A 72,089-nucleotide genomic window follows, 5' to 3' on the forward strand; every position below is an offset into this window, starting at 1 on the left:
AGAAGAAGATATATGTTTTCTTATGTTTAACATCCTAACACTAACGTTTGCTCTAAGCAGCAGCTTCTAATACATAATAAAAATAAACCACTAGTGCTAAGATTCTTTTTAATCAAAGCAAGTTAAATAAAAATGCAATCATTCATTTCCTAATCATTTAATTTGTGTGTTTTTGTGCAAATAACCACTAGATGACAATAACATGACGATGAAATGTAGAATTTGACAGTTGGCACTGACTTCGGGGCGGTTGAAATCATTTTTCAGGATATTGGTAAAAAAAAGTTAGTCTGAAGCTTTGCTGTCAATTCTAATTCTGAGAAAAAAAATCGTAATTGGCAGGTCAGATTTAAGAAAAACTGGAAATCTGCATTGACCGAATCGACCATAAAAATTACAATTGGTGCAACTCCAGTTGACCTTTCTTATTCAAATTTGTATCCAATTATCATCACATGATATATGAACAAGATACTGGATTGAATCACATTGTTTTAGCTTCAGCAGTCTGACGCACATATTTCTTTTTAAAGCTGCGTCTCTATGCGATGTCGGATCAAGGATATAATTTGCTATACTATAACTCTACAAAAGGCCAAACATTCACGGTCACTTGTCTCTACATAAAGCAGGAATATCCTGAAGCAGTTGGATCACCCCTTGTTGGCCGGCTCTTGACATTGTTCTAGTATCACGCACATGAATATGACAGCCACATCGGTGTTACTCAAGTTGTTTTGACAGCGCTGTCTTATTCCATTTCACTTTTGTCCTTGAAAGTGTGATCTGAGTTTCTGCCTCTGTCATGCTTTTTTCCCCTAAAGCCTCAGTAGACTGCTTTGATTTGGAGACAAAGCTATTGCCTGTAGCTTTCATCCACTGAGTACTATCAGTCTGAAGGGGCTGGATCGGTCTTTGAGAGGTCAAGCATTATTGATGTTGACTTTTGGCTCAGGGGTTTAATCTGCTACTATTGCTCTTTAATAAAAGTGAAACTTCTGTGCCAGGTGTGGTGAAGGGTGAACTGCTTGGACATTTATTGTTTGTGACAATTCTCAAAATGTGAGCCAGTCTCGGTTCAGCTGGTGTGTAGTGTGCAAAGTTCCATTTTAACATAGTTTCTATTCAAAGACGAAGGCAGAGAGAAAGATGACACTCTGTGTCAGTGATGACGCAACCTCCACAGCATTTATCAGCGTTTTTTTCCTGTGTCATGTTGTTTTTCTTTCGATATTCCCTTCCCATTGACAATAACGGGTCTCTGTCCTCTGGTCGTGCTGTAAAGTCCATTAAGGTTTGAGAAGTCAGTCTCGTACTTGTCTTTGCTCCCTTGACCTCCTCCAACACAATATTGACCTGCACCTTCGAGTAACTGATATCGAAGCACTTGGGTCACGAAGAGATGTGTGAGAGATGTTGCAGGCCGGCAGGGAAGGCCAAGGCTACACTGTCTCTAGACGGAGATCCTTAAAAACCCCATTGCTTCCAAGCAAGCAGCCACACAATCCAAACACTGCTCTTCATAGGCGTTCTGTTTTGTGACTGCTGCTGCGGACAGGAACGGCACACATAAATATCTCAAACGTCTTCGCAGAAATCTTCTTTTTTTCACTTTTTAAAGACAATATAATGCATCTTACAAATCTGGAAAGCTGCTGTGCTGAGCAGTGGCGCGGTCCAGTTGCATTGCGTCTTTAGTGGTGATCTTTTTAGTGCCCATGTGTGTTTATGAATCAAAAGTTCTAACTGTTATCCTTTCAAATTGTTATAGTCATCGTTAGTGGTTATTTGCATTGAAATACGCAATTCAAATATAGTTTATTTTAGTTGACAAACTAAATCTTGGCCTTAGCAGTTTTAAAATTGTATTACAAGCGTCTTAGGACAAGTTATCTATTTTATATTGGTGTGAAAACATCTCCTTCAAACCACTATTTATTCAAGCGTCTCGACAAAAACTTAATTTTACAAGATTACAGTTGACCACATCATGATTACGTTATAATATACTTATGCCCAAAACTCGTTTTTTTTCTGAACAGAGCCTGAGCACCAGTGCTGTATTATTTCACTACCGATTTGTTCTTCCCAGCAGTATCAGGTACCGGCGACTAGATGGTACCACACGAAGTACGTGTTCCTTCGAGCCGCTCCCTACTTAAATTTAAGAATGACTGCGGTGGTGTCCCCTAGAACCAATGAGGTGATGCATGCACATCATTTTCACCTCTCTTTATGTCATGAGCATGTAAATGAGTCCAAATCAGTTTCACACTCTGTGACTAAATCAGGTCACGTTGGGAGGAAATCAAAATGGCTAAGAAAGTGGGAGAACGAAAGAAAGCCTTCTCCCACAGTGCTTGGTGAAAGAGAAACCCATTCATAGCCGCATTAATCATGGGTGGCACTAAAGAATCGCTCTGAAACGACACCCAGAGAGAGAGAGAGCGAGAGAGAGGCATTGAGATAGTGTTATTGGTTAACTGGATCTGTCTGAATCCTGCTGCTTTCCCGTCACAGTTGTGTCCTCTAGCTCAGTGTAAGTTAATCATATGACTCTAGTTAGGGTTCAGCTCTGTGAACACACTTAGTATGAATCAACAGTTATAAATAACTCGTTCAAAGGTCTAGTTGAGGTCTGTAATGACATTTTGTTTGCTGAGAAAACTGGGACTACGTTGACTGACCGGCTTCTTAACACAATGTTCACATCCTCCGCAACATACCCATCTTCCCAACCCTCCTGCTGCACTACGAGTTATAACAGGGCTCCTCTACCTCGGTAAGCTGTCACTTATGTCACTTGTGATGACATTACTTATGCCTCGGATGCATTGTCCAAGCCAGCTCGTTAGCTGCCACACTTGTGTGAGGGGCAGCAGGACATCAGCATTCAGATGTGCAGAGAGCCTCATCTCCTGCTGGTATTGTTGGGATGCACAGACACATTCACATCCGGTGAACTTCTTCTCTCAACAGAGAGATTGCTGCTATTCGAAGAAAGAATGTTGCCTATAGAAAGTTAAATGCATTTCCACATACAAGGCAGCATGCTGTTGTTAATCAAGCATGGTCAATCAGGTTGAATCTCGAATTGCTTTGGAGTACCAGCCTCAGGGCCATTATTTCTACAGCCAAACTGGTTTGTTGATTGACGGCACAGATGATTGTTCATCATTTGTGTCATAAAGCTGATGGAGAGCAACCAGATGGTTGTTTTATCTTCAGTGTGAGAAGCGCTCGGAGAGAGGAAAGAGGGTCCAGATAGAAAAAGAGAAAGCAAAAACATGTAAGCCTGAAAATGATTCTTAAACAACAGGGGCAAATATATTTTGATGATTTTTGAGTGCTTAATTAAATGTGAATACAAAAATGCGGTTAATGTTTGGTGCTGTTCAATGGGGCCTTAAACCTAGTTTTTGAACAATAAACATAGACATGGGCCTGTTTCCCTACAAGGATCATTGAACATTTGTTTAAGATTAAGCAATTGAATAAGAACTTATTTCATTCTGTGTTGCAATATGAAAAAATCACTTGTGTAGCACATCACTCCACCCACAAGATTAGATTTCCAGTCACGCTTTAGTTTCTTTTAGATCATTTGTACTTTGTTTTGGTACATTAGCATCAACCCTCTGACTGGAGGAAGGTAGGCGAGGTTGTCTGATTAGACAGTTAAGCAGAAGCTGATGTGCAACATCCATCTGCTGCCATGCTGTTGTGCGGTGAAGGTTGAGGAAAAAAAAAACCCAGTGACATCCCAGAACCTCAGCAACACATCAAAGACCAGACTCAGCAGGAGCCTTTGTTATTGCTGTCCGAAGCCTTCCTCTTTGTTCTGCAGTGTTATATAGGCCATGTTTCTTTTGCTATTACTCACGCACCTTTTGTGTTGCAGTATTGCAGCAGTAAAGATCCTGTAACACTTTTAAATAGCAGATACTCAGGACATGCATTCTGTTTGTGTCTGTTGCTTTCTGGTCGACTGTTTGGATATGAGGTCAAACATGGATGATGTAACGATACATCAGGATCTTAGGGAAGCTTCAGGAGTGATATTTCAATGAAAAATATGGACAATAAAATCGGGGTGGGTGATATAACCTCAAATTGATGTCAGACTATTTTTGGGGCGTATTTGCAGTGACTGTATTATATCATAGTATTACTAAATTAAAAAGGATACTCCACTCAATACATTATTCTACCAATTTTCACTCTATTGACAATGTAATAGTCTACCTGCCAGCCTATATGAAAATATATCTTAAGAAAGAAAGAAATATTTTAAAAAGTAGCAGGACACCATTTGCGAGTCGCAGCGGTTCAGCAGTTTTTAGTGCGTTACTGTCATTGCTCATGTGTTCCCATGATGCATTGCAATGTTTTGGAACTACGTTTGAATACAAATCAGTGCAGAATTCGACAGGTCTTTGATTAGGTGGATGTGGAGATTGTCTCAATGAATGTCTTTTACATGGATGTTAATATTGGAGACCTGTTGTTATTGAGCTTGCGCATGAAAATATACAATGTACACAGTGGCTCTGTGATTTGAACCGCTGATGAGCTTTTGGCGGGAAACAATTGTTGTTTACTTCAAATGTTGCGTTTATTTCTTTCATCACAAATATCAGAGTACAAAGCAAAATACAAACATAGAGGCGACTTTAGAATAAGACCCCAGTCGCTGATAGAATCCTGGCTTTTATCTGTTGTCCTGTACGCACGCTAATGTGCTCGATTGCAGGAAATCAATCTATCAAGAGAGACGTCATCAAGAGTGAGAGTTGTGTATTCGAGAACTTTCATTTTTTTCTTAGCGATGAGTGGCAAACCATAAAGCCAGACAATAAATACGGTCTCTGCAGACCTATAAAGTGCACATCCTTCTGGAGGGTTCACACCCACACAGGGTCAGAACTGTGCTGAATAGGAGGTCCTGTAGCTCAATCAGTAGATTGCACACCGTTAATGCTGAGTCTTCTTTTACAACACAAACACCTAATTATACTAAATTAGTGCCTAAAAGCGTTAGTCATGTTACATACTCTTTGTATTTTTAGGGAGCATTTTGTGACTACTTTACTGTACAAATTCTAATATCTTTTATTTACAGTTAACAACACAACAGGAAACGCAGTAGTTTCCGGTTTGTCATGTATTCAGAGAACGTTTCTGTAAAGAACTGTACATCTCAAGACACTGTAAACAGACAACACTGTACATATAGTACACTGCTTTAAACTACGGTCTGATTTTGAGTTCTTGTGTCAGTGTTCATGGTTCTACTTAATCACTCACCTGTCGTGATATACACAATATTGTGCACCATATTCTGAAGACGAAGACAGTAATAATGTTGCCTTGAATGTGTTTCCTCTTAACGCTGACTGCTGAACAGCAACTGAGAGTAAAGCTGAAGGTCAGGACATTTCTAACTGGACTGTGAGCAGTTGATCTCCGCTCTGCCTGAGAGCCCACTCATTTCATCCTCGGTTCCATCTTTACGTGCCTCAGGTCTGTAATTCAGGAAAGAGAGCTTAGTTATTGCTGTGGGACAGGAGGTCAAGACATCATGGCAGTGAGCAGCCTTGTAAAAAATGTTGACGCGGTGTAAAATGCCAGGGAGCAGCTTATGCAAGGTTTGAGAGTGAACAGGGTACTGTAAGCTTGGGGAGGGAGGATGGAGATCAATGTGGATAGATTTCCTGCTGGAGATGGGCTCTGATGAGCTGAGATGTAGGTGTGCATACAACTGTGTTTATCTGTGAGCTTGTTTTTATGTCTATTTGCTCAATGCATGTTGAGTATTGAGTAGTGGTGCAACGGATCATAAAACCCACGGTTGGGATCGGTTCAGCACAAAAGAAAAGAAAGGGAGCAAATACTACTTTTAGAGATCCCTGATCACGTTTTTTTTGTTGCCGATACTAATTGATGATCATTGATGATCCATATGGGCAGATACAGATCCCTTTGTTGTTTGATGATAGCAGCTGGTCTACAAGGCTCCACACTATTGTTTTTGCCATCGTCCAAAAAAATCCTTTCAACCACTCTGAAGTCAGTGTAAACCATAACATTTTTAATTGTTAGTATCACAATTGTTGTTGTTTTCATCACTAAAAACACACAATTCGAATGATACGGAAATTAGCGTTGGTATTTTTATGGATTAAAACAAATTCTGTCATTAGTAGTTTTAATAATGTATTATAATATTCATTCTGTGAAAACATCTCTTTCAACAACAACTGGATTCATTCACTAGTAGTGAGGTCTGCAGACTATTCCCATCAACATGCCTTCTCTGTTTTGGGTTCATAACAAAAAGCATTTTCAAAGGAGAGTTATCATGTCGCTTCATATTTTACCCCTGAGGCTGCGTGTTTTAAAACATCACAACATATTAAAAATGATCTGCTTTCCCTCATTTACTCATTCATTTATTCTCCAACTTCACTGAAAAGACCATTATCAGTGTTTGTGACCTGGAGGCTTCCAGTTTCCACATCATACTTGTAAATTGTAAAACCTAATTTGTGAAGCTTTAAGGTTAGCACGAAAAAAGTTCCCCCCTTATGGGCATATTCACAGTTTATCTACAACAGTGTGAATGATCAATATTAGCGACACAGGGTCTGTGTTTTTATTTAGTTTTTTTTTGTTTTATTTATTCCAGTCTCATTTTTTCCAGTTCTTGTCAGATAGCATCTAGATCCGTGTTGAAAAGCTCACAGCTAATTCTTTACAGTACAATATAACGACTCTTGAATACTGTGACTAGTCAGGAATGACCTATGAGGAATGACCTATGACAGGGGTATTCAACTAAAATTACAAAAGGTCCAGATCGAGAAAATCTCCTCGGGCAAAGGTCCGAAACATTACAATAATATCTAGCTCGCGCTATTTACTGCTATATATATATATATATATATATATATATATATATATATATATATATATATATATATATATATATATATATATATATAATAAATAAATAAATAAATATATTCAAGAAGCCTAATAGTAGTAAAAACGTCTCTGTGTAGTCAACAACTGTCCAATCAAATAAAGTACACATCAATTATATTTTAACAAATTATTATCCGGATCCTGACCTATGACATTGGAAAGGGAGTTAAGGAAAGCAGACACCAAGGCAGCAGGAGCAGTTTTTGGTAAGAAGAAAGGGATTGATGTATCTGTATTTAAGCTAATACAGAAACTGTGAAACAAAAAAGGTTTCCTATGTTTGCTTCACACTATCTAAGATGTTATGGTGCTGGGAATGATGCTGTACAATAGCTCAAGGTTCCTAGATTGCATGATTCTTTCCAGTTGTTTTTTTTCTATAGCTGCAGTGTGCTGCAGAGTGAGTTGGACCTGTGGGACCAGGACCAGCCTCAGGGCTGTATGCAAGAAGGAGGAGGGGAGCCATAGTCAACTGGAGCAGTGGTTAGATGGGAGAGACACTGCCACTGTAACCATTTTGAACACAATATGTGTGTGACAAAAATGTTGTTTGCACCATCACTTTGTGGGGATGCACCTAAAATATTGTCGCCACAAGAATAAGAGTGTGTTAATCTAAGGATTTAGAGTTTAAAGTGAGAGTTATGCTCAGAATAAGGTCAAGCATGCACATGTCATGTTTACGTTTGGGTAAACCTTTAGAGTTAACCTGTCATGGGAAGTTAAAGCTATGTCCTCACAAGTACACATTGTTGTGTGAGTTGCCATTGAAAATGAGGAATAAACATCTCATGAACATGAATATTGTTACCAGCTGCAGAAGCAACGCTGGTATTGTTTTCACCTTGTGTGTGTCAACATGGTAAAATGTGGTCCTGAAGAGAAACACCTCTTGTAGCGAGAACTTCCACAGAAGCAGTGTTGAGTACTCTGGCAGGTGTTTATATGTCGGTCTGTGGAGATTTTGTTGCTGTGATAGCGTCGCAACCATGCAAGATGCTGTCACGAAACTTTACAGGTGTGTGTAAAATGAAGGCTGAGTTCGTAGATGGTGTGGTCTTAAGCACCTAACTTGCTGTCTTCTGTTTTCTGTACGTATATATATATATATGTGTGTGTGTATATATATATATATATATATATATATATATATATATATATATATATATATATATATATATATATATATATATATATATATATATATATATATATATGTGTGTGTGTGTGTGTGTGTGTGTGTGTGTATATATATATATATATATATATATATATATATATATATATATATATATATATATATGTACTGTACAAGTATTGGTTTAATACTTTCTTTCTGAGCCTATATTATTTACTCATAACAAATGATATCCCATACTATTTCTGTATAATTGTTGTGTAGTTGAATAGTGTGAGTGTGTATCTATGTCAGGACAGTTTGTGCAGGCTTTGGACAGCCTATGTTATGCATGATGCAAGTGCAAAGAAAAATCTGTTATGCATTTGGGTGCTTATTTCAGAGTCGAATAGCAACTGCGCACAGCGTCACTCTGCTTCGGGAGCCCACAATCCCGTTCCTCATCGACGCCCCTCATATCCAGGCAGGAGTACGACATCAAAGCTCAGTTTTCTAGCTGAACTGTGTGTCTTTCATGTGGGTTGTCAGTTTGATGCTCAGTTTGATAGTCTTTCTTTTTTCTTTTTGTGTTTTAGGTCATCGCCTGGAGCAAACGGTAAAGCGGCTCTGCTTACCTACGGATATCAGTGAGTTGGCTTTGCTGTGCCTTGGCAGGTTATTGCAGTACACCGAAAGAGTGTTGGAGGAATTCTTACAGTGCCACATGAAGAGTAGTCAAGGCCTCACAAATTGCAGAGACAGTTTAGACTTGGCAAATCTACACAGCAATAACGGTGGGATGACCACTGTCCAATGTTGTTTCTTTGTATTGGCACAATCTTGACGTGTCGCTGGACGCTGAACAGACAGACACAGCAGCCTCTGGGCCCTATAGGGAGCTCCTTAACTCGCCCGGCTGTCCACTGATGCCATTGGAGCGTAGAAACAAACAGAGAAGGGAGGAGATGAGGAGACAGACTAAGGAGTAAAAGAGTGGAAGAAATAGGGAAGGTAAAGGTCAAGATATGTTGTTGTGTGGAGCTTTATTTAGGTAGGTGACCAGGTTACTGTTCCTGGTGTTTAAGGCTGTATATAGCTTGTGTTTGTAATGTTTTGACTTATCCATCTCTATGGTGGAGCATTGCAAAAACTGAGATCCTCTGCTAATAACCAGTCCATGTTGACGGTGCCGACAGCCTCGGTGTTAGACGAAGTAAATCACACACTTTCCACGAGTTATGTCAGTACTTTTAAAAGCCCATTAATTGATATCACACTTTCCCAACTGGCACATTGGAGTGTTTCGCAAAGGCTGCTTGAGAAAAACACACCACACGAACCTTCATAACAACTATTTGTTCATTTTTGCAGCGCTTCATTTACCACCCACTGAGTTATTAAATTCAGTGGCTGAACTAGCCGAGTGGAATGAACCTGCTCCGTCTTCATACCACATTACTGATGCCAAGTTAAAGTTATCTCATTTGTGAATATGTTCAGAAAAAAAGCAACAGTCACATTATTGGAATATCGGGATGGATACATGTCCACGTCACTCAGCTCAAGCACAAGGTGAGAGGTCAGGAGTGAAATGCAGAGGGAGGACAGCATGAGGAAGTGGGCAGCTTGTGTGCCGATGGAGGAGGAGGAGGAGGGAGAGCGAGCATCATGTGGGAACCAGTCTGAGGACATACTGTACTGTACAAGGGTGGAGGAAGAGGATGCACAAAACAACAGTTGAGCAAGCCACCATGTTGTGAGCCTCTCAACACTGTCTTTATCATCATTTATTAATATTCTGCTAGAATATTCATCCGCCCTGGTACAGCGCCGTCCTCCTAGAGAGAGAAATTAATAGAGCCCTGCATCATCCTGACACTCAACAGTGTATCACAGCCTCTGTTAGTGTAGTCACCTGAACATCGCCCATCATCCACCGACGCCTTCCATCCATTCCAGTTGCCTATTTCATGTTTACTGTTGATTTTGACCACATCCTTTTTCTATAAAGGGATTAAAGGTAGACACAGCTGGGCTGTTTGCTTTGGCTTTCAGAGTTTGACCCACAATGTGGTCTTTAAGGAGCTGGGACTCCAAGACCAGATCACTGACCTAAGCCTCACAGCCACACTCACTCTTGAGTAGGTCCGTAAACAGCTTCAGAATAGGTCTCCATCCATCTGCATGCCATTGATACGGTAAATCCATGGCTGTTTGGTGTCAGACGGGGAACTTTAGCGGCAGTCTAGTTTTTTGGATGGCTGCATTTGGAATTTGAGTCAGCCAGTGCAGTGGTGTGTGCTCAGTCTGCCAGCTGCTATGCGTCACTTATTCTGATTAAACCCTTTGAAGATGAAGAGGACAAAAAAAAATCTGGCCAGAGAGGCTCCATCAATGTGTTCACTAGTGCTGTGATACCACACTGTGAATGTACTGATAACTAACCCCTAAATCACGGTGCAATTTGATACCACGCTATGAAGTCGGTCACATCTGTCATCACACATGCTGTTAACTTTGTGAGGAATCGTCTGTGTTTTCCCTCTCTTCTCCTTTCTGCTGCTCTTCCTAGGGATTGCAATTATCTGAAAACATAAAAGAATCCACAGTAGTTTGTGTGTATGCACAATATGAACGTGTCCCTGTGTCTGCTTCATAATATAGCATGAATATTCTTCTGCTTATTGCCGTTTAGTCAAATTTGCCAGCCCTCCGGCACAAAATATACGAGGTGGCCATAAATGTATGAGGTCTTCTGAGAAAGCTGTAAAAAAAAGATACATTTTCCCCCCAAGCAGGTCGTCTCCCATCCCCTGCTCAGATAGCAGTCACCCGCCGCAGTGTGTAGCTCAGCTAAAGTGCAGCGACTTATACTGATATAATCTGAATGAATGAATTTGAAATTGCTCTTCTCTGTAATACCAATACCCTAGAACCATCACACATGACCAGAAAACAACTGGCTGCCCAAATCCTTCCTGAATATGTAAAACACATGCTAGAAAAACACAATAAACTGCATGTGGTTTCCTGCCAGCATTTTTACTACAGCATTTCCACTGCTGTATTGTGTGAATGAATGAATACAACTCACAGTTGGCTAACCCCCGTTTAGACACTAACAGTGTCTAAATTGCAGTTTAGACACTTAACGGGCAGTAAGGCGTCGTAAAACAGACTTCATTCAGGCTCACAAACAGCCGGCGATGACTACGGGCAACCGGCTCGAAGTTGTTGTGTAACGCCTGTAGGTCGATAGAGAAGGTCAGAGTGCAGGGTCAAATACCACACATTGAATCAGCACCTGTTCAGGGTGCAACGGATCACAAAACTCAGATCGCATCAGCGTTTTGAGTGTCAGATCGGATCAGCAGAAAAAAAAAGGATAAAGTATAACTTTAAGAGATGGCCCGGTTACAGATTGCAAATCCACAAGGCCTATATGCTGCCCCTTAATACTATAGGGACTAAATGAGGGAAAGGTCCATGGTTTTAGTTTTAAAGCAGAGTGGAGAGACCAGATACAGAGTGATGTGATGTAAGGGGATTCAAATGAGAGCTGCATTAATCCAGATTTCTGCCGTCATTGGATGAGTGCTGCTGTTGGCTGTGTTTGGTCAGCCAGTCCTGTTGAGCCCCGTCAAACCTCTGTCCTTGCTGTCTCTTATGACCCTTGGCTGGATGCCAAGGGAGAGTGAAATTAGTACTCAGCACATCACAGTGAAATGACTGAGGCAACGTATCTACAAGCTGTCATCTTTGACATTGATTTATGTCTCCTCAGATCTGACCTTTCTTAAAATAAATACAAGCATGACAGTTCTCTCAATGAGCCATTTTCTACACACTGATGGGACATAAACATTGTCAGTGAAAGCATAATCCCATATTTGCATTGGAATTTTATATTTGTTGGATACCTTTGGGATAATAATATCTTTTCAACTCAAGTCAATTTTGTTTACACAGCCCAAAAGTGTGTGTGAGAGTCTGTACAACATATGACACCCTCTATCATCAGACCCTCAGTCAGGATAGGGAGAAACCAGGAAGAGCATCAAAGACGGAATCCAGGCCTGAAAAAGGTGTTGTTTGTAAAGAGTAGGAAGAAATAGCAGGAATAGAAATACAGTGGAGAAAAAGAGAGGTATAACGTTAGGTAAATAAAATATAGATGTGTTTTCAACAGTTTCTCTGTTGTTTGAGCTGCAAAGCAAATCATTTTTGTTCTAATGACGGATGTGAAGTAGATGAAGGAATGTCAAGTGTCAACGGTGTTGGTTTTCACTTTAATTATTTAATGACCTTTTTGCTGCATATTGTCATTTCATAAACTTGGGAGCATGAAAGCATTAACGCCTCATTGCTGCAGCCAAGAAGTCATCAAAATCTGCAGGCAAATGTGCGCTTTGTTCTTGTTTGAGTGCTTTGGCTTCATAAGTGACCAAGCGTGACCAAGCGTTCAACTCCTGAAGACACATCTACGTTTCTGTGTTTTCATCGTATCCCTGGATCTATGCCTTTGTAATCTGTACAGCCTGCAGTCTACTTTTACATTATTTAATATGTTGTGCCCTGTTTATTGACCATCCTGCTTAGATATTGTTTTGCTTGTATATTATATTCCACTACCCTTTTATGCCTTTACTGATTTTATGTTTTTATGACTGCAGGAACCATGAATACCATTCTTGTGAGTACTATTATTACTGTAGACCAGTAACTTCAGTGACATGTGTGATTAATTAGTTTCTTTTCATTTTAATTTCTGTTCCATCTTCCCATATGTGAGGATTTGCTACTTTTTTGTTTTATGTGAACATAAACTGAATAGCTTTGGGCTTTGGGACAAAAAAAGACATTTGACGACATCAGCTTGGACTTGGACATTTTTCACAATTTTGTGACATTTTATAGACTATTTGATCTAATTGATCCTAGTTTCAAACCAAGACATCAGCATATTTGCACAGCACGTATATAGGCCAATGATAAGCTTTTAAACCCTGTTAGCAGTCTCTTGACATCAATCAAACAACACATTAAACAATCGGATCAGTATACAAAATGTAATCAAGTAATAATTTGACCCTCAGTCAGGTCTCACTGATAATAAAATATCTCTGCTGCACCTCAGAACCTCATCATAGCTCGATTTTAGTCTTCTTTCACAATACAGCCCGAAACCCCAAATCATCATATATATTCATATGAACGTTTTATGACTTTGCCCTTTCAATGGATTTTAGTGAGTTTTCATCACAAAGTCTCCATAACAGCATATTTGATGTGAATGTATTGTCCGGTTTATCCTTTAACTTGTTGGGGATTCACACTGAGATAGAAGAGAGAAAGCAGAGAGGTATCCCGGTAGAGACGGCTGTGATCAGGGCTACTCTTTGTTTCTTGCATGTGTTGCCTTGACATTCACTATTTAAACCAGGCCAACCGGCAGACGCAGCGTGATGACGCAAAATCCGAGCAGATGCATGTCCTCCCGCCTTGTCGAGGTATAACGCTGAGCCAGAGCCAGCCTCTTTACCGAACCCAGGCACCGACTACTGTGGTCGTGCTTGGCACAGTTTCCACTGAGCAATGTGAGCGAGATTTCCCCACAGAAATCTAGGTTTAGAAATATGCAATCCTAAAACAGCTTTGAATCGTACATTATTACAAAGCAGGCCTGCCTCCTCTGTCAAACTGCTCTTGCTGCTGTGATTGTCTCCTTGTTTTCTCCACGCTTCCACATCTGAAAAGATTCCCCAACATCATTAGCATAGCTTTTTAGTTGATATGAAGAAACTCCCAGATGACTTTTCTGTCTCTCAAATGTGAATGCACTTAAAAAGGAAAAGAGCCTTTTATAGATTATGCAACACACATGAATTGATATTGTTTTGACATTTGAATGTATAACAGAACAGTTGCTGGGGAATACGTAAACCTACAGAGCTGCTTTTGGGGCATGTGTTATGTGTTTGTGTGTGATGTAGCGGGCAGATTTCTATCAGTCCGACTCGGTGTGTTTCCCCTGGGTTCAGTAAAGCATCAAGGATGCTGGGAGGTGTGACACCCCCACCTGAACCTGCCACTGCTTCAGGACGATTGATGTGACAATTTCACACACGTATACACACATGCACACACCACACGAAGGCAGATGCAACATACTAGAGCTAACGGTGTCAACTGTTCACACACGTTGTCATACAGGCCTAAATACGCGCACACGGATGTCCTTGCAACATGGGGACTGGACTAACGATCAAAAGCAAGCCTCTTTGTGTCTGCCTATCTTTCTGTTCTCGTCAGGAGCGGTGCTGCTCCTCTTGTGTGGCCGCTGTGTGCGTGATTAGCCCTCGGCTCTGTCAGCTGGCCAGCAGCGATACTGACACCAAACAAAAGCACACACAAAGCTGTGCCGCCGGCGTGCTCTCGTGGTCCGTTTCAGCACGTGCAGACGTGTGCAGGTTGGGCTAACACGTCGCACCACTGCAGAGCAAAGAAGAGTAAAACATTCAACCCCGTTGTGTTCCTCAGAAGCAATCGTTGACAAATGGGAGAATTGAGCACCCTAGCTTCGTTTTCAGTTCACAGTTAATTAGAATCAACACTTTGTTGTGGTGTTTCCAAGGCATTTCAATCTCATGTACCCTAAGCATGTATCGATGAGGAAAAAGGAAGCCTAAGGCTGATTGAGTGTGCACTATAGTATGTGTGTTTGTATTCCTTCTTGTGATGTGAAAGCCGATGAATATTTTTCTCCCGTTTTCCCTAAGGGGCTGTTTGATTGACCGGACCCAGAAGTTATTTCATGTGCATGCCACCAAACTGCATGAGCGGGCCCGGCCCGTCTGTCTCTCAAACAAGATAAGGGGATATTTCCCTGGCCCAATATTGCTTGCTCTGTTCTGTGCTGTCACTGAATACAATGACCATCACCACATCCCATGAATATTATTAGCATTTTTCTCAGGATTCTGTCAATGCGGAAGACAGCCTTGTGGGAGTAGAAGTACACGCTGTTTTTTGCCGTGGTGTGATATCTGAGCTGCCTCTTGGAGAATAGAGTTGATACTGCGGCGTATTGTCCGGTCTGTGAATGTAATTATGAACGTCCATAATGCCAGTCATTAACAAGAAGTCACCTGACACAGCAGTTCCAAGCCGTTGCCGTTGTTCTGGTTTGAAAGGACCTCGTGGAGGTTAAAATGTGAAATAGCTGCTGTTGATTGAAAGTTGACAAAGAATGAGGATTAGAGGCCCGAGGAGGGAGCTGTTTCTGGATAGGAATCGATAAAAGCAGAGCCGTGAAAGACCTCGAACCGAGCACCAGGTGGACCATTGTGTCATTCAGGGAGCAATTCTCACCTTCATCTTTCCAGACTTTGAGTAACCATTCAGGAGGAATGACTGTTCAGTGTATATTGCCCTTTTTGCTCCACGGCTGTTTGCAGAGGTCCATGGAGTGCATATCTTTCTTTATATGGTTTCACTCATTCAAGGGTTGGAACTAATGCTAAGTGAGAGCCAAAAGTCCTTTTCATATTTTCAGTGAATACAAAAACCTGGATACAGGACATGATACCAGTGTTTGCACCAACACTGATATTGATATATTACTAATATGTATTTTTTCAAAAGAAGCCAACGATTTTAAATGTTAAATGGTAAAAAGGTGTTTCATTTGTCAATGTGTTGTGATTATTGGCCGAAGTAGTAAAATCAGCCTGTTGGTCAAAAGTAAGATTGACTGTTTGCAGCATATTGTATTGCAGAAAACATAAAACTTGGATCATAACTTCATTTATTCTGATTATTTAAATTACCAATGAGAAAAAAAGCTTTAAGAAAATGTACTGTTTTGCTTTTCAGATCACTTTTCAATCTCGCTTCTCATTTCCTGAGATTTATTCTCTCTGTCCGGTTTCTGTCAGGATCCACACAAAACATGACTAATCCCCTTTCAAACTAAAATAAATAGCGTATTTTTTCAAGCTTGCATGCTTTCCTTTCATATTGTATCAGCAGAAAGAACAAACAAACATCATTTTTAATTAGCAGCATCTCCATCATCTTTATTATCTCCCTCATTTTATGTTTGGCTTTTAGATTAATACACATTTATTTTGCTGTCAGATTTCCGCCCGGTTGGGGGAGAGTGGTGTGGGAGTATTTCTCATTAAATCCAAAACAAAAATATATTTCCCTGCTGCTAGCGTGTGTGCAGTGGTGGCAGTTCACAACAATGAATGGGGGACGTCAAGGCTGCTCTTACTGTTTTTTCCCCCAACTTCACAATTTTCACACATTAGAATGACTTGATGCTTTTTATCTGTCTGTCTCTCTCTCTCTTTCCCTCTCATCAGTAACCAAACCCCGTTGACAGCTTCAATTAAACCCTGTGAAATTGCCCCAGTATCTGTCTCCCACTGGGGCCATTTAGCCGTGTTTAGCTCCCTGCAAGCTGGGCTTGTTGCCAGGCAAACTTTAGAGAGTGTTTCATGTTCCTGCTTAAAATGTAGGCCAACCTAGCCCCCGAGTGCCACCTGGCCAGCCTCAGAGTTAACCTGGTTGGTAGTTTGCTCAGGTGCAGTTAGTGGTTGCATACAACAAGTCTTAAAAAGGCAAAATGTATATTCTTCTCCTGCTGTGGTACATTTTGTGAGAATTACTAAAATGTATTTAGCTGATAAGTTTGATTACTTTGTTTACTCCAAGGCCAACTTGTCAAAAACATTTGCCTTGCATCTTGACTTGAAACACCACATCAGTCTACAGCCAGCGGAAGTGCACAAACATTCCTCACTTTTTGGTTTTTGGTCATACAAATACAAATCTGCCCTGGTAATGGTGCTAGATGTAAAGTTATGGGATCATTAAATGTGATACAATTTGGCAATATCTTTTACCTCATGTTGGATCATCAGATTCACTCGGCTTCATCTTCTGGGTACCATAAATGTCCCTAAAATGCAATCTACCCAACTGAAGTTATTTCAGTCTGACCCAAAGTAGTGGATTGACTAACATGGCCATCCCTAGAACCATGGCGCTAGCTTGGCTAAAAGCAAACATCAGCAAAGCTATGCTTTTCTTTCTTCACGACCTTATTGTCTTTAAGATCCAGACTTGTGTGCCCCTTTTGTTTGCAGTGACGATAATCAATTTCTCCCTTGTTGAATCTGCGTTGAGGTGTGTTGCTCGTCTTCTTCAAGCTCGACAATGTGGTCCTCTGATGCAGGGCCACGCAAAAAGAAAAATGTCCATCTGGTGTATTCACTCTGCTTTCATTTGTTGTTTGGGGGCGAATTTACTCCACACTGCACGCACCAAAGGTGTTGCTATTTCTTGTGCCTCTTCTTGTGTTCCTGTACAAAAGGCTGTATCGGTTTGAACAATGTGCATGTGTTCTGTAAAAGGGATTACTTTGACGATTGGTTGAGACAGTCCTCCTCTGACAGACTGCGCTTGTAAAACAAAGAGTAGCTATGGTAACAGTCACGGGTGAAGGAGGAGGGCGTGCCTGTGGCGTGTTGTGCTTGAAGTGGTGAGATGGGCATTGGCAGGCAGAATGGCGGGGGAGCAAGTGCCGCGTTCTGTGGTCCTTTTGCCATTCCCGATGCTCACCAAGTCTCTGCTTTCCTTCTCTTCCTGTTTCCCGCTTGGCTCTTGTCGTCGTGGTCCTGAAGCGAGTGGGAGGCTGTAAGGAGAACAAACGCTGAATCCCAATGAGACAGCTAAGAGGAAACTCATTTTCTCGCTCCGTCTCTTTCTGATAGAGCCTTTTATTCTTTATTTACAAGCAGCACAACTCAAGCACGATCGGGTTATTATGCGATTCATCAACACATGTTTAACAATGTGGAAATGCTGTCAGGGTAGTTAAATGTTATACAGTTAAATGTTTACAAGATCGTTTAATCGTAGCTGACCCCAATAAAGATGACGGGTGGCTGCTTCATGAAGGGCAGTGGAGATTATTCCGTGGATTACTGAGTGTCTCAGAAAGTTCTCCCCATAATGCTGTCTGTGAAAACTGAAAGCAGATGGTCTTTGGAAAAATAGTATCAAGATGATACATTGGGAAGTGGGTGTATTGCAGATCTGCTGCCACTTGTATAAGAGAAGGTAGGATGGCTGCAGTGGTTAATCGTTGACTCCCAGTTAAAAGGGAAGAAGCTTGCTTCTTTTCGTTACTTCTACCATATATTGAAAGAATATTTTATCCTTCCAGGATGAATACAGTGAATCAAACATGTATTGCTTTGTGTTGAGGCTCTATACCGTGTCGATATGGCCTCTATGAGATAAATTCAGCCATCAAACCATCAACCACTGTATTCCAGGGAACAGTCAATCAATTAGCAAAAACAGCTTAATATAAGGAAAATATGTCTTTATACGTCTAAATGCAGATATCGCAGACGCTTTGATCTTTTTTGGCTTGAAAAATACATTTTAAATAATATAAGAGATACTTAAAGTAGATGCTGACAACATCATTTTGTTATAGAGCCAAGGGTCTGGAGGATATCCCAGCATGCCTCTGGTTGGAGCATAGACTGTATATAAGAAGTGGACGCAGTCATCTTGACGTCACCCATTGGTTTGTGGAGTGCCGTTTTTTTGAGCCTCAAGTTCCGCGATTTCGCCGAGGCCATCTTGGATTACGGCTGTCGCCATGTTGGTTTTTCCGCAACCAATCAGCGGAAGTTACCATACATGGAATGTGCAGGAGGGACGTACGGCTCTGGTAGTGGCCACCTGTCAATCACAGTCAATCACAGTAAGCCCGCCCTAAAGCATACTCTGCTTTTTAGTCTATTTTACTCTAAACTGGACCATAATTTACGAAATGAACATCATGCTGTGTTGAAGAAGACTTGGAACTAGCGAGTGAGACCATAAACTCAATAAATTGTTTACATCGTCAGCTGAGGGAATGATTCAAGTGAGAAGTAGAGTCATTTTCTCATAGACTTCTATAGAATCAGACTTATTTTTGCAACCTGAGGAGTCGCCCCCTGCTGGTCAGTATAGATAATGCAAGTTTAAGACACTTCTGCATTGGTGGCACTTTTGAAGACCTTGTTTAGTGACTTACACCATTCAATGCTAATATGACGTATCCCATGAATTTCTATCAACCACAAAGAATGGGTAAATTTATTTTGCCCCTAATTAAATGTGGTTTGGATGGAAATCTCCTCCATGACATCCCATTAGGCCGACATATATCTATATAGGCATTTGTGTGGGATATCGGCCTCTTGAGGACAATAAACTGCACGATATGTCGATATATTTCTCTGCAAATCTTTGTGTCCGTTTGTGCAAAAGAGGGAGAGAGCAGAAGCAGAAATCACTCTTCAATTTAAACAGCAATTTCCATCTGTGCTGAATAGCAGCAGGTTGCCAGGTCTCCATCTTATAAAAAATAGAAAATAGACCAGATTATTTCTCTCCATTCTCACTTCCTCTCTGGGAACTCAGTGAACTCCTCCGTATTCCATCCCCGTTTGTCTGCTTTTAACTTTATATTCACCAGATGGTTCTCATTTTTCCTTTCATTTTGAAAAATGAGCTGCAAGCTGCATTCAGACCACAGTATGGGCACAAACAGGCACCCACACACACTAAGGTGAATGTATTTAATGTCAACAGTTACCAGCTAGTTTTGCAGTCACAGCAGCATTGTATTGTCAAGCCAGAATTATGAACGTACTTGTTTTTATGCTTATCAGACCAATTTTATAAGGAACCATTTTAATATAACAAAATAGATCCTCACAACCTTTAGAGCAGAGCCTACAAATGTTCTTTTCTTTCTATTCCCCTTAGGCATTTCTCAGAAGTAGCTGGTTTTAAATGTCTGGTTAAGCAGAGAAATTACTTATTATTTGTGATAACCAGATAACCATGTTAAATTGTGATCAAGCATGCATAATATGGTTTGGCCATCAGTGTTGTCTGATTCTGTCAAAGCAGCAGAATCAGTTTACCTTCAGTAATACCAAACGTATCATAATACTGCAGTTAGCTATGGGGACTAAGGCTTCAATGGTTCAACTGATAGCAGTGTTTCTTAAGTCTACCATCCTGCAAAATGGACCCCACTTCTCGTGAAATCTACTTAGCTAAATAATTCATTCAACTCCTTCTCTGGTTACATTTTGAACAAGATTTTTTATTTCAGAAGGAACTGTTCAACCAAACTACACTTACTTTTTGTCCGTCCATGTCAAGAACAGGATGTCAAACTTGTGACATGTATTGTCATGCTTTATCTCACGGAAAACAAGATGCAAATAAGTTCTACCAGTGACTAAAAAGCTTCGGTGGGGCTATATGATTGACATTAATTTCACAATAAAGTAGATGTTATGATGTATCTATCACGATGCAAATGTATACACTCCAATTATCTAATTGATGTTGATGCAATGAACTGTGCAATGCATCAGACTAATCTTCACATACATCCAAAAAAAAGAAATATGACCGGAGATGTGAGCTAAAAGAGTGAAAGGCATTTTAATTCCATCTCAACTTTTAATACCTCAGTGATTTTGATCCTTACTTTCCCACACCCTAAGAGGATTTGTTCATTCATAGGCTAATGGAATCACTAGAGATCCTCATTTCTGTCCTGCTCCATTTACAGACTACACTAATCATGTTACAGTTTGCCTGATGATCTCCTCTCTTCATGGTTCTGGTGTGAGCAGAGGTGGTATCTTAGAAGTCAAGGCAGAGAGACATTAGTATTCCCGAGACCCTCACTCTGACTACGCCATCTGCTGCCTTCGGACTGCTTCTCTCACCCTCTGTGCTCTCGTCGGCCCTTCTTTACCTCTTCATACACGGGTTCACGCAAACACACATGATTAAGACATGAGTCTGCCAAAACAGGGTCTGAGGGTAATTTAAAGCTTTATCTGTTTTGTGGCAGACATGAAGAGGTCTGAACGTGGAGACAGCCCTGCACAAGTGGTGCCCAGCTGCTGCTTAAAACAGACAATTGGTATACTGCAGGCTGCTGTTACTGCTGGAGTGTGTGTGTGTGTGTGTGTGCGTGCGTGCGTGCGTGTTTAGCCATTGCTTCTATCGAGGTTCTCATGGGGCTGGAATATGTTCATGCATATGTTAGGCATATGGTTTCCAGTCTTTTAAACGCACCTGGACAATTTCGATTTTTTTGTAGGGAGAAGCCAGAACAATATACGAACATATCCTCTTCCAAGGTCTTATTTTGTTGTATTAGAGTTGTGAAAGAAGGGACGAGTTTAAAATTCTTACCATGTCATAGCAATGTCCTCAGTTTGAGATTGAGAATATGATTTGAGAATATGTAAAATAATTGCAAATGTCACTGTAAGGTTTTCACTTTTTCTCCCTTAATCACCTTGTGATATTTTGCTCATCAAAGAAGAATAGAAAATGCAGAGAAACTGCACCGCAATAAGGGACTTCAGTGATTCAATGAAGCAGATCTCCCTCACAACTACTAATATGTTTTTTTGGCAATAAAACAAAAACAAAAAGAAGCCGAGGACGTGCACATGAGCATGTATTTTGTTGCGCAGCGGGCTCCATTTCATAATAATTTAGGATTCTGCACGTTATGGCAAACGATACATGATGATAAATGCAGAAATCTTTAGGGATCTTTGTGACTTTAAATGCAAAAAGAAATCCCCAAAATGTATAAAGAAATGTATAATTTATTTGGAGTTGGTGTTTGTATTCATGAAGTTAAAGTGGGGGAAACGGATCTTTGGTAAACGGTCAAACAGAACTAAAGGGTCATAAAAGTGCCATTATACACTAACCGTGTGACATGTAGACACATACTATGAGCATACTTGTACTGTTGAATGTTCATTCTAAATCCGTCCTAATATTACTAAACAGGTGGGATAAATCCCCTGTGTGTCTTGTTATGTACAAATGAATGCAAATTCAATAAACACAGTCAGATCTGAAATACATGCCAGTCAAAGCAGACTTGGGGAAAGCCACCTGGCGTGGGACTTATATGATGTCTAAATTCACACAGCAGTTGTAATGGCACTCTGGAAAAATATTACTTTAATCAAAAACATGATAATTAAACACAAATACGGCAACAGTCGGACAATAACAGCCCAAAAACAAGGCTTTTGAATGTAGGATGCCAACAAAGAGAAGGTCAGGGGGTATCGGTCCCTAAGGGATGCAGTTACCAATAGTTACCAATCCTGACTCCCAGCTCTGGAGGGGCTGGGTCTTTGCAGGAGGATGCTGGGATGTAATGTGGAGGAAGAAGGAGGGTGGAGTCAGGGAGGTGCATGCTGTGTAGCAGCTGGTGGGGGAAGGGAGGAGAGATGGGAGGGAGGGAGGGGCCGTTGTTCCAGCAGATCCCAGTCTTATTGTAGCCCAGATCCAAGCTCAGGACCTCAGGTAAGAGATGCAGTTAGTGAACGGTTTCCTAAATGTTAACAAACTGAGGTAGCTTTTCAGTCATTAAGTCAACACCTTGTAATGCAACACCATGTGCTGTTTTAAATTATGAACAAATTTGCTTCATTATATGTCCATGTTGCTTTATTTGATCAGGCGTACAGAACATGTGTATCCATGTGTATGTGTGTGCATTTACAAATACTGTGTGATCAGTAACCACCATGGACGTGCTCAGATTTATTTACGACATGTATGTTTAGACAGCCGCATGTGCCCTCTGTGCACATGTAATGTTTGTCCTCTGACTTGGCTACCTGTACAATAACTAGTTGTGCATATGTGTCTCTGTTTATTCTCCTTTCTGTATTTCCACGGGTGTGTTTTAGAGGGCATGTGTTTGTGCCAGGTTGTGCAGAGCTAATTAACCAGTGTAATCTCTGGTGATGGGAAATGTATACGGTAAAGTGGAAGGAAAAAAGGGGGTGGAAAGCAGCAACAACACCCTCCTTGAGGGCAGTTGTTCATGGCAACTGGATGGCACAACAGAGTAGGGATGGCAACAAAAAGGATGACAGGGCATGCTTGACAGAAAGAAAAGTACTGTGTGTAGTTGGTTGTTAAAATACAGTACGACTAATAGTAAAGTGCACTTATGGCACTCATCCTGGGATCTGTAGGTTTGTGTGTGTTTATGCTGGCTTGCGTGTTTGCATCTACCAGGTCGCTGTTGCGCCTTTGCTTTGTTGCTCCAAATGTTAATATAACAATGCTACAAAGCCTTGTGGGTTATCTAACTGGATGATGTAACTTTTAAAAGACTGGCCATGATTTAGTTAGTTTACTTATTGATGGTAAAATGATGCATTTGTTTTATCACAGCAATCACATCCCAATCACGTGGGTAGAGATTCAACTTCATAATGTTTTTACACATACGTGTACATTTGGGTTTTTTAGTCTCATGCAACATATCAGGCTACTTGCTTGTCTTCTCCCCTGCACTTCTTAACCAGGTGTTCGTCTCCATGGTTGACCATTCTCAGCCAGCAAGCTACAAAAGGATCAGGAAGTCTTGACTTCTGCCATCAAGACTAATATAATCAGGGCACATGTGCAGCACCGATGTGGAAGTGACCTTGATTAAAGTATTGATTGTTTCTCTGGAAGTGTCCCATTAGGTTTATGTGAAGGCGGTATGCTTGGAACGCCGCTGGTCTTTGTGTCTATTGTTCTAAAGCTGAGTCCCAGTGATATATTGAGCCCACTGTATTTGAAGCCAAAGTTGTGCTAAATACACAGAAAAGAGTTCCTCTCAATGTGAAACGGAGACTGTTCAATTACAGTAGATCAGGCGCTGAAAATGTGTTGCAGCTGTATGCAAAGTGCAGAACAAGATAAATGGAGGACTATGTTGTGGTTTCTTTAAAGGGTTTCTGCTGTGAGCAGATTTGCCCTTTTGATGTGTCTATACATTGTCTTGTTCTGCTGAAACAGTGGCACTCGTCTTAAAAGCTCCAACGCTTACCATCTTTAGCCTTAAACATTGTGTTTTATCTATTTTATTGGAGTATATTCCACTCTTGTGTATTTTTCATGGGTGGATTAACAGTCCTATTTGAAGTTGCTCTAACACTGTGTCTGTATCCGTCTCCTAGGATCAAACCAATAACAATGCATGGCCTGTAAGCAGCCAGTCATGGCTCATAGGAAGAGGCCGGGGACTAGCGGAGGAAACGTTATGGCTGCTCCAGGCCCCGCCTCCTGTCCCACCCCACATCCTACAGAGTCATGTGATCGGAAAGGCCTCCCTCCTCGGCAACGCCCAGTTCGCTACCCAAAAGAGTCACATGAACCGAAACCCCTCCCCCGTTCCTGTAAGGCACAATATTCTTCTCCCAAGTCTCAAGACCTGAGTCACAAGCATCCTGAAGTAGATGTACCTGCAGATGTTGAAGTGAAGCGGTACAGCACCCAAGTAGATGCAGAACAACAGGACCAGCGGCCAGCAACACCCTCCACGCCAGAACATAAACATGACCAAGATTACCATGGCCGGGCAGACTTCCACGGTGGAGCCGACAGCCTGGATGACGACTCCAGCTCTGACTACAATAACAACACCTCAGATGAAGAAGAAGACTATGATGACGGTGAGTACGATGTTGATCATGTGGATAATTCATGTTTGATCATCATTACCCCTCCAATATCCATTCTTCCATTATTGATTTTTAAACACTATTCATTTCTGTTTGATAAATTGTTGTGGGGAACAAAAACATCAGAATCAGAAGCAGAAACCGTTTATTGCCATTGTATGTTGAACATACAAGGAATTTGACATGACGGGTATCTTTTAGTATCTTTTTAGTATTAGTATTTTAGTATTTAGTATCTTAATCCCTGTTGAGCAAGCACTGTTTTGGAAAAACTTGACAGGATTGCCACTGTTTTTGTCAATTCAAGCAAGGATGTAATTTGTCAAAATATTCCCCCAAGTTCTTTTCTTTTCCAGCATGAACATTTCCACATGAAAATAAACTTGTAGCTGTGTGCAACAGAGACAGCGACTTCCACAAGGATCAGTCAGGCAGGCATCACACTTGAGGCAAATACTATTTCATTCATTATGTTTATACACAAGTAAAAAGTTATGACGAACAGCTCACTAATTATTCTATGAAAAGGAACATGCTAGTGATCCAACATTAAGGGCGGCTGAGTTGCATCAGGTGTGTTCAAAACGTAACGTGATGAGTATGCTACTAACGACTATTGTTGTTGTGTTATTGATTTATTTGCCACTGTTTGGGGGGGCCAATAAACTAATGATGATGACAACTACAGTGTGCAGACTACACCTGCATGTTTTGGACTCACAGACAATGTATAACACAGGCGTAGTACTTTAGTAACTGTTTGTCTGTTATTTGGCTCTCAGTCAGTGTAATAAACATCATTGTTTTAGCAGTGCTTATTATCACGCACTTGTAAGCAAGAAGTTCAGTATCAGTATCAATAAATTACAGAACCCCCCCCCCCCCCCCCCCCCCCCCCATACGGCAGGGCCAAGCCGTATAATGGCAGTATAAAAAACCTGTAAATATATTCAAATTATCTTTCAACAGTGAACACACACACATTCATTATAGAGCATGTGGGGGCGGGACTGATACAGACGGTATATCATACTGCTCACATTGTTTTGAAGGCTGGTGGTCATAAAATCTACATGCATAATGAATCGCACATTGTTAATCAAAACTTTTTTGTTAGAATCCAAAATTAATATCATAAAGTTCCCGGCTGGACTTAAATGAGTTGTCAGCTGTTTGGCCGGCAGCCGGTGCTTAGTATTGAGATTCGTAGTAACAAATGGTGGCAATTATTATGTAAATGAATCACAAGGATTCTTTGCATATTTGGAACCGGTTCCCATCCTTAACAGGTACAAGTGAATTTTTAGTAGCTCAGTGCTTATTGGGATATAAATAAAGAAGACCCAGATATTAAGAAAGATGTGTTTGTGATCATAAATCCCTGCAGGGCTGGCAGAGGAGGATGAAGGTGTGACTTACTACATCCGCTACTGCCCAGAGGATGACAGCTACCTGGAAGGTATGGATTGCAGCAGCCAGGGAGAATGTAAACACAGCCAAAGCCACAGCAAGGGGGACTGTGTCCCCAGCATTCAGCCCGGCGGAGCCAACACTGATGAATGTCAGGAGGCCGTGGAAGGGTGGGCCGAGGAGGGGGAGGGAAAAGGAGAAGGCGAGGGGGAGGTGAAAGAGGAAGAATGGGTGGAGGATGAGGAGGGAAAGGGGGCAGTGAGGACAGAGTGGACAGAGGAGGAGGGAGAGGTTAAGGAAGAGTGGAGAGAGGGAGATGAGGAGGCGGGGGAGGAGTGGAGAGAGGGAGATGAGGAGGCGGGGGAGGAGTGGCGAGAGGGAGATGAGGAGGCGAGGGAGGAGTGGAGGGAGGGAGATGAGGAGGCGAGGGAGGAGTGGAGGGAGGGAGATGAGGAGGCGAGGGAGGAGTGGAGAGAGGGAGATGAGGAGGCGAGGGAGGAGTGGAGGGAGGGAGATGAGGAGGCGAGGGAGGAGTGGAGAGAGGGAGATGAGGAGGCGAGGGAGGAGTGGAGGGAGGGAGATGAGGAGGCGAGGGAGGAGTGGAGGGAGGAGGGCCAGGTCAAGCAGGAGCAGTGGGTGGGACAAGAGAGCCACAGGGCGGAGGAGTGGGGTGAGGGAGAGGGCAAGGTTCGCTGCGAGGTGGTGGAGCAAGATCCGGATGAACAGATATACAATGGAAGACCAGAACCCATCCTCGACCATCACCACCATCCCCACCACCAACCCTCCATGCAAGGCACCCTGCACACCCGGGAGGAAGAGGGGGAGGCAGAGAGCGAGGAGTACTGCCCGAATGAGGAAGAAGATGAGGACGGTGACGAGGAGGAGAGACATGGAAGGGCCTACACTGGAGACTACTATGCCCCAGAGGACAATGGGAACTCGGTGCGGGTCTCTCCGTACCGTAGCCGTAAGGTGCTGGTGGTAGAGGGGGAGACGGGGGAGGAGGCGGAGGAGGACATTGATCAAATAGTTGCGGAGATCAAGATGAGTATGAGTATGGGGAGTCTAAGCAGTGGCACTGACCAAAGCCCAGAGGAGTTGTTGCAGGACCCTGCACCAAGCGACTACCCTCAGCCGCAGCCGGACGCAGCCCCCTACCCACAAGCTCACAACCGCCATGACAGCAGGCCCAAGTCCCTGAACCTGCCCTCCACGCACCACAACAACCCTGACCTCCAGAGGGGCATCAAGGCACATGCACGCTCGCCTGAAGACAGGCAGAGATGGACGCCAGAGCAGGTGAGCTTCTTTTTTTAAAAGTTAAAGCTTTGAACATTGTTTTTTACCCAATTAAGAATCACTCTTCAGTCATAAAGGTTTGGGTTGATAATCCTAAAACAACGACATACTGATGTTTACTTTCCGCCTGCTGCCTGTCATTTACTGAAAATGACTAGATTGTTGTAGAGAGGGACTCCGCATCACTCTCACTCTTTTTGAGCAACGGCCGAAAGTTACATTTTGTAGTCTGATGACCAATGTTCCCTCTAAGCTGCGCGCTTGAGCAATCGCGCACTGCTCGCACATTCTCAGCGCACAAGAAAATCTATGCAGCGCATAAAATAAAATTCAACATAAACGTATTAATTAATATCTAATATTAGTCCTAATCTTATCTAATCAATTAAACCAATAATAATAATAATAATAATAATTTTGTTTTCTGTACTATTTTGCAACGTAACTCAGTGAGTGACAGGTGTCCAGCCAATGATACGATTCGGTTCACTTACGCTACGCAGCCAATCATAGCATTGACACTATTGCCCTGCCCATTCGCGCCGTGCAGGTTAGCTAGCTATCAACAGTGCGGCGGAGTTACGAGACGCAAACGCTAACCCCTTATCATGGCGAAACGAACGGGCAGCAACACATCCACTCACCAAGCCATTGGAAAAAAGAAATGTGGTTATTTTAAGATGGAATGGCTGTCGGAGTATGTTCAAATAGAAGAACAAGCGGTGAAACTGGGTGAGATTTTTTCTTTTTCGAGGGGGAAGGGTCTACTCTGCAAAACATGCAGCGAAGCTAAAGTAGCAAATGAGTTTTCCGAGGGAAAAATGTGGACTGAATGGAAGTTGGACTACCTCAAGCGTCACATTCAGCAGAAAAAACATAAAAATAAAATCAAAACAGCATCCAGAAATCGTCTTGAAGTGGCACATTTGGACCAGCTGATGCGCATAAAGTCAAAGCAAGAAGCAGACGAATCCATCAACCTGGACAAAGTGTACAACCATTGGAGAAGTGAGAAGGACAGACGTGAAAAATAAGGTAAAATTTAAGTCAGATTTGTGCATATTCTCGTGACATTTATTAAGATTTTTTACTTATGGATATTAATCATTCAATTATGTTACTACTAGATCATTTATGGGTAGTAGAAATGATAATAAAAAACTGAGTAATTACATATTTTACAGACAGAGTTACAGGAATTTACACTGTATCACAAGCTACAGCACACGTCATTGTGCAAAATGTGAATGTTTTAATGTGAACAAAATGTTATGTCTGAAAGGTGTATATGTATCATTTCTTCCAGAACAGGACCCTCACACAGGCCACAACAGGACTCTTCCCATGGCCAAGCAGGACTCTCACATAAAACATACTACACATCTCATGAACAACAAGATTTTTGTCTTTTTCCTTTAAAGTTTGTCAAATCACTTATATTAAAAGTAAACTAGTGAAAATTGCTGCTGTAATTTGATTCTTTTAATAAGCCATGTAACTTGCTATGATCCAAGGTTTTGAACAGGTGTGATACTGGTGTGTGGCCACAGCGTGCACATCTGATGTTGCTCACAGTGGTCCTCAGTGTGCTCAGGGAGCTTGTGTGTATGCCCAGACACATGAAAAATTAGAGGGAACATTGCTTTGCTGATGACGTTATTGATAGTCGACGAGTAAACATTTTTCCCCTTGTCAAGACATTGTTAAAAACGTGTGATATAGCGTCATTAAAGCCTTTTTAAAAGGTGTTATTAACAACACTAGTGCCATGCACAATATCAGGACCCTCATCTGAAACAGCAACATGGAATTCAGCCATGATTTTTATTTATATACAGTGACATGTCCAAATGTCTAAATACTGCTGGAAAATGTTTGGTGATATTTAAAATTCAAAACTAGTTGAATTTAATGATGAGTGCACACACCCACGTACAGTCACATCAATGAACTCGAACACATGCAGAGCTCCCCCATCTTCTAAAAGTCAGATGGTAAAAGGAGAAACAGGGATAGTCTCCTGTGGGCAGCATGCTGATACACACCTGTGTGTGTGTGTGTGTGTGTGTGTGTGTGTGTGTGTGTGTGTGTGTGTGTGTGTGTGTGTGTGTGTGTGTGTGTGTGTGTGTGTGTGTGTGTGTGTGTGTGTGTGTGTGTGTGTGTGTGTGTGTGTGTGCACATGTTGCATTCACTACGTAGCTCATTTTGAACACAGAACTGGGTCAGACAGAGTAATTAGATTCAATCTGCAGGGCGTACAGCACACTGCAGAATCAGATGACTTCCAGACTCACTGAGATGATTCGGTCGCCTCGTCCTCTGTTATCAAATACAATGTTCTGTTTACAGCACTCCAGCATGACCTTTGAATGAACCAGGGCAGCAATGACTACAATAAAAGCTTTGCTGCACAGTGTGGGTCAAGAGATTACGAATAAGAAGAATTACAAAACAGACGGACGTTAATGAGTTACACAGAAATTCTTTGGACTCGACGAGGAGATTTGTGATCGAGTTGCGATTGCCCTGAGCGGCAACAATATGGTGATGGTGGCTGATGAGGCTGATGGAATGATGAGTTGATGAATCTGCGAATATTTGGCGGAGATGGGGAGGTGGAGGGTTGCATAACAGCAGTTATGGAAAGAGTCAAGTGCTTTTAAATAAAAAAATGCTTCAATGAATCCCCAAAGACTGTTAAAGACCACTGACTGTCCCGCAAAAGCCAAAGCGTACCGGTAATTATGATTGTGTAATATGTTGTGCCTAAAAAGCGAAATAGGTATATTGTTCAGATGGACATTTGTTCATTAAATATAACAATCATATCTTTATCTTTATCTCATGCTTCTTATTTGCAATAGGTTTCATTTTATCGGTATTTTGTTTTGCATTTGTAAATATGTGCTCACAGGTACAGTACACATAGCTGCCAGTGCTCTTGGTGCCGGGCTTGTGAATGCTAATTATGCTAATTGTTTAAAATTGAGCGGTGCAGATTAATTGATGATAAAGTTCTACATATAGAAAAAAGATTTTCTGTTACAGATGAAGGCATGTACAAGGTTGGACTGGAGTCGGTTTTGTAGAGCGACACAGTTTCAACCCATCCCACCAAACAACAACACGGGTCTAATTCATTTAATGGTTGTTTGCACAACTGTGTTGGGCAGCATGATGAATACTGATCAGGCTATGTTTCGCTCTCTCTACGCAAAGGAGATTACTAGTGTCATGTTTGTGGTAATTAATTTCTATTCCAGGCGCACAGCAGCAAGGGCAGAATTTCACTTTTTCACCGCCCCACCAAGGAGGAAGAGGTTTTACTGGCAGGAGGATTTCATTTCAGCAAGTATTGAATCCTAATGAGCAATTGTGGACGGCAAGATGGATATCAGGGGAATAAATGTAATCCTCCCTCTGTGTGATTCTGTGGACGTTGAGAATATGTCCACATATGTGAGGAGGGACGAGACGAAAGAAAGAGCCTGGTAGAGGACAAGTGAAAGACGGAACGTAAACGTGCCAGTTTGAACCAAGACGAGAAACGGCCTCACCCATGATTTTGTTTAATTGTATTCATAGGTTAACCCTTTCTATTTGTTGTTATAAGTCCAGAGAATTACTCTCAGCAGGCCCACCTACACGAGTCACATGACGTTTCCTCCAACCTGAACCTCTGCCTCCCACTCTAACACAGCAACACAAACAGAAATGTTTTCCATGTGTTTGACTTATACATACAGAATTCCTCCTCTAATGCTTATCCGCTCGCACCTGTTCTTCTGTGTTGACCTGCCAGGTGAGCAACGGTGCAGAGCAACCCAGAAAACAGCAGCGCTCTGACCTCAACATTCCCCTGGAGAACAACAATGTACTAGAGGTAAGATGTCCCCTTAGTGTTTCCTTCATCAACCTTTAGCTGATGCGAGATAATTTACACTTAAGGTATTGTTGTTTGTGTGTGTGTGTGTGTGTGTGTGTGTGTGTACATTTGTGTGTGACTGTCTGAGTAAATGAGTAATTGAGTAATTACAACCTCAGCTCATGTCCTCGCTTACGGCGTGATAGCATCCTGATAATTAAGCAGCGTGTCTGTTCGCGTTTTTATGACCGCCATTTTTCACCAAGATGTCTGCAGTCGCTGCTTCCTGTACAGGCTACACACACACCTCCCTGTCCTAAATACAGTAAGCTTTCTGAATGTGTAGTGAGCAGGTTAGAGGATCAAATGGATCCATTGAAAGGAGTGTTTGTATCCCATGAATCACTTCACATTTCACAGCTCTCTCTCTCTCTCTCTCTCTCTCTCTCTCTCGCTCTCTCTCTCTCTCATAGCTTCCTCCTCCCTCCTTTACATCCTCTCTCTTCCACCTCCCACAGCAATGTTGATGTGTGAAGTGGATGAGTAACGCTTTGTACTCTCCCCACATGCACCTTTTCAGTGCCCTTGAGCAAGGCGCATATACCCAGTTTCTGGATCAGTGTGAGTCCATCTGTAACTGTGTGCATGTGTTGGCAGGGCCACTTTTTAACCCGTTTTTTTGTTGTAATGGCAATTGCCAAAGAGTAGGAGGGCATCATGTCTTGCATGATGGGAGGGTCGAATCGCAATCCCGGAAGTAAAAAGCAATGACCTCTCATAAGCAGACAGAAATGGCTTCACAGGATGGGATGCTCTTTTGGATTCTCTCTTCATCTGTGTTTTCTAATAATTAAGTGTATCAGCAGGCTTCCCTGCTCATCATGCCAAATATTTTGGCTGGTGCTCTTTAAAATGAAATGTATAGGCTTTGCTGCTTGATTTCATGAACTGACACTGTTTGAATGAAGTATCATACATTAGTGAAAGCAGCAGATGTTAGCCAAGTGTAACACCTAACGATGTTCAGAAACGGAGTGAAACTTGAAAGCATTTATCGGTCATACCCTGTTTTTATTTCTTCCAGCCAACGAAGAAGGTTACATCGTACCCCAGCTTTGTCGATGGTAAGTTAATCTGTCTGCACACCTGTTGAATGATGAAATCAAGATATTTTAATTGCATGGAACCATTCCCTGCATGGCTTTGTCTTCAGTCTGTCGTTTCACAGGCCTGATATAACTCTTCCAGTCCTTTCTCTGCCTCTGGGCATAATCGAGGCCTAATAATGTGTGAGGGGCTTAGCTGCCTGCCTGCTCCTTCAGATCATGACAGCACATTGTGTCCCTGAGTGGGTGTCTGAGAGTCCACATCTACATATCAGAGACACAGATTAATCTCAGCCCAGCCTCCCACCAGCCCTGCACCTCCATCAGCTCACAGCCAGTGGCCATCTCACGGCTGACTTCCATCCATACGTTATCGCCATATCTCCATCTGCAGAGCAACAGCGTTTGGCTCTATTTCTCTGCACAGCACGTTGACTGCAGTGACTACAATACTCTCCCCACCACACACCCGACCCCTTCAGTCTCACCGCACTGTGTCCTTCCCCGTGTCTCCCTGTTAATCACCATCCTCTCTGCTTCTCCCTGGCCCAGTCCCAGGACCCTGCGAACCAGAAGACCTGATTGATGGAATTATCTTTGCTGCTAACTACCTGGGCTCCACACAGCTGCTGTCTGAGAGGAACCCCTCCAAGAACATACGCATGATGCAGGCCCAGGAAGCTGTCAGCAGGGTCAAGGTACTCCAAAACACACTGACTCAAACACGCAAACACACACATCCATTGTGTTTCGTTTTTGACCCCAAGTCATCCATACCCGTACTTCTCCTCAATCAGCAGGCAACATTTTTCAGTTGTGACATTTCCTCTGGAGGAGTTGCCCAGATTTATATAAGCATCATTCGACCCTTTTCGATAAAACATTCCCAGGAACTAACCTCAGGAAATAATAGGCGGTTTCAGGACTTAATTTAGTTCCTGTACGATAGTTACAGGTGGTACTTTCAGACGGCTTAGGAACTGTTGGGGGTTGGGGGGGGGGGGGGGGGGGGGGGGGGGTTGCAGGGCTAAATGTCTCTGATTGGTCAAACACAGGCATTGCAGCGGCTTCAACTTGTGTACAGCTTCCTTCATAAAATAAACAAGTATTGGGCACCACCAGTACTGGTTGAGTGAGGGGTGGACATTGCTTGTTGTTTGTTGATATGAAAGACAAATATATGTTCCCACTATTTGAGCCAAGAGAGCAGCAAGCAACCCAGAGAGAGAGCGTGAATGATAGAGGTGATGAGCGAACAAAGAGAGTGAGCACAAAGAAAAACGTTTGCATGTTGTTTGTTCTGTTCTTCAGCAGAAAATAATTACCATAAAACTCTCAGTTTTCAGCATCCTTTTTTTATAAATTTGAACTCCAAACTCAAATATCAACCGGGTGACTGTGTTGTTTCATCCTTGAAAAAATTGCCTTTTTACGAGCGCCATAGTTTTTCAATTTGTCATTGGTCTAATTTGCCTAATCTTTACGGTTCTTCAGATGAGGTGGAAATGCAAACAGAAACGTGCAAAGGGGACTTTTAGCTGGTCCCATAATTCCTGCAACTATTTGGTACTGCTAGTTACTTTGTGCAGTCCTGACTGAGTCTGAAGAGCGGATTTGTAATTTTCAGTATCAGAACTTTGACATTTGAACAGATTGGAAACAGAAGTTGGAAAGTTGACTACGTATTGTAAATTGTTTCAACATCAATAAACATTGATGTTAAAGAGTTGGGACTTTTTGGGTACAGGAACATAAGTTGAGATTCTTCCTTTTAGAACGGTTCCCTGTATCCTAAAAAATGTCCTGGAGTGAAAAACACCTATTTGAGAGCCTATTGCCCAACATCCAGTGACGTTAAGATGTGCTTTCTTGCACCCCAGAAGGCAGCATCCCATCAGTGCTGTTGGTGTGCTGCCCCAATCTCAAAGAGCATTTTATATGACAGCAGCTCTCCTTCTTCCCAGAGGTGCCAGCATAATGTTACAGTCATCTTGTTGTAGTTCAGGCTGAATTGGCAACACTCAAAATATACAAAAGCCCTGCAGGAAATATATCCAGTGGCTTTACATGGCAAATTCTGCATGTTTGATCGTATTTGTAATACACTTTCTGAATTCATTTCTTACATTACTGTACATATCTGGAAGGGAAAATAGATCCACAAACTCAAACAAGCTATTTCAGCATATTGTTTAAATGGATCGTCATACTTAATAGTTATCGTGAGGTAATTTTAGTTTTACCTCTGGTCCAGATTGCTCCTAATACAATTTCCATGGACATCAGTGCTGTTTGGGATTTGAGCAAAACATTACAGTCATCAATAAGGAATGAGTGGTCTTTTAGGGTAGCTGAAGAACTTGGCCACATTTGGCCGCAGGGCTGGTTGTTTGACGCAGCTGGCTCGATAATGGGACTGCTGGCATGTGACCCTAATATTTCCCTCGTTGACACTTGCTCCCTGCTGTTCACGAATGTTGTTGTGATGATGATATTCCAGTGCAGTTTGAGGGAAATACTGTGGACGGTACCAGTGCAGCATAGAGGAGCTTGACTCATATTATTTTTGATTAGTTTCTCTGCCCCAAAGTGCTTGTGTCTGACTTTACGGAAACAGCTACTCAAAATGTTTCGACGTTCGGCATTTCTCACATTTCTCACATGTCGTAACTTGTGTGATCAAAGGACATCGTTTCGTGCCGTGATGACATAATGCAGCATTGATGTTGTGGTGCACAGTCGCTACCAGTCTCTTTTATCTCCCTCTCATGTGAACACAAGCTTGACTGTACATCTAAATATTAAATGACGTCCCGTGTAGTGTACTTTTAGAACGTTACATGCTATAATGAGAGTGTATGGGTGAGAAAACTTACTGTACTTATGTGTCTTACATCTGAAATACTGGGTCAGGTTTTTCTGATCAGGTTCCAGGTGCATGATATCAGAAAACATCAGAATGGCATGAAAAAGCAAATAGCAGCCCATCACAATGAACTCCAGTCTGTGCCAGTTAAGGATGGGCATCAATAGGATTTTATCAACACTAGTACTCTTATCGATACTGCTTATCGGTTCGGTTCCTTATCGATACTCTTATCGGTTCTTTTTTATTATGTTGTGAGACAAAAAAGACAATTAATTAAGAAAATAATCTACATTGCTCTGTTATACTTGTATGTACACAAATATACTTTCTTGGGCAGCAATACAAGAAGTTCCAAAATCTTTAAAATACATTCGCAGATAAACAATGAGCTAAGTCAGCGGTTCCCAAACTTTTTAGGCCACGCACCCCCTTCTACATCCCGACCGGCTTCACGCACCCCCAACCCCCCCCCCCCGCCCCACACACACACCTTAAAAAAAAAAAAGCAACAGAGCCGCATAAAAATCGGACGAATGAGAGAACAGTTTGCTCGCGCGTGGCGTTTGTTTTCGTGCCTTCGAAAAGGTAACGGACGTAACGTTACGAAGGTAACGGACGAATGGCCAGATTGGCCACATCTGTAGGCTCGTCTACTTGCAGAGAGTAAAACTCACTCTTCTTCACGCGACCGACTAATGTAGCCAGGATGTCTTCGGACAAAGCATCGATGCGCACGACAGTGTTGTTGGACGCGGGATCACGTCCAACTTTTTCGCTTCTCTCTCTCCAATCATACATTCCACCATCTCTTCAACATGTTTCCCTCTCCACCACCGCCTCTCCTCCCTATTACGCGGTCAGAATACCACCACAACACGCCGCCTGTCTCCGGCAGAAATGCGCTCATCCACGCACAGGAACAACACCGAGTTGTAATATATACCTCCATAACACCCCGCCACTCTCGGCTCATACCTCCCCAGCAACGAGGCACATCACCCGGTCACAATACCTCCAGAATGTCCCCCGGGTGAAATCCGGGACTTGGTTTTATGGTTCCGAGTGGCGGGCGCTCACTCGTTGGCGCTGGGACGCGAGGTCTCCAGCCGTCCCCGCCGTGAGGCACCCGATCGTCAGGTCTTCAGCCCTCGGAACAGGCCGCGGGTCAATAACTTGTGGGTGGCGGGGTAGAGGCGAGGCAGATCACAGAAAAATAATAAAGACTAGAGTACAGCAAAGATATGTTGATGAGAAACGTATTTGTACGTCAAACACAAACGTAATCAGGGAGAAAATACGTTCGTGGTAAAACGTAATTGAGAATGCATTTTAGTTTTGGGGGAACGTAATTTTTAGGAGACAGGACTGCACCGCCATTACATTTTTCCTCTCGCGCACCCCCTAGAGGCAGCTCGCGCACCCCCAGGGGTGCGCGCACCCCACTTTGGGAATCCCTGAGCTAAGTTATTATGGCATCGCTAACGTTGCCTGCAGTGGACGAGGATGTACGGCTGCTCTCCAAGCTGTCAAACTCTGCATTTCTTCACATTTGTGTTCTGCTTCTTCGCCAAATGCTTCGATAAATTGCTGAGATTACCTCCCTTACTTGAAAGGGTTTTATTGCTTTTGTGACATCAAGAGTCATCAGCATCTACTGGAGTGAAAGTGCAGCCACTCTTTTGATCTTTTTTGTTCTCTCCGCCATGATGTCTCACGCTCTAATAACTTCACTCTGAAGGGTCACAACCCAATCGAAGGGTGTTCTGCAACAAAGAAAAGGGTGACAGGGAAAGTCTTTTGCCTTGTTTCACTCTAACAGCCCCACATGACAATGTCTTCTGGCATCAGTCCACATTTATCTAATCTGTGTTTCAGATTAGATGCACTCACTCACTGCCATGCACAATTGCCTTCCCTGCAAAACGTCTTGTCAGGATGAAACCATGGCAGCAGTAAGCTATCACATTTTCACTGCGTTCCCCTGCTTGGAACACATCCATTGAACAAGAGGTCGTCCATTATCTCCTTGATTCGTCCCTCGTTAACAAATAAAAAGCTGTACAGCAAACGACATTTCATCTTTGACATTTGAAAGGCCACAGCCGACTGCCCACCAACGAGGCAGTGGGGGTGCAGCCATGTTTGTATTTTCTCTCCATATAAACCCAAACAAGCCCACGCGTACACAAGCACAGAGATGCACTTAGACCTGGTAGTGCTGAACTGAGCAACCCGGAGCCTTTACCCGGTGAATTGTAGCAAACAAGGCTGTACTGGGGGTTTTTCTGCTTTTCTTTTTGGCACGATGTTGACTCTGTTTGATGTATTATTTATGCAGCTTCACCCCCCCCACTCACCCGTTCCTGATGTCTCTCCCTCAGCTCCTGCTCAGCTCCTCCTCAGCAGAGCAGTAGATGCGTCTGAAAGCCTCGGATCTCTGTCTTGCATTAGAGCTGATCACGGAGGAGGAAACTTTACAAAACGAAAACCCAAAAAAGATTCTTCCCTTTGGGACGTTTTCTCTGCTTTTTTTCTGAAGAAAAAAACCCGAATAGTGTCTTAGATACTTGCAGCTCTGCACAGTGGCTTGGGCAAACATCCACTCTCACTCTCTGAAATGTAATGGGGGTCAAGATAATTTCCTCTGGTCGATGGCAGATGGAGAGAGGGGCCTTCGCTCAGCGTGAACCTTATGCAGAGGGGTTGATTTTAAAAGATTACAGAGTGATTAGAGTACTCCAAAAGATTATCAGTGTAAGTTCGGGCCCACGCCAAGACCAGAATTACTGATGAACTAATCAAACTCATTAGCTATGTAAAACTGCCTCCACGTTGATAAGCTGTTTGATTCCAAACATAGTGGCTCAACCTCGTCATTTTATTTTATTTTTTTTTACTGCAGCCCCGAGAACAAACCCCAAGTGCTTAGTTTAAATCCTTGCTCTGGGCTTTATCCCCTCCCCTGCCTCTGTGAGTGTTGATTGTTTCCCAGGATGTCTTTCCTGGTAATAGTGTTTACACTGTGACACGAGCACAACCTGAATTACAGACTTTGTTGTCTTTCTTAGCTGTAGTTCTTTCAGATATAGGGGGGCCTAATCATCGTCTTTCTTTTGGTAAATGTTCTCACCACAAAACGGACACTTTAGACCCTCCTAATAGAGCTTTATACAGATGCCAAGACTGCAGTGTCAATTCATATTTGCACGCTTTGGGTTTTAAAAGAGAGAGGGTAATTATTACCCTCTGTATTTGCTGTTTTAATTTGTATCAGATATCCACACACACGCACATCATCCCTGTCTCTCTCTCTCTCTCTCTCTCTCTCTCTCTCTGTTTCTGAGAGCAGCGATAGCACACCTGCTGTTTGGTTTGGGGCTTTACTGTCTTACCGTCTTTTATTTACCTTCTTTATTTCCTCCTCCTCTTCCTCCTGTTTTTTGTGCTCCTGTATCCGCTGACCTTGTCCTGTCCCATCACCTGCCTGCCTGGCTGCCAGAGGGTACAGAAGGCTGCCAAAATCAAGAAAAAGGCGGTGTGTAATAAACAGAGCAAAATAAAGACCCTTTGGCCACTTCCCTACACTCTCACCTTTTTTCTTTCTCATTTCATTCGTGCCTGTCTGTTTCTGTGTATCGTCCCCCATCTGTGTCACATTTGTCGTGTTCATTCATTTGGTCGAACAAATCTTTGTCTCAGTTCTGGAAAACCGGACAAACGTGTTTAGTTTTATATGAAGGACGATACATTTTGGCAGTGAGAGTCTTTCATGAGCCTGAAGGTGTGTTGTAAGGCACAAGACTGAGAACTGCTGGATCCAAATTGAACAGCAGCACATTGACACAACAGAAGACATGTGAGCAGGAGTGAATACTGTGGGAGAAGCTCCAGGCTGTATTACATCTTGGGTTTCTCTTCATACAGTGTCATTTAACTGAGTATTATGCTGTGCAATGACCGGTGGGAAAGAGTTGTAAGTACACAAAAACACTGACATTCTTTCATGAAATCATAAATGCATGTTTAAGACTGTAATGACATATAGGCACACAACACATTGAGGTGTTGTACTAAATGAACCACTTAGTTGTGTCTGGTGTATGACTGATTCATGCTTCTTCTTTTTTACTCTCTGAGTGCAGGAATAATTCTCCAGTGATTTAAGTAATACATATATATATTAATAACAGTCAAATTAATGTTATCTTGAAATTAAAAATCTGAAGCTTTGGAGGATTTGGTGATTTCATGAGGGTGGATTTTGACACAGCAAAGATGTCTAAACAACCTTTCCTCAAATATACCAAGATAAATGATAACAGAAAAGTGAAATACTTTGTCTGCACAGCTGTGACTGCATGCATCACTGTTATGAAAAACTAAGGAGAGCCTAAATTAAATATTGGTTTGGTTTTATATTCCATTCTTCTTCTTTTATTCTTGTACAACTGGGCATCACAGTTTTAGTGGTAATCATCAGCTTTTACTGTCAGCTTTCAGAATGCACTGCATCAATGCGACAGGCAGAAGTCCGTCATATAAGAGGGTGATTGTCGTTAGTGCGGTATCAACAGCCTCTGTAGGCTGTTAAGCATTAAATCCACGAGGCAGATTGGATTGTGAATTGGGAGTATGGCTGCAATCATAAATGGGTTGAACGCCAAGAGTGTCTTTTCATCTTTCTCTTTGGTTGGTTTCTGTGCGCCTTCAGGCACTTTGTTGGGATAAAGATGGATGTGCTAATGAATGTTACAAGCCATGGTCTTCTTTCATGAAATATTGAGGTACAGCTATATCTGTTTTATCTTTCTTTTTTTGTTGCCTTATTTCAAATCCACCAGGCTAGTTTCATTGAGCAAAATCAAATATAATTTAATTAGTCTGCAGTACACAGTGATTAGAGGGAAATGGGCAAAACAGCCAGCTGGTAAGGGTTTAGTGTTAAGCCGGTTCTTGTTTCTGTGCCAGCTTGCTGTCCTCGTGCCTGGACAGTTGATATAAACTAACACTACTGCCAAAAACGTGATTTTTCTGCCTTTTGCACCTCACCGTTAGACTCAACAGACCTGTCCATCTAACAAGCATTCGCCTTGCTGGCCGCTGAACTATACATGCATGCGTTTTGGATGTCTAAGCTTAAAGGCTGCTTTCCAACATTTAACACGGACACCATTCAGGTGGTTCTACATCACCATGAACAGTCAAGTTTGGCACAAAGATCTTACACAATAAAAGTCGAAGAAGATGATGTGACCCACTCTTCTGTTGTTGTTTTTATTTTATCTTGCCACAGGGTGCAGAGGGAGATGCTCAAACCCTCACTGAGGTCGATCTGTTCATCTCCACCCAGAGGATCAAAGTCCTCAACGCAGACTCGCAGGTGAGCACCAGCAAGCACTCGCTTCTGTCTAATGAGTCTTTTCTCACCTGTCAGAGTAAAAGCTGTTCACTCTGACATCACCTTGGCCTCACACTGCGCTACACTGGGCTACACCACATCAGGGGAGAGTTGATGTCTCACAGCTGTCATAACTGCAGCTTAACCGGTGACACAAACTGCTTCTTATGAAACCCCACAACTGATCTCATGATAAGAATAAACTCTGTTTGACTTTCTGAATGTTGTTGTGAATGAAAAATCACATTTATCTGCCAGATTATCTTTCATTTAATTTTTTATTTTTTTTGTAGAAACTGCTCTCCACTCTTCCCTTTTAGCTTTACAGAAAGCAGCTGTGTGAAGCAGCAATACAAGTCTTCACAGGAGGTAGAGTCTTTGATAGAAGTTTTGCAGTTTTTGGGATCCCCAATAGAGCTCTATGCTCGCAGTAGGAGTTAAATGTATATGTGATAGATGAATCATTTGCAGTATTCCAGTCTGAGCTGCTGTCTGTGTGTGTGTGTGTGTGTGAGTGTGTGTGTGTGTTTCGTCAGCCGCCTGGCAAACAGCGTGCTGCAATGCAGTTTATATCTTCCTCCTTTGTCCATCTGGTTGCCACTGATCACTGAAACTCTTGAGAGAGAGATTCTGAGTAAAAAAGACATCATTCTACAATTAGAAATTGCAGCTTGCATGAGGTTTCTGACATTGCTTCATAATAAGAACAACTCCAACAACTGGGCTAGAGCATCGCCAACAATTAGGCTACTGTAATAAAACCACTCGACAGAATTAATGGAGTGAAGTTAACTACCGTAAATGTGACATTTAATTTAGCATATTATCATAAAACATGATCAAATACAAGTTCCTCTCAGCAAACATGCAGATTCACCTTAAAAGTCCATATCGTCTCTAAACTGCTGCTCCATCGTTAAAATCTACATCATGACACGCGACAATTATTTGACTGAATGAACAAACATGATTTCAAATCACTTTGTTCCATCGAGACAAACGCTCTGATATCCAAACCCCGTCTGGGTTTTGTGTGCACCTGTACTGGAGATCTAATTCATCGTGGCGTCATTGGGCTATAGTCGGATCATACAGTCGTTTTGAATTCAATCAAAAGTAGGCCTGCATGTTTTCTATCAGCAGTACTTTCATCCCACGCTGCCCTAAAAGGATCACGCAGCTTTGACAAAGAAAGGAAACAAGTCCGCTGCACGCTGGTGCTTTAATTTGCTAATATTACTGATCAAAGGACACCGACTGTTGCCAGAAAAAGGATGATTACTAGTTACACGTACAACATATTTTTCAAAGCTACAGTATGGTGGTATTAAAGAAACGCTAAAAGAAACCTTACTGTGGGGAAATATTCTCTTAGTTAAAATGTTTAATTGTGATGTAGTTTTTGTCTATTTATCGTCTCCAGCTTTTGACCCTCCAGGACATCATTTATTTACAGCAAATACTGTTTTACGACCCAATGTATACTATGGTGCAGTTATAGTGAACTTTTTGTAGTTTAGCGGTTTACTTTATTGAGTTTCTGTAGCATGAAAATAATAAACCAGAGTCGTCTCCATTAACTGGAAATCGCTGATGAAAGATCTGCACTGATGATATCATCTGCTTTTTGGGAATTGGTTTGGAGACACTAAATCGTCTTTGTGATATATATTATACATATATTTTTTGCTGTCATATATTAGGTCCAATTGTGTTTTTCATTTGATTTCAGGGATCACAGCTGTGAATCCAAAATGTCTTTATCTAAAATGATGAAATGATGTCACATATAAACTTACACACAGTAGGTGCTGTCATACAGTTGGCTGTAGAGTATTGTAAACACAGCAGGGTTGACGTTTAAAGGATGCATTTGACGTCGGTGCTTTTGGTTGATATGTCAACAGGAAACAATGATGGACAACGCGCTCCGTACTATTTCCTACATTGCTGACATTGGGAACATTGTGGTGCTGATGGCGAGGCGCCGGATGCCACGCACGGCCTCCCAGGACTGTATCGAAACTACGCCCGGGGCAAAGAAGCAGTACAAGATGATATGCCATGTCTTTGAGTCGGAAGATGTAAGTCCTTTGTGTGGTTTCAAGACCACGAACCTGCTGCGCGTTAATGGGTTTATGAGATAAATCGACACCTTTAAACCGCTCTGGCTGTGAGAGGTCGCCGAGATGTCAGTTACTGAAGGTTCTTTTTCTCTCGTTCTGTAATGGTACAGTAGATGAGTCCTCCAACATCTAAAGATAAGAAAGAGATGACACTTATTGCTTCGTACGCGTTATTTGATTGTCTGATATTATTTCTGATTTGTTATTCTGAATGTTGTTATTTTCAGGTTTGTGCCACATTGTCACAAATATATAGAAAAAGAAAATTTTTTGCAACTTTTAATAGCTAAATAGAGTAACCCTCTGACATGAAATTATGTCTGTTTTTTATTTGTATTTTTTTTAACTCAGAGCTGCTGCTTGTCTTGTTGAAGCAGATTCAGCAAGACTTGGCAACGTGAACAATGTTGCACTGAGGAGCCAACGACCGAGTGTCTGTGCCAGTCAGTATAAAGGCTGGACTCCAATCTGTCCTCTCTTCGTCTGATTTCTGCTGCCAGGTTTTAAAGGGCGGCCAGAGTTATAATAGAAGCATTCAGCCGCTCATCCATCAACTTATAAACTGTTTCTGTTATTGTCGCTCTGCTGGCTTTAAGCAGTGTTTGCCTGCTTTTTTGTTGTTTTTTTAACTTTTTGTTGCTCTGCAAAACTAATTCACAGTATATTGATTTTGAGAGTTTGGGCCATGAACGTCTGCAAATTCTGCAAGAGATTTATATTCAATTATTTGCAAAATGGCTATCCTCTTTATTATCATGATCTATCTTATCTCTCACAGCCAAGATAAGGCTTCGGCTTTTCATTTTTCACTTTTACACGTTTGACTAATTTTACTTTTTTACAACTTATACCTGTCTTGGTAGAAAACATTAGTGTTTTTGAATGGAGGGCACTATAAAGCAGCGGTTTCCAATTATTTTTCCACTCAGCCCCCACAGCCCGAAATCACCTTTATCAATACCACCTGTCATGTTTAAATTAGATTCGAACACTATTAATTATATAACAATGGACGTTGTTACAATCATTATTTTCATAAAAGACACATCGATCCTGGAAGTGTTAATGTTAAGATATTTCTCTCTTTGATTTGGTCAGGTTTTCAACCAGTTATCCATTACTTATAGTATACCATTACTTCCAGCGATCGATTTCTGCCCTTATTGACTCGTTTTTTTCACATTCTCAATCACAGATTGGTTGTCTGCTCTCCACTTTTAATGGGAAATAGGTTTAGCAAAAATCTATTTATGTTATGGCTCAACATATTCTTGGCAGCCTCAATGCCACTTCGCTTGATACCACAGGATGCTTTTTTTCCCCCACTGTGTTGTTGTTTATATACATCTCAGTGAAGCGTCTGTGGATCTAACAGAACAGGATCACAAACACAGGTTTCTGTCATGATTGCTGCCTTTTCTGTTTTGCAGGCCCAGCTTATCGCTCAGTCCATCGGTCAGGCGTTCAGCGTAGCTTACCAGGAGTTCCTGAGAGCCAATGGCATTAACCCCGAGGACCTGAGTCAGAAGGAGTACAGCGATATCATCAACACCCAGGAGATGTACAATGACGACCTCATTCACTTCTCCAACTCTGAAAACTGCAAAGAGGTTGGTCTATGTTAAGCGTGCATTAAACACGTGTGCTTCTTACAACCGAACGATTGTTTTCTGCTGAAGTTTGTTGGTTTGTGTCGGTGCAGGAAATAAAACAAAAATATAAGAACTGTGAGACTTAACATGTATGCTGCAGGGCCATGAGAGAAACACACAAGTATACAGTAGCTGTTCACCAATTAGACAGATTCAGAGGCAGGTGGTACAGTAACGTCTACTCGGAACATGTCAACGCCAGCGTGTTTTTTTACACTATGCCCTGAAAGCATTACTGGAGGCTTTTGGAGAATTAGAAACCGTGAAACAGTTTCTGCTGAATGAGCAGAGAGGCAGCATGGGCACCACCACGCAGCTGCTATATTAGAGGCACGTGAGTCATTTGTAGTGATGGGACAACTGGGCTTTATCAAAGCGCGAACGCTTTTACATTAAGACTGTGTGAAGACTGGCACAAAGGAGAATTTAAATTCTGATGTAACAAATACATCAATGGTTCATCTTTTAACCGAATATAAACAATATATTCAACCGAAATAGAACTTGGTTGTGATGTAGAAATGTCACTGTCACACACTAAGATAACACCAGGTGGAGGTTCGAGGTGCAGATTTAAACCATAGAAATTCCCATTCATATCAACGAAGCAGGATGTTCAGAGCGGCAGACATTTCTATGTGTACCAAAGAAAGATGTATGAATTGGCCTTAACAGACGTTGCTTTGACTCTGTGAATACCTCTGCTGTTGGCTTAGCAACGCACGTTAAAGACACACTGACCTGTGTTGTCACCACAAGAACAACAATCGCCGTTTTTTTTTTTGACCTCGTCAAATGACCACGGCAAACGCTTCAATGTCTGTTCTACTCCTGTTCTATTTCTATGTTTAAAACTGTTCATTGAGACGCTGTGGAAATCAATGTCTGATATAGTTGTGGCTCCGACTCTCCAATCAACTCAGGGGAATTGTGACATTCGGCTTAAACGATTTGGGAAAAGGGGAAATGACGAATACAGCTTCCTATGGTCTCATGTTACTGTATGTATCGTGATATCCCCCAGCTGTACCCTCTGAGCTCCAGGGCTGCTGTTATACCACAGATCTCTGCTCTGATCACTGGAAGGGAGCTAGAAAGAGTGAATTTTCTAACAGTTATCGCAAAGAAATCATATTGTTTTCGGTGGAAGTGATTTGAATGTAGCTGAATCCGGTGCTTGTCTTGTGGAGGGGAAATAAAGTCCCAAGCATGCTGACACCTGCGTCTTTTTCAGATTAAAAAAAAAGACTAAACTGATGAACTGTTAGTGTCATAGCACTGTTATAGGCTGAAATCGGTCAGTATTGTTTAAATTATGGTCAGTTTCTGTGCATGATGAAACATGAAAGCGACCAACAATCTGTCTCGTCTCCACAGCTGCAGCTGGAGAAGAGTAAAGGGGAGATCCTGGGTGTGGTGATTGTGGAGTCCGGCTGGGGCTCCATTCTACCCACAGTGATCTTAGCCAACATGATGAACGGCGGGCCAGCGGCTCGCTCTGGCAAGCTCAGCATCGGAGACCAGATCATGTCCATCAACAACACCAGCCTAGTGGGGCTGCCACTCGCCACCTGTCAGGGAATCATTAAGGTACAGAGACACTGAAGCTGTGAATTAAATAATTCACCACTAAACCACATCATTTTCATGAAAATGAACAAGCTTTTTTAAGTTTGAGTGTCTCTCTGTGTTTCAGGGCTTGAAGAACCAGGTTCAGGTGAAAATGAACATCGTCAGTTGTCCTCCTGTTACCACCGTCCTCATTAAGAGACCAGATCTAAAGTATCAGCTGGGCTTCAGTGTCCAGAACGGCATTGTAAGTATGATTCTGACTTGTAGGTTTTATATTTGGAATATTAACAAAATGTCATTTTTCAAAACAATATCAAAATGCACTGCGTGATTGTGTTTCTGTCTTAGATATATTGTTATCTTTGATATTAAGCATGGTATATTTTGTATTGCTTACCTTACATCATGTCCTTGTTTCACATTCCTGTCTCAGTTTAGAATAATCTGCTCATTATTATATTTCTCTTTATTGAACACTCTGAAGAAACACTGTCATTTGCAGCGTTATGATAAATTCATGTTTTGCCTTGCACAATATTTGTACACCAAATATGTTCCCTGCTAAAAAAAATGAATAAATAAATAATTCCATTATTTTAGGGAGGATGTCATGTGCAGTTTTCCATTTGACCATTTTCTTTTAGATGTAAATTCCCAGCCTCACAGCCTCATTTTCCTGATGTCATCACTGTATCGTTGCAGACATTTTACCCTTCTAGTAGCATTCATCAGCATATTATTACGCTTATAGTCTGTGTCCTTTCGCGTGTTTTGTCAGATATGCAGTCTGATGCGAGGAGGCATTGCTGAGCGAGGTGGTGTCCGTGTGGGCCACAGGATCATAGAGATCAATGGGCAGAGTGTGGTGGCCACAGCACATGAGAAGATTGTCCAGGCCCTCTCAAACTCTGTTGGCGAGGTCAAACTGATGCACACAAACACACGAATGTACACACTTTAAAAAATGTGTGAAAATCCAAGTTTCTGTTGCGGAAGGACGGCTTCAACCTGTTGAAGCTTTTAAATGTAAAGGATTTGTCAAGTTATTCTCTGTGTGGAGCACGAGTCTGAGGCTATGTTTGAAATAATGTACTGCTTTCACTAATCGCTACACAGGTAACTCTGTGTGTGGGTCTGTATAGTTTATAAGACGGCAGAATCTAAATCTCCGCTGAGGTCGTTCCTCTCACCCAGCTGTCACATGCATTTACCTTTTTTAACGGTCGGCCTCCTGCATGCTGGTCAGTATATCTTGTTCAGTGGCCATTGATTTTACACAACTTTTTATTTTGCATAGCGGAATAATTTAAGTCTGCTTTATAGAAACCAGGCGATGAATCAAGATTTAAAACGTGTACAAGAAGAGTCAGACAAAAGTACAGTAGCACTGTTTCTAGCTTTGGTTTTACTTTAAAACCATCATCTAGGGCGGCTAATGAATGAATACTGCATTATATCGTATGTCTTTCTTTATTTTAAGAGTAACTAACATCTGTCAAATAAATGTGTTGCAGTTAAAAAGTACAATATTTCCCTCTGAAGTGTGGTGGAAGTCTAAAGTTACATTAAATGGAAATACTAGAGTAAAGTACCTTGAAATTATACCTAAGTGTGGTACTTGAGTGGATGTGCTTTTTTCCCCCTGCTCCAAACGTGATTATTATATTGGCCTTAAACCTCTAATTTAAATTTGGCTTACATACAAATAATACACACACAATCATCTACAGCTTGAAATGTGAAAATATACTCTGTATGTTTGGCCTTTTAATAAAGATTGTTTTTTTTTGACAGATTCACATGAAGACCATGCCGGCAGCCATGTTCAGACTTCTAACAGGACAGGAGACACCAATGTACATATGAACGACGGCCAGGGACCGCTCCACAGGACAGGCTGCCCGCTGTGATTGGCTGGTTATCTTACGGGGCAAACCAAGCGGGCCAGTGACTTGGGGGAGGATCGCTTCTCCCTGTCAATTCATTTCTTTTTTGTTTGAGATGATCACGTCAATTCTTCATCATCTCTCCCTTGTCTGTGCTTAACATGCAACAGCCATTTTATTGACATGAGAATTTTCCATCTGACCAGCTGAAGAGACTGTGTGTGTGTGTGTGTGTGTGTGTGTGTTATTTTTGTCCTGTCAGTGCTTTTCCGTGTCACTTCCGTGAGATCGTGTGGACGGACTTATCAAGCGAATGCGTCACAATTTATTTTTTATACTCATGTAATGCAATATGATACTTCTACTATACTTCTTGTATAGTTTCATTTTCTTCTGTTTATTTATTTCTCATGTAAATACATATTTTGCTAATATTGCAGGTGAAGGCGGCGGGGGATGGGAGGAGCCACAGCTGCATTGTAAATATTTATTGAATCTCGCTGTGGAATTGAAATGGTCTGTGACGATGGCAAAGACACAATTAAATGCCTGAAGTCGCCAGTGAATGAGTTAAGTGTCTGAAATGTTGGGTTTAAATATGCTACGTTGACATAATGTACATGTGAATCAAACCAATGCTCGCAGCAGGGGTTTATGGGAGGAACGCCATATCCTTTTCATTTTCTTCGTTTTACGGCAATACAAGAGTTCAATCTCCGGAGTCTTTTATAAATCTCATGTACAAACACTAACACACATTTAAATAACAAGCAACCGAGTAAAACTACTAACATGCATCAACTATGCTTTTGATATCAAAGTCACACATATGAAAATGAAGTTTCTTTTGTGTGCTACTCTACTGTATGTTCATCTTTAGTGGACTGAAACTCATGCATACTATGAGTGGATTGTGAATGTAACTGTGTTGTGTGAGCTGTCCCATTGCCATAAGCAGTATTAGAATGTCTGTACATAAAGAGAACTCGTCTAGTATTGTGCTCATGTTAAAAAACAAAACAAAAAAACAGGTTTAGTCACTGCAAACATGTCCCCACCTGTATGTTGGCTTTTATCCTTGAGGGGGAAAGAGAGAACTGTGAATCACACACTGTGACAGAAACAAGCCTCACCGCCGGGTACATTTTGACCACATGAGCATTATCTGTGTGCATGCCTCGTAAAGTAGTTTCATGTCATTGTGGCAAGAAAATAAAATCTGCGCTAAACCCGGCTGGTTTTGTTGGACTGGATCAAACTGATTCTAACAAACTGCTTCTCAATGAGGTTGAATTGGCTGTATGAAAGTGTTACCTGGCCACAGACTGGAACAATGTATTTTCGTGATCAGCCTGTTTGTATGGAAGCCCATTGCTGCCAGAAAAGAAGAAGAAAATAGGTAACAAAAAAAGTTTGACGTGAGAAGAAAAGAAAGCACTGATGAGTCCAAACTTATTGTCTCACAATTTTAGACTTTCAGTAAAATTCTGAATTCAGTCTGATTTTCATTGTAGGATTTACTAGATGTCACAATCACACTACATACTAACTATAATTAGCTTTTTTTATAGATTTGGAATCAGAGGAGATATTCACAGATGCAAACACGTGCATTGCAGACGGTAAGATGACTCCAGAAAGATCTTTAAAAACTAAAAAAGCATTTTTCTTTCCTCTTGTTTTGTTTCCAAAGTCGTCGTGTGGAATTGGGACACACTGTGTAAGTGCTGATAATGCATAATCCTAATGGAAAAAGTAAAGAACATCGTTGAAAGTAAAGAACTTACGTATACTCAGATATGTCAGTTAACAACACTTTGATTTTTGAGTGCAGGTCTTAGAAGACCTCAGAGGCATTTTAAAGCCCACCTTGCTCATTTTCTGAAGATCAATTTGATTGATACTTTAGTTAGTTTATAATGGTAAATTATGTTGTTTCTTGTATACACACAAAAGGTGTACTTCGACTACTATACAGTACATATTGTGTACTGATAGTATAGAGTAGAGAATTGGGTCAAATACATTGCTATAAGTTTCCACTTTGAGCCTCTAGTTCCCCCTAAAGTCTGCTGTTAGGTAGTGCTGGTTCTGTGAAAATGAAATAAAAAGCCATATCAATTTTATTATTTAAGGATTTTCTTTCACTACAGTAGCTATATGTAAAATGAACATACATTTAAAATGGAACAAATTGTACAACCCTAAAACGATTAAAACGTTGTTTAACATACAAAGTTGAGCATCATGACATTCTCACTCGTACCATTTGATGCTCGTTGCATCTCTGACCTGCAGTCAGTATACACGGCTGTTATCAGCCTGTGTCTTTGAACCGGCTCGTTATCTTATCTTTCTCAGGGTCAATGTCCGCTTTGTGTTCATGCCTACTTGTTATGCTGAGTCGCTCTCAGGTAGGTCAGGTTTGTTTCAGTGCGGCGGGTCCGATCAGGGCTTCTGGTCATTCTGGTCACACTTCAACATGACCTTTATCCCGAGACCCTGCCGTGTGGTCTCAAAGGCCTGGGCTGCCTGCTCCAGAGGAAACCGGTGGGTCACGAGGGGCTTCACGTTCACTTTACCTGACGCCAACATGGCTATGGCCATCGGCCAGCTGCAACACAGATTGGCAATCCGTTTACTCGAGTTACGGATTGAATTGAGCTTCACCGAGAGACATAAATGATTAGATCAATTCATTTTGATATCTAATTTATTATTGAATAAATGAAATATTGCTCTCAAGTGGAACAGCTTCCAGCTTTGCTTTAAACATCTGATTACAGAACAAAAAAGGGCAACTGATGGATTGTTTCTTACGTGTTGCAGTAGCGGAAAACTCCTCTGATGTCCACTTCTCTTAAGGCAGCATGGATCAGAGGAACAGTGACCATCTGAGGGCCAACACCCACCAATGCCACCACGCCTCCTGAACGTGTTGCCTGGCAGGAAAACAAATATATATATATACACATATATAACTTGGATTATATTATATTATATTATATTATATTATATTATAGGTATTCAGATAGTGAAACTCTTTATGCTTCATAGTGGACCAAGTATGTGGTACTATAATTCGAAAGTATTCAGACTCTTTACTTAAGTAAAAACAGCAAAACCAGAATGTAAAAATACTCCCATTAGAAGCTTAAGACCTGTATTCAAAATGTATGAAAGTATTACTGGCAAAATACTTCAAAGTATCAAAACCAAAAAATGCCAGTGAGTATTTCATTAATCAATTAATCTGTAACAGCGCAAAAAATTTTAACATCGTTGAAAGATATGTAAAGTAACAAGTAGCTAAAGGTGTCAAATAGGTGAGCTGTAGTGGAGTTGAAGTATAAAGTTGAAATGGAAACAGTCAACTAAAGTAGTAGAGTAAATGTAATATTGTCTATACTTGGTGCAGAGCTACTTCATAACTCTGAATAGAACATTAAATGGTCTCCGATGAGTAGTCACATACATAGATGGCAGTTTGAATGCTGCTCTCCACACCACAGCATTCGATAGTAACGCGAGGCTGAGCGCCCAGCTGGTCCTCTACGCTCTTAGCCAGCTGCTGAGGTTCGTCTCCTCTCTTCACCTGCAGCTGGAAGTCTGCACCCAACTCTTTGGCCATTGTCAGACGCTCGGGTAACGTATCTGAACACAGCAGAGGCGGATTAGAGACAAAAAGAAAAGCCTGGCGATAAGATGCCCCCCGGAATATGCATGGTGTGTCGCTTCGGTTGAGATAGATGTTCATAAGGGGTGTGTGTGTGTGAGTGTGTGTGTTACCGGTGATGACGACCTGCGAGGCCCCCATCGCCTTGGCCACAAGCAAACAGACCAACCCAATAGGTCCTGTGGGAAGAGAAGAAAAGTTAGAATTTGTTCTGTTCAGATACAATTAAAGAGTCTGTTGTGATGAGTTTTTAGCAATAACAAACAATTTCACCTGGTTATGCTCAACGCAGGTGTCTCGTATGTGCATGAGCTTGTTTTTGACGCATAAGGGATTAGTTCATTATTAAATGTCTTCCAAGGAGTGTTAAGGTTCAGTAGTTTTCCACTCACTCAAGTTCTGTTGTGCCAGAATGATTCCCACCTCTGTGACTACACCCACTGATATATGTAGAACTAGATTATTGTCCTGAGAGACAGCCTGCAGTATCTTTTTGATGGAATTGTCTTACTTGTTTAATTGTGTTAGGTTAATGGTTTGGGATCATTTTTACCTGCGCCACAGATGAGCACGGTGCTGCCGAGGGTTACACCGGCTCTGCGACAGGCGTGGATCCCCACAGAGAGAGGTTCGATTAGGGCTCCCTCCTCAAATGTCACGTTATCAGGCAACCTGGACGGTTGAATAAAAAGAGACAGAAAAGAAGAAGAAGAAAGGGGATACATGCAAAGTTAGGCAAGAGAGTCAGTTGGCAGACAAGATATCAGTAAAGTTAGGTAATCTCTGGTGCAAAGCCATTACAACCGTGAGAAAAACTGTTACTTGTAACAGAAGTTGGCGCTGTGTTTGTAGTATCGGCAGAGATTCCCATCGTCGGGGGGAGTGGCACAGAAGAAGATTGTAGGAGACAAGTTATATCGTCCATTTTTGAAGAACTCGTCCATCTCACGGGGTGTGCCAGGCTCAATGGCCACTCTGTCACCTAAAAAATAGACTAAAGTTGACTTTGTCCAGATAACTCTATGTGGCTGAGAGTGAACTCGGTGTTTCCCCTACCATTGTGTTAGGGGGGCGCTCCCCCCCTTGAAGGTGGAGTTAATTTTGTTTTCTATATAGCGCCAAATCACAACAGAAGTCATTTAAGGTTCCCTTTCCTATAGAGCAGGCCTATACCTTGTTATTTTATTCAACAAACTAAATAGCCTTATGTTATTTATCTTATTTACACGACGGCATGACATTTCTGTCTCTACATGGTCGCGCGTGCACAATTGTCCTCTGCTCTCTGTATCGCTGTATCAGAGAGCGCGTGTCGGAAAACATGTTGCGTCAACCACCTGAAAAGCAGACAACAATATCTGTGTTTTTAAACGCTCCCATGTGGTGAAGATGCAACCGGAGTAGCTCTCCTGCTGCAGGTCCAAGTACAGACCCCCCCCCCCCCATTTTTGTTCTGTCGAATATGTAGACAGCGTAAACAGGCTAAATGTAAGTGAAACATTGCATCAAAATGGTGAACAGTGTATGACGTCACAGTGCCATGAATGCATGTTTTAATGCATTTGTGGCGCTGCAGCTATGTTTGACAAAGAACCAGAGTTGACAGAAGCAAACTGAAAATTTCTGCAGTGCTCACCCACTTACCTACTTCAAGGTGCTTGACCGCTGATCCGACCTTCACCACCCGCCCCGACCCCTCGTGCCCCAACACCATCGGTTTTGTGACCACAAAGTCCCCAATTCGTCCGTGCTGCCAGTAGTGAACATCGGATCCACAGATTCCTACAGAGTGCATCTGGAGCAAAACCTCTGCGTGCAAAACATACAAGACAGAGTCCAGTACTGACTAATATGCACATTGTGTCACCTTGTCACAGAAAGACAATACAGACCAGCATGAAAATATAGCAAGCAAAGTGGATTGTATTCAATTTAATTAATTAATTCAACTTATTATAACTTTGCAAAGCATGTACAGATATTTTGAAATGCTTGTTGGTGGACTATACAATTGTAAATTGCAGCTCAACCATACCATTAGGTCCTGGCTCCGGGATGGGGCGCTTTTCCTGAGGAAAATAAACAAAATACAAAACAATAAAGTTTGCTGTCAGTTAAATTCACACAGACTGTAACTATCGTTAATGCAAATGGTAAATGTTTGAGATCAGTCTCCTACCAGCCGGAGGTCTCCCTGTGCGTGCAGCACCACGGACAGATTGTCCTCCGCCATGACAGATGCAACACTGAGCGGACACAACGGGGTGAAGAAGAAGCAGAAGCAGAAGCAGACGGGTGAACCGAGTCCAGGGTGGGATCTCTCTTCGTGTCTGGTAAGTGCAGAAACACCGCAGGCAGGCTTCACTTTCCTGACAGAGGGGCTGGTACCAAAACAAAGCATGTGATTGGCCAATGCCCCCCGTGGAAGAGTCCACTTTGTAGGAGTGACCGCTCCCACGCAAAATTAATTGAACTGCACTCATTACATTCTAACTCCTTCTCCGACTCGATACTACTTTGACGTAGTTGTACATGACGTTGATATTGACTATAGGTTGCCATTGAGCCCTCATCATCGATATGCTGTGATGTGATTAGCATAAAACCCCTCTGGGTCGTCTCAGTCCGACTCGATTGGCTGACTCCACTGCCATGTTTTTGTATGAAATAAATGCATTGATTAGTAATGAGATTAAAATAGGATATTTCTCAAAATATGGCAACAGTATATTTCTGTAATCCTCAAGGTTTCCCTGTTTTGATGACATCTACATTGCAGAGAAAACTCGTTTTTATTATTGAAGTTTCCAAATAAAATTCAAACATCTTTGAGACAAAACAATTGAGAAAGTGTTCCTATAAACAAATAGTAAATAACTGTAAAGCATTCCCATTATGGTATTAGTTTGTACACTATCCATTTTATGGTGCATTTAATGGCCGAAAAACAAATAAATAATAGATTTGACCCTACACCTCATTAGTAGTGCAGATTTTGCAGATGTAAGAAATGATGTAATTGCAAATGTGGACCCATGTGTAACATTTGCCTTCTTCAGATACGGCTCTTTTCATTGGGCAACATGAAAAAATAGAGACAATGTTCGAGGAATAAATCAATTAGCAGATCTCACGCTGATGTGACACTGATTTATTTTATGTCAGTGTATACAGCTACACTACAGTGCAAGAAGGCAATGCAAACAACTAAACAAACATAATAAGTCAACTGACTGTGTGAATGGCACAACTACGTGTTCTTTAACGTGTTCTTCCTCTGCTTTGCTAATGCGTGCGGCCGGCAGAAGTGGGCTTTGCAGTTGGAGCATCTGAAACATCCGGGGTGGAAATCACACAGATCACCTGAATATTTCTGCAGCTTGTCAATGCTGACATACCCTGTACAGAAGAAAAGGGTGTTATGTTAACACACTCAACAATAATCTAAGACCGTCATTACAGGTGAATTGTCTAATATTTTCTGATTAGAAACAGGACAATCATTTTGTCAAACATACAGTGAATTATGTTCCATGTCTCACCTGAGAGCGTGTTACTAACTGGATGATGAGCATGCAGAGGGGCGTCACTTTCTGATGCATCTGTGTCAGGTGCTTCAGAGCTGCCAAAGGAGTAATATGGACTTAATTCATTTAGTGGACAGTTTGCAATTGATTTAGAACCTATATTAAATATTTTCAGTAGAAACTCCACATACTCGCTTCTGCTGACTTCACAGGATTCATCTTCTGTCTGGACAGTAAAACTCTTATGGAAACCCTGTAAAAACAAAGGAAGTCCAACTATAAGAGATGAAGTGATTTAGGCTACGTGATGTGTGTATTATATTTGCCCGGTGTATTTACCTTTGCCACCGAGTGCTCATCCTCACACTCCCAAATCAACCTCCCAACCACGTGTCTCACCTCTAAAGTCATAACACAGAACATTGTATGGGTTATAATTGGTAAAACTGGTTCGCTTTGAAATGTCTGTGAGTTGCGAGAGGTTCAAACCAAGGATGACTAGTCTCTTTGAATAGTTTTTAAGACACCTGAAGAGTTAAAAACTATCCAGTATTCAACATTAGCAAAGAAAGATTGAAGAAAAATCTGCAAAAATATAAATATATCCTATTTTGTTAATCAGACTTATCTTGGGACCTCATTGCTGGTCTTGGCCCCGAGGTTGGGACCCACTGATTGGTTTACAACAAATCAATACACGTGTTAGTGCTCACCCTCCTGTACTGAGGCCGGAGGCAGCACATAATGACCAATGCACACAGACCTCACACTCTGCCGCTTCTCACAGGCGGACAGAAACAAGCTGTGAAAAACCACAACCTTGTTCCAAAGATAATCTTTGCTCTCAAATATCCTGAAAAACAGATGGAAAAGTATAGGAGTCAGAAGAATCAGAAGCAGTTTATTGTCAAGTGTGTCAGCACATATAATTCATTTGACTTGGTGATTGGTGCATGAACATGGTACAATAGTGTAAAGACATCATTAAAAATGAAAATGTACAAATGTACAACTGAAAGCTTGTAGGGGATTATAGATAAAATAACTCACGAGTGATCTGCGAGAGGATAAATGTTGATAAATGTGCAGGTTTCCAGCTCATCACACTAACCTCAGTGTATCAGCACATGCAGCATCCTCACTGAAAAGGTAATCTGCTGTTCTCCAACCAGCAACAGTTCCACCCTCCAATACTACGAGACATCATGTTATGTTGTGACCAAAAAACAAGATCAAACTACCAAATATTGTTCTGTTACAATGTTAACATGTTGTGGCAGCATCTCCGTAATAAATGGTCACTAGCTGAATGTATGAACACAGTTACAGCAGCATTATTTAGCCGGTGATAATAATAGTAAGGATAGGTCAGCGTTACTTACTCCAAAAGTTGTGACGTGCCTGTGGCACACTGCTGGAAAACCAGCCAGACTTATTCCTGAACATAGCAACAGTCCTCTGTTTTAAACAGCGGTTAGCTGTTCACTCTCCAGCTAGCTTGCTCTCTTTAACGTTATATTTTTCCATGGAGGGCTCGTAGACTGAAGATAAGAAGTATAATATATGAAGTATAAGAAGTGCTGCGCTGTCATTTGGCGCGCAAACGGCTCTGCTGCGTTCAAATGCTGTCGATAACTATCGGAAATGTCTATATTCGGAGAAACGGACGTCTAACTAAACAACAAGGCCTGCGACTGAACTAGGCAACGTTAGGAGTGTAGGATCTGGACTGTGTTTGTCATGTTTTCATAACTTCAAACTTATAAAGTAACTACTTAAAACCATAGCCACCGGAAGAAGAATGTCCTGCGTTTGTTTCGCTGACGTTATTGAAACACACGGTGTGGGTAGTTTAAGCTAGCTGTTAGTTAGCTAAATTAGCTAACGTTAAGTTAAAGAAGGTGAGGCGATGCCTTTCAACGTCATTTAAAGTCAAAGTGGGTTTATGTATCCTGCTAAACTGTCTTGTTGACATTATCACCACACAAAGTATTGAGTGTTTCTTTAATATGTTTCATTCAGGTTTCTTAGACATGGCCCCTGTGGATGGAGAGGGTCAAAGAAAGGATCCAGCTAACAGCTAACATCAGAGGATTTTGAGCAGCCCTTCTGCTGAAATGTCACACAAACACACACACAGGTTTCTACATGAACTGTGTGTATATATGTACATACAATTATAATATTTTTAGAGGCTGAGAGATGTTTGTCTGTATTTTTTGTAAAAGTTACATTTACTGTATTTCTTTCTCATCTTTTCTCAGGCCTCAGAAAGTCAATCTTAGCCTTCAGTAACTATAACCTGCTATTCCTCCTCCTGACTGCATACTGTTTGTATTGCATTGTGTCCTTTTGTTGAATTGATGATGTTACATAGGGTGTCCTGTTACATGGGGTGTCCCTCAGGGATCTATTGTGGGAACTGCTCTGTTTGACATTTACAGAAATTGATTTTTACATTTCAGAGATATGGATTTAATCTCCGCTGTGACCAGTTTTATTATTGATAGGGTGACAGAATAAATAATGAATACCTCATCTTGTTCATTGAGAAATGGACAATATGTAGACAAACGTGTGGGATTATCATGTGACTATCATTGCACACCATAATCCAAAAATCAACCTCTCATTTAGTGTTTTGATGATTGTGGAGAGTGCAACAAAATCTCCCACAGGTGTTCAAGTGGGTCGAGGTCTGGTGACTATGAAGGCCATAATAAATTATTCACATCATTCATAAACCATTTATTGTCACGTGCAAAATGGAAACATCTGTTATGTTTCTCCATTTATTTATTGAGGATTTGTCTGTCACCCAGCAACAGTGTGATGCAGTACTACATTTAACCACCAGGTGGTAATATTTTGTAACAAATACAGTTGATCACCAAGTCATGGTCCATTTTATATGGCTTGTAACAGTCCGGTCTCACTGTATATGTAAAGTAAAATCCTGTATTTAATCAAGCTGTTATTACTTTTTTTCCATTTCATTAGTGCAGCTGCCATTGAATGACTGAGTCCCTACAGGAAATGTATAAACCATGTCTTTTAAATGTAACTGTGATATCGAGCCGGTGACTGAGTAATGGTGCAGCTGTGGCCCAGCTTTGAATTCATCCACACCTGGTGAGGAGAATTGATTTGTGTTAATGTTAGTAATAAGCAATATTCCAATCAGGTGCTGTTTGTTCAGCAACCATAAATGTTGCAGATAAAACACTGAATTTCAGCTGTTGTGTTGTCGAACCTCACTTGTTCACAGTTACATTTACCTCTTTTGCGTACTGTCCTGTCAATTCACCCACATATTAAGCAGTTTTTGACAGTATGTAGACACATCGGTGCCTCTGCTTTAAGAATATCTATAACGTCCTCGGTGGGGTTGTCTGCAGGCCAGGCGCTCATTGCTACCACACACACACACACACACAACCCAATAATGTCACATAACCTTGTGTTTTATAACAGTGGCAGCCTATTAAGGAAGACATTGCTTTAAAAACACCACTGAGCACACCTGCCTGTGAAATGCATGCACAGTGGCAGACGCTCCATGTAGGTTACTGCATGCATGTTGGTAATATTTTGGTCAGCTTGCCTGCACACATATTATACTGTCATTGGATGCAGACTTGAGTCCCTCCACTCCATACAGTGAGTGGTTGAGAGGGGGGGGGGGGGGGGGGGTTCACTCTGTTGCCATGACAACAGCGAAGCCACACCCTGTTTCTTATACCCAACCCCCTAACGTGCTCGGCTCAGAACAAAGCACCGGAGCGAGAGGGAGAGGGGCTGGCTGGTGGTACATGCACTGAGGTTCAACAGGAGACAAAATTCATCATCTCTCTGCTGTTGATTGACCGAAGCACTCGAAACACCTGTATAGTAATATACAGAGTAATATGACAAGATCTGAGTATTGGTTACCTTTTTGTTTTCATTGTACAAACAAAAAGTATAATATTACTGGAAATTGAATTTTACTCTCCGTGGAAATCATTCCAATTATCAAAACATCCGAATTTATCTCTTCTAAAGATAAATGAAATACTGTAAATATTAAATGTAGTGCTGAAACAACTAGTTGATCAGCGGATTGATATGCATACTTATAGGTGGTTTCGATTATTTATTATGCATTTATTTGTTTAGCTTCTCCATTATGAGGATCTGTGTTTTATATCATTGTACTGTATTTCATATCGTTGTGTGGTACAGTATCAATATGTCATATTGGACTCTTTCTCATTGGGAAATTATTTTATTATGTTTTACTTTTGTTGTGATAGTGTTGAAACACGTAATTGATTAATTGATCAACAAAAAATGATTTGGCCAAAGACGTCATTGTCTTATAGAAGCTGATAAATGAAATACCTTTGGGTTGTGGATCGTTGGTTGTCACTTTATAGGCTCTGGGAAACTGATGACACACTTTTTAATACACTTTTTTCTTGACATTTTTACACAAAGCAATTATTTTTTTTAAATCATGAGATTTAGAAAAATAACATAAGTTTCAGCTGCAGCTTTGGTTTATTGTTTATTTTGGAACTGTGGATGTACTATAGTGCATTCATGCTCCAACTGTTACATTGTACACGCCTCTCGCTCTTCTTTTCTTTTGACTCTGGCCTGTTGTGGGTTTGTGTGTCCTCTGATGTCCAGGAATAGTTCACATAATCTGAATTATGTTAAAATGACAGGATCTGTGCTCTTCCTCCCTTTGTTTTCTGTTGTGCTGATTTTATCCTTTCAGCTTCCCTTCTGCTGGACAATGTAAAAGTCCTGCGTGGCAGCGCTGGGGCTCATCCATCGCCCCTCTGTCCCTTAGGATATTGTTCCATTGTGTGGCCTAGATCATTGTATTGCCGTTGTTGTTGTTGTCATATTGCTATCAGCGGCAGTGTGTTTTAGGGCTGCAACTTACAATTTATATTTGTTTATTCATCTGACGATTATTATTGCGATGAGCTAATATTCTGTGGTTTGTCTATTATTTTAATTTCGGAATTGTTTTTCCCAGGGCCCACAGTGGCATCTTTGTATCCATAACCCAAATGTATTTAATTTAGTATCACATTCAATGAAAACCAAAACATATCCACATTTGAGAGGCTGAAACCAATAAAACCAAATAAATGGCAGATTAGTTTCTGGTAAATTTTCATTTAATCTACCTATTGATCAATCGACTAATTGTTTCAGCTCTGGTATGTTGCTGTAGTATTTCTGTACAATATGAACCGTGATGTCATTACAAAGACTTGTGCCCTTTTTTGATTTTTCCCACCAATGAGAATCCCAGTGATCCTGATACAGAGATGCTGTTTGATGTCTTCCTGTAGGCTCAGTTTGGCCTGGTTTTAGTTTGTCTTGGACCCCATGCTGTGGCTGTCTTTCAGAGGGAGTGATGTATTAAGAGGAACTGAGTTACATATGCTTTAATTGGATGGTGTTGGTGAAGTGATGGCTACATTCACAGGGGAATTCAAGCTGAATCATCTACAAATATCTAATCTTTAATGAAACGCGTTCACCAGAAAGCATAAATAATAAGCAGCATGATTAAACATTACATAGAAAGAATATTTAATTGAATGATTTCCCAACTATGTGAGGACTGTGGAGATGTGTGTGTGTTGTGGGGGATGATCCAGTACAGGGAGGATCATTGAGAAATGTGTATAAAATAATGTCCAGCGCTCTCTTGACAAGCTCAATGACAACTTGTGTCTTCGTGAATTGCTGCTGGCTTTGCATTTCATATTTTATTTACTTCGTCCAGACATCAGATAGCCAGTCAGCATTGTCATACAGTACTTTGTCAGTGAGAGGGAGCAGTAAACCTCACTGGAGTTATATTTATAAGTGTTGTAGAAGAGCTGATTTGCTATATCCGCACCAATTCATCGCCTTAACTTGCATTACCTTTAGTTCAGTGATAAATGAGCAATCTATTATCGCTCTCTCTCTGTCTCTGTCTCACCATCAAGTCTCTTTCTCTCCAGCTGAACCAACAACATCAAAGGAGTGTGCTTCAAATCACAGGTGTTGAAGGATTAAGGCCACCGCAGGACGGGGTTTTATTCTCAGCCTCATCTTTGATGTAGTGTCTCTTTCACTCACTTGTGTCTCTAACCCGAACATGGATTGGTAGCCGAGAGTGTTCATTGCTAAACTGAAAACATGGAGTGTCTTCATTCTCACACAGCGTCATTATGTAAGAGGCTGCACTCAGGAAGTGGAAAATTATTATTGTCAGAAGTTGCACAGATGAGGAGAGCATCTTAGGAGGTTGGTACCAGGGGCAATATCAATGGCTCTCTGGAAAGATGTTGTCCCATATTGTTTATACTTATATTATATAGTGGTAACTATTCCTTTAACGTCTCTGGGTGAATTAGTCATTGTGGGTAATATTGATTTTAGCTTGGGGTTGTATGGATGGCAGTCAGGTTGGTTGGTGTACCTCTTTGGTCCATGCAGAAATATCTCAATGACTGTTTCCATCAAATTTTATACGAACATTCATGGCGCTCAGATGATGAATCTCTCTGACTTGGACATGGTGATCAACTTGTATTGTCAAATTGTATAGATTGCCAATATATTTGGTACAGATGGTCACTCCATGCCATTCTGTGTGGAGTTTGCATGTTCTCCCCCGTGCCAGTGTGGGTTATGGGTTCTCCGGCTTCCTCCACACCCCAAAGTCATGTAGCTTTGGTTTATTGACGACCGTACATTTGGTGTGAATGTGAGCGTGAATGGTTGTCAGTCTCTATGTGTCAGCCCTGTGACTGTGACACTGGTGACCTGTCCAAGGTGTACCCTGCCTTCGCCCAATGTCAGCTGGGATCAGCTCCAGTGTATCAAACACAGTGTATGTTATCCACCATGCACTGATGCATCTTATTCATCTCACTAGAGAGAGCTCCATAAAAGAATATGGACCAAGATCAACAGGACATTTTGGTAATCCTGCCCAACCTAATTAATCACATGAAGAGATAAAACCCCATAAAATAGGAAAATATCTAAAAAATAGAGAAAAAAACAACATCACAGGCAAATATTTTCTCACCGCTTTGTAAATTCAAGCTTGCATCTCAGTGAAAGTGAAGCAGAGGAGACGAGGAAAGTTGTCCAGAGTGACCGCTCTGGTGCTAGCTGTAGGCTCTTCGCTGACCTTTAACCCTGGTTGGGTCACCGGGGTGTGTTGGTGTGCTGAGGAGGGACAGGAGGGTACATTGCTCCCCGGACCGTTAAGAAGCCATGTAGGAAAACAGCTGAGCAGCGCCTGGCAGCAGGGTGAGAGGAAAAGTCGCGGGCTCCACAGGCTTACCTTTAGGGGAACAGACTCACTCTTAGGCAAGCATATACTGTAGACTCATACATGCATCACATTCACGCGCACGTGCATGCACGTGTTCCCTACATTCGCACGGCTGCACAGAGGTACCGATTGGGCAACACTCAGAGTGAAGGATGTATTTGAACAGAGGACACCTGCGAGACAGAAACTGCCAACAGAATCAAAGTTTTGACTGACTGTAGCTAAGTTCGTGTCTCGCCAAGGACTGTCGTGCTGCTATGCCAGACCATGTGTGAATGTTATTTGCCCTCTTAGTTGCTCGGGTCCACAATGAGTCATCTTTTGGAGTTTGGAAGATGGCATCGCTGAGAAATGGCGGCTCCCTGGGGTTACCACCCTGCTGAGCACCAGCCATCAAGATTAATGACTGTTTTCCCCTTTCCTCCCATCATCTTCTCGAACTGTCATCTCTAACTTTTCCCGTTAAGTTTATGAACCTACATTTCATTCAGCTTTCTATGGTTTTCCCCGGTGGACAGCAGTGAAAGAGGCTTTTATATCCTTTACTTAAAGGTGCCCTGCAGAGTTTTCTTGTCAACAAACAAAAGCTATTTTTTACAGTCAATCTCAATAAAGAGCATAGTGTGTATCTGTGAGGTATAAAAAAAGAAATACATGGCAAATGCAACCTTCCTCATATTTATTTTTTATTTTATTGGTTTATTTGAACGGGACAGTACACATGAATAAAAACATTTCTGCAAATATGCCAGACTTAGCCAAAAGGCTATTTTTCATCTGTAGTCCCATAAAAACATGAACAAAACATTTTTTAAACCTGCATTGCTTGCACATAGATGTTTGACGGCTACAAGTATTCTTTATCCCTGTATTTGTTGCTGCACATTGCTTTGCATATCTTGTTGGATTACCGGCACCTGTAGATCAGTGGAATGGTGTGTGGCCGTGCCACCTGAGTGCATACGTGCGTACACGACAAACACAACAGTGACCCACTCATGAAATATGTCTGTTCCACAGCGCCACTAACTCCACAGGGTGCCTTTAAGTAAAAGTAGCGAGAGCGCAAAAGAAAAATACTTCCTAATTCAAACACTTAAACCCCCAGTTTTACACATAAAACTCTCTGTTCACCTCATGAGGAGCATTGCATTACATTGCATATGGTCCTCTTGCTGTGTACGGAGATCAAAGCTGTCTAATAAATTCTAACATTTTATTGTTATGACAGAAAATTAACCTGAAAGACCTTTAATATGTAATATAATCTGTAAACCTTTAATGTTGCCAATTGTTGTCAAAGTGGTGGTCAATGATTTGCCCATTTTTAAAAATCTTAATCTGCAAAGTGAAGAGGAATGAATTCAAAAATAAAAGGTACAATATTTGATTAGAAATATGAATTACTTTCCACTATTGCCCAGGGGACCAGGGGAGTGTGGCCGTGTCCAAATCAGAAATATTTTACATCCAAATTTGATAATCAGTCACATTGGTTTCTCTGATGGACTTTTACAGAACCCATAATTGTATTTGTTGTGATATTAGCCTGAGACCTGTAACTATCACGGTACTAATGATTAATATCCACCTAAATGATTGAAAAGTGGTTTTATGTTAACAAAGATTCCATCACTGAAACACAAACTAACTGGAGTGTCAGGTTTTTTCCATTTATCATGAAACAATGTAAACGTAAAAAGTTGTGAACAACTTAACAAATATCATTGGGCGCCTGGCTTATTTCTTATTCTCCGAGACGCTGTGATCTGCAGACCTGTTCCCTCGGCACAGGATGCTCCTCTCTAAACACAGGCCCCGTCCTCTTCTTATAACACTCACACACACAACTTGTGTTTTGACAGTATCTCTCAAACGTATGCCTCTGTTTTCTGTAACCTGCTGTGAGGAGAAAGGGGACAGATCTAAACTGTACGTCTTCAGCAATAGGCTTATGTCATTTTGAAGATGTCCTCCTTGGACTGTTAATGTGAAATACAATACAAACATGTAACAGGAGAAAACAAGACACAGTCGCAATCGTCAGCTGATGATAGTGGCATAAAAAAGGGGAATGCTCAAAGCTGACAATAAAATAAAGTTAATATGAATAGTTTAATTTGCTCTGATTTGTATATAGTTGCTTCTTTTATGAATTTTCTCTTGCTTGCCAAGGCCAAACAGCAGAAAGGCTGAGGCTATCATTATTGTGGCGAATTCTAAACTGTTGAGACTAATCTGCCAGCTTGTGTTACTGTTGTAGATCTCGGCTTAGAGGCAACGAGAGTAGGGGACAAGCTGACTGGAGTTTTACACAGAAGTGCGCCATTTGGTTAAAGCGTTTCTGACTGTTGCTGTGCGTGCCTCCGTAGGGCAGGAACATACAACGTGAGTCACTCCGCAGTCCACATCCCAGACTGAAAAGGCCCGCGAATTTACCAGGGGTGATTTATGATTTCAGCAGCAACCTGTCACTCCAGACCTCTACGCTGATGACCTCAATGATGGTGAAGAAGCTGATTCCCTAAAAGGGGCCATTCTTTGTTGGCATTTTACCCTTTTAAGAACAACTGAGGGACTGGTTGCAACTATTTACATTATGGAATACTCTCTGGAAACTTTGAAAAATAAGCTTCTTCACTTTCTTTTCAAAAGTTAGATGATAAGATTGATGCTACTTTCATGTCTGTATGATGAAGCTAACCAGCGTATGCTAACCTAAATCTGCAAAGTAACAAAGCGTGTTCCCAGGGTCCAATGTTCCCCAGCTTTATATCCTCGTCATATGACACGTTAACGTGACACATGCGCATTGAGACCCTTTATAGAGTTTTATGTTCTCAGCACTTTATGTTTCTCCATGTCAGCTATAGAAATCACCCACCTACAGCTCATGGATGGGGGTGCAGATTAATTACAATGCAATTCGATTTTATAGCCTATTTCCCAAAATATCCCGGGCTTGTTGTCTCCATGGTCATATTCAAAGAGGGCGGGTTACATTGACTGTAAATCCATGAAGTCTTTCAACCAATTCAATACTTAAGCAATTTGGTTGATGTCATTTCCAATGTATCATAATAATACGTTGAACTGACACTAAAGCTAATGCAATCATGCGGTGAGAATGATGAGCATTGACTGTATATGTTGTACTCTTGTGCCAAGGAGGCAGACTTATGGACATTGGGGTATTTACACATCTGTAAGGCAAGGCAAGGCAAGGCAAGTTTATTTGTATAGCACATTTCAACAACAAGGTAATTCAAAGTGCTTCACATGAAACCATTAAAAGCATAAAGGCAAAAGTAAAGGAGATTTAAAACATACATTGAAACAATAATCGATGTCTCCCTGAGACATTACGCTACATGCAATCAACCATACCCTACCGCAGTTCCGCAATTACTCGCACACAAACCACGTCTGGAAAAGATCTCTGCCGATCTGCGTTTTATAGTGTACGCCTTGCACGAACTCGGTCCCGGAGGAAATGGCGATATATTGTGCAGTCCTTTTAAAACCATTAAAAGCATCAAAACATAAGGCAAAAGAAAAGGAGATTTAACAGCAATTAAGAACAGTGTAGGAAATAAAATACAGTAGTAAAATGCAGAAATGCAGGAAATTGATTAATATATTAATTGAATGTGGTTCAATTAAAGGCAGCAGCAAACAGAAAAGTCTTCAATCTTGATTTAAATGAGCTGAGGGTCTCAGCAGACCTGCAGCTTTCTGGGACTTTGTTCCAGATATGTGGAGCAGAACAACTGAACGCTGCTTCTCCATGTTTAGTTCTGACTCTGGGAACAGAAAGTAGACCGGTCCCAGACGACCTGAGGGGTCGGGATGGTTCATAAGGTAGCAGCAGATCAGAGATGTATTTTGGCCCTAAACCATTCAGTGCTTTGTAAACCAACAGCAGGATTTTAAGGTCAATTCTTTGTTGGACAGGAAGCCAGTGCAAAGACCTCAGAACTGGGGTGATGTGATCCACCCTCCTGGTCTTAGTGAGGACTCGAGCTGCAGCGTTCTGAATCAGCTGCAGCTTTCTGACGGACTTTTTACAGAGACCTGTAAACACACCGTTACAGTAGTCCAGTCTGCTGAAGATAAATGTGTGGACAAGTTTTTCCAAATCCTGTTGAGACATAAGTCCTCTAATCCTTGATATATTCTTCAGGTGATAGGAGGCTGATTTTGTAATTGTCTTGATATGGCTGTTCAGGTTGAGGTCTGAATCCATAACTACAGCTAGATTTCTGGCTTGGTTTGTGAGTTTTAACATCAGTGACTGAAGCTGACCGGTGATTTTCAATTGTTCGTCCTTGGTACCAAAAACAATTACTTCTGTTTTATCTTTGGTTAATTGAAGAAAATTCTGGCACATCCAGTTGTTGATTTGTTCAATGCAGTTACCCAGCCCTTGTATGGGATTATCGTCCCCTGGTGACATAGTTATGTAGATTTGTGTGTCGTCTGCATAATTATGATAACACACTTTGTTGCTTTCCATAATCGGAGCTAGTGGAAGCATGTAGATGTTGAACAGAAGAGGCCCCAGTATTGAACGCAGGGAGAAAAATAGGTTTGAGGTAAACAGTTTTACCCCTGACTTATTCAAGCAAACTCCATGCGCTGTAAAAAGATGTCTACGCTCCCAGAAAAGGTAGAAATTGTTGATAAAATGTACTGAATGGTCAGTACATGCAGTTGACAGCCATCTGTTCAGTGCAAACAGCCTGCTGAATCCTTCATCTCCTCCTCTGACTGGTGGAAGAGGGCCACTGATGAACACCTCAGCCTTGACAGAGCTGACTGTGTTTAACAGATCAATAAAGTCTCGCTTCAGAACTTCAGACTGTTGTTTCACAATATCACAGCTTCCTGTATGCACGATGATGTTTTTCGCTGTGGGATAGTCAGCCACGATGTCCAGGATTTTGTCTCTCATGTCAGAGACCATATCTTTCGGAAAGCAGAGTATTTTGGTGTTCTTGCTGCACAGTTTTCTGACATCTTTTACAGCATAGACACCAACAATCAGAGTCTCAGGCCCAGTCATTAGCTTTGCCTGCGGCCCTTTCTCACATTTACTCTCAGTTCTTACCCCGCTTTGAGGAGATAGATTACAAAAGCTCTTCGTTTATATAGGTGCTGGCTATAACTTTGTATTAACCAGACAGACATGAGAGTGGTGTTGATCTTCTCATCTAACTCTCTGCAAGAAAGCTAATGAGCATAATATCCCAAAAGGTCACATTATTCCTGCAAATCACTGTGTTGTTTGGTCTTGACTACGGTGAAACCTGCTGATCACAATTTCCAAGAGACCAAGGTGATGGCTCCAATTTCAGTACAAATTAAGGTCGGGGAGCGTTTAAATATAATTAGTCTTTTTCGCTGGTGTTGGTAGAGTGGATCAGTGAATTTTCCAGCTGTTTTTCAAAGCTCTTTTCCACATAGTCAAGTCATGCCATATCCCACAGAATGACAGCTAGGTTTGCTTTCTTAGCATGAAGTCAAACACATCCAAGATAGGCAGGGGAGTCTTGACAAGGGGGCTCAATTGACGTCTGGAGACTAAGTGACATTACAGTGGCATCTCTGCTATTTGTGGATGATGATGTTCTGGCTTTAATGTAATCTTCAATATGGAGTGTGGGATGTTTGCAGCTCAGTGTGACGCTGTCAGGAGGAGAAATGGCACCTCCAAGTTTGAGGCCTTGGAAATTTGACGAGTCTTCTAATCCAACAGCTAGCCTGAGAAGAGACTTTCAGGTTTCTAAGGAGCTTATACACGAGTGAGAAAAAGAGTTGGGATAGGCCGGTACTATGTGAGGTTTTCAGAAAAATCCATCACTGAGATAGCTGCCACCTGTACTGGCAGACGTCTCAGTTATTCACCGTCTCGCTCCCTTCCTCCATTTAAATACTGTAGTTATCGTAATAATGTTCACATCAATATCCAAGACACAAGGGCTTTCAAAAAAGTGTATCCTCGTTGCAAAGCATGTCTGACTTAATAACACAAAAGAGCATGAAAACCAAACCAACGTTGTTTGCTTCATGTCAACCAGAAGGGTTCATTTAATTGACAGCTTTCCCAGGGCCCGTTCTCGCAGGCCAACAACAATCCCCAGATGGGAAACTCTGGAGATCAAATGTGACTCAACTCATTCACCTCTGTTTTTTTTTTACAACGAAACTTTGATATATTTGGTGCCGCAGTTGCCTTAAGCTTCCCGCTTTCTGTCTCTGACTCTCTAAAATACATTTAGCAACCAGCTCATCATATCAACAAAGCATGGTGCAAGCATCAGTACTGAAATCTAAATCCGCTTTTCTACATGTAGAAGTTTTAAAGAGAAACTAGGAGAGTTATTTCTGCGCTAATGCCAACACTGCTGTAAATGTTTTATCGCCGACCTCCCTTATGTTACCTAACAAGGTAATTTAACTTCAATGAAACGTTTATTACAACCACTCTATCAAGATACTGTCGTCTCTCAAGGTTTAACCTTTGAGATGAAAGAAGATGAAGGACCTTAGCAGCAGGAGTGCATGTAGAGTTAGTACTTCACTGTGTGTGATGCATCACTCTGAATGGTGCTGCTACTTTGCACTCAGACAAGGTACTTAGAATTGTAAAACTGGATTACGTGGTCTGTATTGAAAATTGTGATATGGCTGAGGTTTAATGCCAGGTTGGTAATCTCCTTCAGAAACATTTTTGAAATTTTAGTTGAAATATCATTACATCCTTACTGCAATCAATCAATCAAATGCTCTGACAAAAGAAAGAAACCTAGTACGTGTGGCTGTCTCAGCACTGTAACAATTATTTCATTCGGGCCTGCCTGTCTACCTGCCTGTCTACCTGCACTTATTCTATACCGTGCACTCATAGCTCGTCACCGGAGTTTTCCACAAGCTGCTAGCTTGACACCTGTGAGTCTCCTCACAATAGCTATGTTTGTTGTTTACAATCAATATATGATTTAACAAAGGTATCACTACTGATAATATCGCTATGTGGAAAGATAAAAAATGTACAGGAGAGGCAACTGGAAAAAAGCATCATCTCCACTTACAATAAAATACAATCTGTGCGCAGGTAGAAGACAACATCACAATCTTGCCTGCATCAAACGTGCATATGTTTTCACAGATCTCCCTTCACACCAGCAGAAGGGCAAGCACTTTTTTATTTCACACCCAGGCTGGAGATTGTGAGGCCTCTCTTGTGTTGCAGTTGTTGGTTCAGGTTACCTCGGCCTCTGGCAGGAAGCAAGCATGCTGTGCCCTTGGCCTTGGCCCTGCAAAATGTGCTCAGTGCAGCACAATCTCCATCATTCTCTCCTTCGCTCTCACACACATATGTACTCCACCTACTCACCTACACATTTTGTTTGCATATTATAGCACTTTCTTAGCATCATGACGCAGTTAAACAGTATGGTGTGTTCAACCGCCTGCACATGTACTGTATGCATGTTTGCTGACAGAACCCAAAGTGATGCATTGTCACACAGACGAACAGAAATTTGGAAAATTTGTTTCAACAGGTTGGTCTTGGTATAATGTCCAATGTTGTGTACACCAAAGAGCACACATCCACTGATCCTTTTTGATTACAAACTTGCCTAATGAGGGTGTCCTGATTGATCAAAATGTTGATATGGTGTGACTTTGACAAAAAAGCATTTCAAATAAATCTATCTGAACGGGGCAGAGTGTCTCAGCTGTAGGTGGGCGTGGCTCATTGAGTCTCCAAGCCAAAGCTAAATGTATTTAATGCATATTCTCACAACTTACAGTAAATAAAATAAAAGAGAAATTAACTTGGGGCAACATATATAAAAGGCCAGAGAGATTTACATGTTGATGCATCTTGTGACCAACGTGTAACACGCTTGCTCGAGAACGTTTGTGTGTGTGTTGCCTTGTTGCACTGCACGGCTCAAAAAGACTGCTCCTTCCACTTGGCGTGTTGAGAAGAGGGGTTTTAAAGTGTATGTGTTGTTACATAAGAAATGCATCACACAGTTCAGCCATAGCAATAACAGGCAAAGCATGCACGCACATACAGTGAAGACACACAGGCGCTAAGGCTTGCACACTCCTGTCGAGTTGACTTTCACAGGCCTGTCTGATCTCTCCCCTCTCTTGTTTCATTGGTGACATGCAAACTGACTGGCCTCACTGTGGTTTGGTTTGCCGGGTCACTGTTAATTTGCTGCCAAACCACAGACTATATTACTTGAGGATATGTTGTACCGACCGTGTTTTTACACTCTAAAGAGAAAAACAAACGCTTACAGCAGTGTTTTTATCTGCTTTTCCAGTTATTGTGCCCGACACATCAGTTTTAGGGAACTGTTACAACAGAGGGTACCGGGTATATTGAAAAAAAGACAACCTTATTTCGTAGATGATACAGCTAATCATTGACTAGAAGAGAGAAACAGTATTAACTGAGGCCTACAGAGTTCGAAATGTCACATTGTTGTTTATGGCTTAACTCCATTTAAAAGCCAACATCCCTCTGGGTCTAAAAGCTCCACTTTATAGTTTGTGATATGAATAATGCAGTTGGCTTTGACTATGACCCAGCAATCTTTAGTAGATAGTAATTAGTGTGCATACAAACTCAGATTTGAATGTTTTGACAGTAGAAAGCTTCCTTTAGATGCACAGTGATTTTACTATGAAACGGTTACATCAGGTTCCCATTACATCGGTGTTGTAAGATAAGCATCATCACTTTTAGTTACTAGTCTTTTATGAATCATTGTCTATAGTGCATGGTTATATTTGTACTTTTACTGACAGGAATGTCTTCAACTACAGCAACCTAAAAGTATTGGGATGTTATCTTCTGTCCGATCTTAATTGTGTGTTTTTCACATCCAAAGTTAGCTTTTGGTCAGAGACCTTTTTCAAGCATATAAAGTCTCTTGTCTTAATAAATGATTATAATGATGTATGTGTAAACTTTTTATCTCAGTTTATTCGCTATTTGGTGAGCAGATATCTTGTTAAATCGATCCGATAAGATACGTCTTGCTTACAAAAGGCAACAGGCATACACCAATGGTGGAGTATTCTATTGTCACTCTTTGCTGAGATTGTTGTGATATGAAGCACAGCGACAGCATACATAGCCCACACATGTAAGGCTGCATGGCATCACCTACAGCACTGTGCTGTATACAAACACACAGTCTGCATGAAGGATCAGTCGAGAAAGAAAATGTCATGTATCATGTTGAGGATTTGAGTTCCATTCATTTATAACTGCACCAAAGAAAAGACCAATTAATGAAACAATGATAATGGAATGCAAACAGTTTCTCTGATATTGTCTTGATCATTTAAATAGTTATTTTGTATTATTACACTCTGTCATAAGACTTAAAAACAGCAAGTATGCTCTGTCAACCTTCACTGAGTAACATAAACCCATGGATTGCTATCCATTGATTTTTGCCAAGTCATACAGAAGAAGTTTAATACCCCAGGAGTGTTATTTGAAGGGGGTTTGGACTAAAACCGGGGAGCTTATCCCATAACTCGTCTATTACTTATTCCATATCGCACGTGTTTTTCTCATGCCGTCTAGATTTTCAGCAGCATAATGA

At 41.5% G+C, this 72,089-nt stretch overlaps 2 protein-coding genes across 6 annotated transcripts; one reads left to right on the forward strand and one right to left on the reverse strand.

Moving 5' to 3' along the window:
• Positions 1–24,227: 24,227 nt before the first annotated feature.
• apba2b (amyloid beta (A4) precursor protein-binding, family A, member 2b) lies at positions 24,228–49,069 on the forward strand (the record flags this gene model as incomplete). 5 transcript variants are annotated; one of them, XM_079282357.1, is made up of 14 exons in its annotated part: positions 24,228–24,702; positions 26,099–26,412; positions 26,665–27,423; positions 31,226–31,306; positions 32,373–32,412; positions 32,947–33,092; positions 38,763–38,798; positions 40,557–40,643; positions 42,569–42,745; positions 44,218–44,397; positions 45,817–46,029; positions 46,136–46,255; positions 46,790–46,930; positions 47,806–49,069. In XM_079282357.1, 14 exons carry the CDS (start codon positions 24,228–24,230, stop codon positions 47,875–47,877), a joined length of 2,841 nt encoding a protein of 946 aa, XP_079138483.1. In that variant the 3' UTR covers positions 47,878–49,069. The 5 variants fall into 5 exon arrangements, with proteins under 5 accessions (XP_079138483.1, XP_079138481.1, XP_079138484.1 ...); XM_079282355.1 differs by having other exon boundaries at positions 26,099–26,379; positions 26,512–27,423; XM_079282358.1 differs by having other exon boundaries at positions 26,099–26,379; positions 26,644–27,423.
• A 954-nt stretch (positions 49,070–50,023) lies between these two features.
• sord (sorbitol dehydrogenase) lies at positions 50,024–56,632 on the reverse strand. Its single transcript, XM_079286382.1, has 16 exons — positions 56,483–56,632; positions 56,212–56,293; positions 55,814–55,953; positions 55,440–55,501; positions 55,292–55,353; positions 55,116–55,195; positions 54,828–54,972; positions 53,753–53,903; positions 53,609–53,642; positions 53,218–53,382; positions 52,396–52,555; positions 52,127–52,245; positions 51,687–51,752; positions 51,373–51,551; positions 50,718–50,839; positions 50,024–50,511 (listed from the first exon to the last, which is right to left on the reverse strand). The coding sequence occupies exons 1-16, from the start codon at positions 56,544–56,546 to the stop codon at positions 50,346–50,348; spliced, it is 1,797 nt and encodes a 598-aa protein (XP_079142508.1). The 5' UTR covers positions 56,547–56,632; the 3' UTR covers positions 50,024–50,345.
• Positions 56,633–72,089: the final 15,457 nt, after the last annotated feature.

The sequence above is a fragment of the Melanostigma gelatinosum genome, assembly GCF_949748355.1.
Source record: "Melanostigma gelatinosum genome assembly, chromosome: 2".
Classification (NCBI taxonomy): domain Eukaryota; kingdom Metazoa; phylum Chordata; class Actinopteri; order Perciformes; family Zoarcidae; genus Melanostigma; species Melanostigma gelatinosum.

What these genes read in the sequence shown, in the direction of transcription:
- sord (XM_079286382.1), bottom strand. Translation starts at nt 56,546, where the DNA reads ATGTTCAGGAATAAGTCTGGCTGGTTTTCCAGCAGTGTGCCACAGGCA. An exon ending in GGCACGTCACAACTTTTGGA is followed by an intron (nt 56,294 to 56,482) that starts GTAAGTAACGCT and finishes GATGTCTCGTAG; the next exon opens with TATTGGAGGGTGGAACTGTT. An exon ending in GTTTTCCGCTACTGCAACAC is followed by an intron (nt 50,512 to 50,717) that starts GTAAGAAACAAT and finishes TCTGTGTTGCAG; the next exon opens with CTGGCCGATGGCCATAGCCA.